At 37.4% G+C, this 54574-nt stretch overlaps 6 protein-coding genes and 1 pseudogene across 13 annotated transcripts; 1 reads left to right on the top strand and 6 right to left on the bottom strand.

The window, feature by feature from the left end:
- Positions 1 to 224: 224 nt before the first annotated feature.
- Positions 225 to 12298, bottom strand: LOC113679119 (uncharacterized). 2 transcript variants are annotated; one of them, XM_027196069.2, is made up of 7 exons: positions 11959 to 12298; positions 8186 to 8282; positions 6237 to 6315; positions 4643 to 5226; positions 3328 to 3523; positions 1863 to 2629; positions 225 to 1265 (listed from the first exon to the last, which is right to left on the bottom strand). In XM_027196069.2, the coding sequence occupies exons 1-7, from the start codon at positions 11983 to 11985 to the stop codon at positions 580 to 582; spliced, it is 2436 nt and encodes an 811-aa protein (XP_027051870.2). In that variant the 5' UTR covers positions 11986 to 12298; the 3' UTR covers positions 225 to 579. The 2 variants fall into 2 exon arrangements, with proteins under 2 accessions (XP_027051870.2, XP_089050944.1); XM_089194818.1 differs by lacking the exon at positions 8186 to 8282 and having other exon boundaries at positions 11959 to 12095.
- A 3623-nt stretch (positions 12299 to 15921) lies between these two features.
- LOC113679145 (uncharacterized) lies at positions 15922 to 24053 on the bottom strand. 3 transcript variants are annotated; one of them, XM_089194814.1, is made up of 9 exons: positions 23728 to 23969; positions 22861 to 22919; positions 22439 to 22535; positions 20975 to 21065; positions 20199 to 20463; positions 19880 to 20108; positions 19059 to 19254; positions 17778 to 18544; positions 15922 to 17309 (listed from the first exon to the last, which is right to left on the bottom strand). In XM_089194814.1, the coding sequence occupies exons 2-9, from the start codon at positions 22885 to 22887 to the stop codon at positions 16618 to 16620; spliced, it is 2364 nt and encodes a 787-aa protein (XP_089050940.1). In that variant the 5' UTR covers positions 22888 to 22919; positions 23728 to 23969; the 3' UTR covers positions 15922 to 16617. The 3 variants fall into 3 exon arrangements, with proteins under 3 accessions (XP_089050940.1, XP_089050939.1, XP_089050941.1); XM_089194813.1 differs by having other exon boundaries at positions 19880 to 20463; positions 23728 to 24053; XM_089194815.1 differs by lacking the exons at positions 20199 to 20463; positions 22861 to 22919; positions 23728 to 23969 and having other exon boundaries at positions 22439 to 22578.
- Positions 24054 to 24190: 137 nt separating this feature from the next.
- Positions 24191 to 34853, bottom strand: LOC149034873 (galactose-3-O-sulfotransferase 2-like). 2 transcript variants are annotated; one of them, XM_089194816.1, is made up of 3 exons: positions 34645 to 34853; positions 25864 to 25951; positions 24191 to 25744 (listed from the first exon to the last, which is right to left on the bottom strand). In XM_089194816.1, exons 1-3 carry the CDS (start codon positions 34669 to 34671, stop codon positions 24639 to 24641), a joined length of 1221 nt encoding a protein of 406 aa, XP_089050942.1. In that variant the 5' UTR covers positions 34672 to 34853; the 3' UTR covers positions 24191 to 24638. The 2 variants fall into 2 exon arrangements, with proteins under 2 accessions (XP_089050942.1, XP_089050943.1); XM_089194817.1 differs by lacking the exon at positions 25864 to 25951.
- A 1257-nt stretch (positions 34854 to 36110) lies between these two features.
- LOC113682041 (galactose-3-O-sulfotransferase 2-like) lies at positions 36111 to 43160 on the bottom strand. Of its 3 annotated transcripts, none has more exons than XM_089194808.1 (4): positions 42749 to 43160; positions 41265 to 41316; positions 38798 to 38897; positions 36111 to 37830 (listed from the first exon to the last, which is right to left on the bottom strand). In XM_089194808.1, exons 2-4 carry the CDS (start codon positions 41289 to 41291, stop codon positions 36725 to 36727), a joined length of 1233 nt encoding a protein of 410 aa, XP_089050934.1. In that variant the 5' UTR covers positions 41292 to 41316; positions 42749 to 43160; the 3' UTR covers positions 36111 to 36724. The 3 variants fall into 3 exon arrangements, with proteins under 3 accessions (XP_089050934.1, XP_089050935.1, XP_089050936.1); XM_089194809.1 differs by lacking the exon at positions 42749 to 43160 and adding an exon at positions 41394 to 41527; XM_089194810.1 differs by lacking the exon at positions 42749 to 43160 and adding an exon at positions 41438 to 41492.
- Positions 43161 to 44181: 1021 nt separating this feature from the next.
- LOC113681700 (vesicular inhibitory amino acid transporter) lies at positions 44182 to 52296 on the bottom strand. Of its 2 annotated transcripts, none has more exons than XM_089194803.1 (2): positions 52117 to 52296; positions 44182 to 45719 (listed from the first exon to the last, which is right to left on the bottom strand). In XM_089194803.1, exon 2 carries the CDS (start codon positions 45689 to 45691, stop codon positions 44375 to 44377), a length of 1317 nt encoding a protein of 438 aa, XP_089050929.1. In that variant the 5' UTR covers positions 45692 to 45719; positions 52117 to 52296; the 3' UTR covers positions 44182 to 44374. The 2 variants fall into 2 exon arrangements, with proteins under 2 accessions (XP_089050929.1, XP_089050930.1); XM_089194804.1 differs by lacking the exon at positions 52117 to 52296 and adding an exon at positions 48851 to 49373 and having other exon boundaries at positions 44191 to 45719.
- LOC149034872 (vesicular GABA transporter-like) lies at positions 50941 to 51816 on the bottom strand (annotated as a pseudogene).
- A 495-nt stretch (positions 52297 to 52791) lies between the features above and the next one.
- On the top strand, positions 52792 to 53996 carry LOC149034871 (uncharacterized). Its single transcript, XM_089194926.1, has 2 exons — positions 52792 to 53836; positions 53983 to 53996. The coding sequence occupies exons 1-2, from the start codon at positions 52792 to 52794 to the stop codon at positions 53994 to 53996; spliced, it is 1059 nt and encodes a 352-aa protein (XP_089051052.1).
- Positions 53997 to 54574: the final 578 nt, after the last annotated feature.

Raw genomic sequence — 54574 nt, 5'->3', positions numbered from 1 at the left:
ACTATTCAACCGAGTGGATTGTGCGCCTGTGAACGCAGGAATTCTCCAACGGCAATGTCGGAAGCCTTTTGTGGTGGTTTCTGCTTGGGAGAAGGCAAGAGAATATTAACATTACAATTGTCCTCTTTCAGTAAGATTTCACATGTATTAAGTACAATCTACGAGTGGATTGTGCGCCTTTGAACACAGAAATTCGCCTTTGGTTTCTACTTGGGAGAAAGCAAGAGAATATCAACATTAAAATTTTATTCTTTCACTCAGATGTATTAAATACATTGCTTCACAGCTTGTTCATCCCCAAATCCTTCTCAGTTTCTCATTATCCGTCCTTAGATTCAGTCAACACAAAGAGACGTTCATAACTGTAAAACCCTCAACACCTCATCTTCTTCTGCCTTATCAACTTTCTGGATACTCTTTTACAAATTTTTTTAAGCGTTTGGGTATTCATCAGGAGTAAGAACTTGAGGCGACTTAAGGCTGCTTAAGGTGCCAGAGTAGGCCTTCTCTTTACAAATCCAAAATAAATTAATACATCACTCCGAATAAACCACGAACTTCACAACACCATTGTATCTGTCATGACACACTAAAGATCCCTAAGTTGTTGAAAGTGTTTGATCCATCCTTCTTAACCTTCACACTTGCCTTCAATCCTAACGGCTCGTTTACTTTTGAGAGGTATTTGTACACCGAGGTCAAAAAATAAAATGACCTTGGGAGTAACTCTCGCTTGATAGGCAAAGTCCTAGAGAATATCCTTTGATCCATAGAGCCTGTTAGTTCAAATTTATAAGTTCGACTTGTGCAAACATTTGCAACTTCTAACCCAAATGAAAACGTCCCAAAATTCCGTCGCAAGAATAACAGACAGTTTGAATCCAAGTCTTTCGCAATTGTGTCCGAACCAAACATTTTGCGTGGAACTCCATTGTCAAACAACAATTCTTTCTTGGTGTCATCAGCGTTTTGCTCTATGGCGCATGCACAGAGCTTGATATCCACGGACTTATCTGCACATGAGGCAAACTTGTTGTACATCGTTTGCCGGATAGAACTAAGGAAAGATACTCCTTGCTTTGGTTTGGCATACTGTTTGACAGAGACTCGATAAACTTCATCCTCTGTGAATCCGGCTGGAGGGAACACGTGAATATCCATCGTGGTCAAGATGTATTCTCCTCGAAATCGTTTGACGACCTTTTCAAATGATTTTCCAACTAAGCGCTGGCAGTTTCCATAGCCATACTTTGAGTCACCACTTCCTGACGAGAGTGAAAAATAAATGAAAATCAAACCAAATTGCATTTTTTTCTTGAATCAGGCATTTCAACTCACTACAATTTCCCTCAGCTCACTTCAACCGCTCTCACCTCACTTACTTTTTACTCAAATAACTTCATCTCATTCAATCTAGCCACGGCTCTCGTCCGGTTACTACATTGATCTTCCACTTATCTTAGCTCATCCAATCTTTCCTCACCCAACCTAACCTCACTGTATTTGACCAAACTTCTGCCAGTCTAACCCTATCACATCTTACTAACCAACCTCAACCTTGCCTCCCCACCCTCATCTTAACTAATCGTACCCACCCTACCAGTCTAACGACACCAAACCCCACACCAACACAACTAACCTAACACAACCGAACCCACAGCACTAATCTCTCTCCATTCCTTCATCTTACTTCCCCTCACCCCACCCTGCTTCATCACACCTCACCCATCTCCCTTCATTTCCTTCAATTTGATCAAAATGCATTGTAGCTTGAGTGACAATTTGTTTCAGCAGCAGCATTTTACTTCCACAACCCATTAAATGCAGAGAAAACAGAGGAAAAATTACACAACACATCTTACCGTCCATGTATTGCTTTTGAATAGCATCATTAATATATCCCACAGCAAATTCTGCCAACCACTTTGTATCGTCTGCATTATCCTTTACAGGAATTGCTTCATCAAAACCTTCACATTTGCATCTTGTTAAGGGAAGCATGTACAAGTCTGCACAGGTGCGATTGGCCGGGATTTCTGAAAATATTCCTGAAACTGAATAATCCTTAGAGTCCTTTTTCTGAGTATCGTGCAAACTCATGAGTGCTTTGTGAACATCGTACAACATAAAGATGCGCTTCTGGTTTGTTACCAAGGCTCCCATCCTTTCGGGTCCCAGTTTTTCCTTAACACCATCAGGGACAATCATGAAGAACACTGGATCAAATAACTCTCTCCTTCCCTCTTCAGTGTAACTGAATGGAGTCATTTTGTGGCCATGGTCTGAAAAAATCACAGTCAAAGTGTTTGGGAACAAGGCCATATCAATGAAAAACTTTGCCATGCTGGCATCCATGTTGATCATTCGTTTCCCTGTCATCTCATGTCCCGTGTTGAAATGCATGTACGACACCAATGGTTTGGCTTTTCTGTTGTTTTCTAAGGCAGTATACACTTTTCTTATGTAGTCGAAGAAGTACCAACTGTAAAACTGTCCATTAAGACAAATTTTCTGAGGACTGTCATAGTGATTGGTCCTTCCAATTCTGTTCAACACAGTGCAGGAAAAATGCGTGATCCCCAGGAGGTCCACCATCTTTTGTTCCCTCTTCTCCTGAAATTCTTTCCACCTGATTTAAAATAGTTCACACTCTATTATCTCACATCAATTACAATGCAACATTAACGAAATTAAGTGTGAAGTTAGAGTAAATACACAATTTTTCACCGACTTTGTTCTCCTTTACATTTTTGTAATCATTTTGCAGGCCAGAATTTATCACATCCAGTATACTTATAATGGAGTTCTTGTTTGTTACTCATTAGACTCAAGATTGAAAGTTCAGCAAGGCTGGGTTGTTCAAAGCCGAGTTAAGATAACCCAGGGTTAGTGTGTGATCTGATTTCACATCTGAAAGCTTTAAAAGAAAATTCAGTACAATTGTTTTTGTCTACAAATTTATGATTTAATGCTCTAAAAAGAAGAGAGGAAGTTATCCCAAAAAGGCTTTTGACCAAAGGAAAAAAAGATATTCAAATTGAAATTTAACCCTGGGTTAGCCCTAATCTCCTTTCCAGGGTATGGCAATCTTGTGATTTTGGGCAAAATACTTTACTCTCATATTGTTTTTCTCCTTCATGTAATTTAAATATGTAACAAAAAAACTGTGAAGGAAACCAGCTAGGGCTGAACTATAATGGACTGGGGTCCGCCCAAAAAAGGAGGCAATACTCTGTTATGCTTCATGATAAGGACACAGCAACCAGCTTCTGCAGCTTGAGCCACTTGGCTGGTGAGACTAAAACAATAATTTAACCAACAACTCACCTCGTTCGGAATTCAGAATTTGTTTTAGGCATTGCTCTCCTTTCAATATCCGTTAACACACTCCCCCATATATCGTACCAACAAAGGTCCTCTTGAAAGAACGTCTGGTAGCCCCACTTTTTGAAGGCTCCATATAGCACTTCCACACCCAAAGGAGCCTTTGTATTCTTTCCAGATACACTTACTTCATTATCATCTGATAAGTTTACAATACAAGTTTTTAGTAGTAGTAGTAGTAGTAGTAGTAGTAGTAGTAGTAGTAGTAGAGTAGTAGTGGTATGAGAGGTGTTAACCCTTTAACTCCCATGAGTGACCAAGATAGAATTTCTCTTCAGAATATCAATACAGTATCAAGTGATGAGAATGAAGAAAAATATCTGTCAATTTAGGGATTGTTAGTTGATCCAATACCAAATTCTCTGAACTAACATCACAAGAACTGTATCACAGATAGTGAAGAGAATTACTTATGAGATCTTAGGAGTGAAAAGGTTAAATAAAAGCAATTTGTATTAATCCCTGACCAGCTTCAATCAGGTTTCAGACAAGAAACAATACAATGAACATGTGTAGTACTAATCAATAAAAGTTTCTGTTCAAGTGCCTTCTTTAACAAGAATTTTGATTTACCAAAATTGAATCTGATTAATTTGCAATTACTGTTGAAATCAAATGACTTGTGCCCAGGAGTAACAGTTGATCAATTAGTCTGAGAGTAAAGGGGAAGGCCCTGACAGAGATTCTTAGTTGGTCCTGGAAAAAAAAAAAGAACCCTTTCAAGACAACTGCCTTTCCTAGTCAATCAAGCTTCATGATTGATCAACAACTAGTGTCTTTTGTTACCCATGTTGAAATTCTGCTTTAGTCTCATTTTACTGTAACTACAATGAGTGGCTAAAGTCTTAGCACACTCTAACACATTTTGAATTCTTTCTGTAACTTATTTACATGTATCTCCTGTATCTCCCCTTCTCCGCCATTTCAATGTTACCTGGGGCTGGTATTCATGTTAAAAAATGGAAACCATCAAGCAACTCTGTTTGGAGGGGGAGGGGAGACTTTCAAGAAACTTGTAGGACAGGAAATACAGGATTTTTGTTCATTATTTTAAATGGAGAGTTGCCAACCACATACTAAGGGGAGGGGTGCCAACTACTTTTGCCACTCACTGAACAATGACCTTGTGGTCACCATGCATTTGATCCCATTTCTGGGTCCTTTTTGCTTGTGGCCAAAGATAAGCCTGAAAACATTTAGAAGCACTCTACAATTATGAACGAGTTTACAACAAAGGAAAAGAATTTTGTTGACGCACCTTTCAGAACACCACAAAAGAATGGTCTTAAGTTTTCAAAAGTTTGTTGGCCAATGCTTTGAACAAGTTCAAAGTCCAGGAACATGGCCTTGATTGCAGAATCTTCACTAATCTTCTTCAAAGCTTCTGTGGCTTTTGGCATAATTCGATAGAAGTGTGGTCTTGAGATAGAGTCCAACATGATAATATTTACATTAATAGCTCCTCTATCTTCATCATTTTCATTTTTCTGGAAGATAGGAGGAAAACTCAAGGCTTGAAAAATACCTCCACATCTAAGGAACAAGAAATGAAATCCTCTTTCCAAGTTTGTTTTCACTGCCTCCTTTACTTTATAAGTAACTTTTTCCTTTGGTAATGTTTCCCAATCATCAACAGCTCTTCCCATTTCTGGATTCACAGAAGCCATTTGAATCTCTGAAGACCCACACACTTTCACATCACAAGACACATGATGTTCCATTAACTTGGTTAACTGGTATGAACAGATCTCTGGGTGATGTGTATCGTCACACTTTGGCTCCTTCAACTGTCCTGGGTGTCCATAAAATTTAAGAATTTGTTCCTGGCCACTTTTGTCAGGCCTACAAAAAAATTAGTTTCCAGGTGAGGTTTTGTTGGAAGCCACTGCCTTCAAATCAATTAATAAACCCAGCTAGGAAAAAAATTTCCTAACGAACAATTCCACAAACAGTCATGTAACAAGAAAGTTGGAAAACAATTTTTTACTATTACCAACAATATATTCTGAAGGTCTGGGATACCTAAAAAAGTAATAACTCCTTATGAATAGCTGAACTGTGGAGATACCTCAAGTTTTTTATGAAGTTTCAGTTGAACCAAGTTTCTTTGAGAATTCTGAGGATTCAGGGTTCAATTTATGACAATACTTGAGGCTGTTTATGTTTTGTATATTCAGAAATAAAAGAGAAAAAAGGAAATCACAAGACCTTTAAGAAAATTTACTAACATATGTATGAAGCACCCTGGGCCCTAGTTAAATTTTTGGACCTTGAGAGTGGCTGCTTATCTGAGGCTGGGCCCTTAATAAACTTTCACCATTTTCCGCAAGAAGCTAGTTTATTTCACAGCAAAACATTAAATAACAAGAAAAGGTAAAGATTTACCATGATAGAGAATGAAATTATAGATTGTAAGGCTGTAAAGAAATAGCAATCAATACTCTTCTTGTGCACATCAGTTTTCTCCCGGGCAGGGGGGTGGGTGCTTATTCGAGGCTAGGCACTTTTTAAATTATGGTCATTAGCTATTTACAACAACATGTTGTATTTAACAAGTGAACAACAAAATAGAAATGTAAATATTAATTTTGTATTTTCAATCTCTACTATACTGTTCAACCATGAGCACCACAAATATTTCTAGATGGTGATTGTGTTGAGGAAAATAAGCCAGTGGGGTGTGGGAAATAGTAACTGTATGTAGTAATGATGGTTAGTATCTTTGCAGTTTGCATGCAGATCCTGATCTCCCATCTGAAAGGTCACACAACAAAAAATTTATTGTGCATACATGTTAACCATTTGTGTTTTCTGAGCAAACAAGTAGACATATGTACAGCATATAGCCTTACTTGTGAGGTTTGCATTTTGTTACAGTGATAGATGAGGTATTTTTTCCAGAGGTATTTCCATGCTGTGGACTTGTAGTTTCTGAAAATAAGTCAGTGAAACAAAGATTGATTATTAGTGAGAATTATTTAGGAGGGTAGCATCACTTCCTTTGTCTGAATGGTAATTGAATGTGATTATATTAAAATATAAGCAAAAATATGGATAAAAAAGAATTTTTTCTCTTTTTCTGGTTATTTTTTCTGAACACACCATAACTCATACTTCTAACAACTCCATTCTTTAACCCTTTAACTCCCACAAGTGACCAAAACAGAATTTCAATACCACATCAAGCACACGTGATGGGAATTGAAGGAAAATATTAGTAAAAGGATTATAAGTTGATCCAACACCAAATTCTCCTAACTAACATCACAAGAACTGTATGGCAGACAGTTATGAGAATTACATGTAGTGGTGAGATCTTGGGAGTTAAAGGGCTTACAGTAATTTGCAAAACAAAAAAAGACAAAATGAAATTCTATAATTTGTGAAAGGGAAATATACTGATGATTTGCAAAATAGAAATCTGTAATTTGTGAAACAAGAATCCCTGTAGAAAAGCCCAGCAAGCCAGAAGAATGAATTGGTCAGTTCACCATAAGTGTGGATTGCAGCCTGCCAGATAATAATAATAACAACTAGCAAAAGTGAGAAATAAAAAAATCTGCATGAACTTTGGGAAATCTCCACCATGTTCGTGATTAACTCAATGGGTCATTTAGGCCATAGAGCACAAAATTAATTTGAAATGTTAGTTGACACTGTAGCTGTACTATCTATGGGGTGTAATCAATGTACATTGCTGATGAATAATTTGAATGCATGACTCAACACCTAACTGACCAGAAATGCACATGGAAAGTGTCGCAGCATGTTTCCAGATAAAATATCATGTTTGCTAGGAAAATGTAACTGACTCAAGCTCTCTTATTTTCTTGAGTCTCACCCATGTTTATGATCTGAACTGCATGCTAAAACCTCCTGCAGGAATGATATTTGAGTCTTGTTTGTTTTGTTTTTTAACCTAGACACCAGTGACAAAGGTTAGTGTGGTCTTTTGCCCCAGGGAAATTGAAACCTAACAAAAATATACCGAGACTGGATTGGGGTAAATTTTCCTCTGCTGCAAACATTCCATCAGAATGATATTGATGAAAACAGTCAGGGAAACAAACATGTATGAACATCATTCAAGAATTTAATCATTTATGCATTATCCATTGGTTGGAATAAAAATTCCTAACTTTACTGAATGTGAGTTACCATTTTAGATAGTGCAACTTGCCAGCTTTGCCATACAAAAGAATGATACATATATGCCTTATATACTATTGTTCTATAATTATTTTACAAATCATTAGCATATTTCCATTTCACAAATTACAGATTTTCATTTTGTTTCGATTTGTTTTGCAAACTACAGTAAGCCAGTTAAAGGGTTTATAATTTATCATTAACTTTCATATCACTGGGAGTCAAGTCTACTAATAATGATGACAACAATAATCATATTGAGTCAGTGAGCAGAGGATGATGATAGCTTTGGAAAAAAATTCATATTTCCTGTAACAGATTATTCCTTCCTTCATCTTTTTTTGGTGCAAGATACCAAAGTTCGAGTTTTTGTTGCTTTCTTTTAAATCACATTCTTTTAATTACATCATAATTTAGTGTAGCACAAATTTGAAAAACATTCATGTCAGTTTTGCTGTGATTGTTTCCTAACTTCTCTCTCCACATGTTTCTTTACTCTGTGATTTGTACCTGAGTGTCCTTCATTGAACTATAGGGGAAAGGGGTTGATCAAAATATGATGCATCATGGTTGACTGTATCACAAGCTTCTTCTAAATGCTAGGTCCTAATTCACATTTTATATTTGGTCACAAGATTCTTCATGGTCTTACTTAAAAGAGCACCATTCAATACTGGTACTAAATCAGCCATTTTCAACTGCATGCCTATTCCAATAAGCAACAAGGTTGCGACGATAAAGGCAAGAACCTGTAAGCAAAAAAAGGAAATCACCATTAAAAAATTATCTTCTAAAGAAATTCCACTTCTTATATGAAACATGTACAGTTAAGTAACTGTGAATATATTAAAATCATACATTTGAACTGCAGACTAATAAATGAATAAGCAAGTAATCTTGAAACAGTGATGAAGATCACTCTTATATCATTTATCAATTCGCAGCTTGCATAAATTATCTGATTTCACATATTCACAGTCATTTGTTCATCACTTCACAGTTTCATTACAAACCAACACAATGACCAACTCCCTGTTGGCTTGTTAGCTCAGCTAGCAGGGCACTGCATGATATCACAGAGGTCATGTGTTCAACTTGCAGACAGGCCTGAATTTCTTTCAGGTCTTATTTTCCCCATTGCTCATTATATATGCATTTATTACTGAGAAGATCACTTACATATTCACATACAGTTAAGTAATAAAACCATGATTTTCTTTGCTTGGCCAGTGAAAGGGAAAAAACAGAAACCAGCTATGTGAGCCAAATGAGGGAAATGTGCTGAAAGAGTGGTTTTGATACAAAAACACATTGTGTCATGCACTTTCTTTTATAACATATCTAGTAAATTTGTCTAATCAAATTCAATTGCACGAGCATGCTTCATATTCTTATTGTGTACACTCTTGACGTCAGCAAACAAATCCCTCACGAAAAAAAATTTTCCATCCAGTTGAAAATGTTATAAAACAATTGGTTCATACATCAGCTGTGCGTTCATCGAGATATGAAGCACTGGGAAGTTTGGAGAGCACTCAAGAAGCTGGAGTTGCTCTTAGCTATGCCTCAAGCAACTCTTACACATCTTTCATGCTCTCCAAACTTTCCGCATGCTTCATATGTTGATGAACGCATGCTGATGTATGAACCAATTGTTAATTGGCAAGACATTTGACTCTCACAATTTCTCTCTCTACCTAAACAAACTAACTGGGGTGCTGAGGGTGTCAGTGCCAACTGTATGACTATATTCCAATAAATAAAATGACTGTAGTTGTAACAAGAAACTCTGTGAGAAAAGAAAACCGAAACTATTACTAAAATGCATGCAGGGCCAATCCTCTGCATCTAGCTGAATATTCTATAAGGACATGTTTTAATATTCCAAATTTTTAGAGGAAGGTGTTTCTTGACCCTGCTCCAGCCCACTGTAAAACACCACAATCACTGCTTCCTTTGGGAGCCATAACCTCAGAACTTGTTCCTACATTTACCTGCCTGATAGGAATCTGAACACTCCTAAAATGTAACAGGGGTACTCATTTTATGTCATCCCATCTTTTTATTGTATATAGTAAAACAATAGATATTGTTTACAGGCTTGATATCACTAGTCAACCATGGTCATAACTGGTGGCCAATATGGCTTGCCAGTACATGTTTTACCATGAACAACTATAAATGGCAAAAAAAAAAGGTTTGAACATGGTTGGCCTTGGCAGTGAAACAAACTGGACCATGATGGATTGTGATAGACCATGGTCAACTACAGTCAAGTTACTCAATCGAAGCATGACAGTTCATTGTCAACCAAGATTTTAACTAAAACTGACCATGTTGAGCATGGTCAAACATTGAATCTCTCGATATGACAAGTTGGGTATAAACAAACCTATTTAAATGGCCTAAAAACCCTGATAGGTTAAATCAAACTATGCATTCCAGGGTTATAATCACTCTTCATAACAATTTTATTTTGCCTCATAAATCAAGCTGAGCATTCGGTATTTATGTCACTTTGTGATTACATTGAATCCTACTATGCCATAATCAGTGCAGTTCGATTTAGCAAATCATGGCTAAAACTTCTACACATACAACATACCAGTAAAATTTGATGAGTGTAAGCCTGTTTATTAATTAACCAAGTAGTATACTTAAGCAATTTGGAACTAGATGGTAAAAATTAACTTTTATGAAGCTAATTTATTTGTCAAATTATACATAAACAGGGTTGACCGTTGACAATCTCACAATCACTTAAATTGAATCAAATTCAGTACCTTGTGTTGTGCACTTCCCTCTCATATTTTTTGGATCACTTACATTTTAGCATTGACAACTAAAACTGTTGTCTTAGTTTCTTCCTATGCACTGTTTTGCAAATATTTCTCAGCAGTTCTTAATTAACGCTTTCACATTTTGAGCGGGCTGAAACATTGGAATTTTCCGCCTGACATGAAAAAAGCATAAAGAAGAAGAAAATTGGTCCTTGAAGGTCTACTGTATACCTAAGGACTATTTGGGAACAGCTCAAACCCTCAGATGAGTCTTTCGCTACTGACGTTAGTAATTTTGGTGATGCGAATTTTCAACCGAAATGTTAATGTAAATTATCGCCGCCATGACATCGCTTTTTGACTTCCTAAGGAATCGTTTATGTACGTCCGTTCTCCACTACTGTAAGGTAACAAGGCTGAAAAGTCTACATCAGCTCTTTAGGTGTATAAATCAAAGTTACTGGCAGTGAAAGTTTACTTAATAAAAGTCTGGTTATAAGAATTCTCGACAAGGTTTCTGCTTCTTCTCTTATGAATTCCCTTCATAATATTTTCATTCTTTCCAGGAAAACTATAATACTTCATTGCCTAATGAATAGAATTCTCGTTCTAGAGGAAAGAATTCCTGATCTATTGGCAAGAGTTTCTGAAATAGAGATTCGTCTCAAGGTATTCAGATGGAAAGCATTCTTACCAGAATTCTCCTCTAGCCATTCAATCTCGTCGCTAGGAGCTTGATTCTTCTTGAAAGAATCGCAATCAAATTATTGTTGTGATAAGAATTTTGGCTCGTAATAAACGAAAATTTCGAATAGGGGAATTGTTCCCTATTGTTTTAAATCAACTGTGTCTTCTACACCGATATAAGTAAGAGATAAACAGGCAATAAAAATATAGTATAAGACAGATTCTATCCCGTAACAAGTTTACGAAAGCTATGTCAACGATGGGTTGAATCTCTGATGAGTTGGATAAATTAAGGTTCTAACACATTTATCTAAATAACCTGTAGACGAGCGCGGTCCTAAATGAACTTAAACGCCACCCTTAGTGAAGTTAAACGCCATGCAGCCAGAAATTTAATTTTCATGGAAAGGTTCTCTCAAAATTCCTGAAATCATCACTTGTTTTATAAGAATTTATAGCGATTCCGAATGTCATGTGGCTTTCGCACTTCGATCCAAACTTGCCTCTTCTTTCCACGGGTAATTTCGAACTGGAGATGTCTAAAGTACTAATACACAAGCTCAAAACGTTCGTTCACCTTAAAACCAAAATAGTTTTAGATTCACATGACACTTTTTTAACAATCAGTTGTTGCTGACATTAAGTTTAAATGAGGTCTTTTGTGGGGAATTCGAGGAACATCCGCCTAGCTATCGGCATTCACTCTGAATTATCGATCAAAACATCCAGCGACTTATGGTAGGCACAAGCCGAGAACTCTTCGTTTAAAGTACGCACAAGTTCGGATATATCAACTAGAAAACAGATATCATTTCTGGGATAGCTTAAAACTTACAAACAAGTATCCAATACTTTCAAAAGACTTGAAAGAACCTTTGCTAAGCATCAAGACCAGTCAAGAGCATACACGGCTGCCTTGCGTCGTTTGTTTTAAAAGAAAATTTCCAAAAAAACTTACCATCGACTTCCGCTTTCTCGGAATCATTCTGCCAGAAGTTTCAGGAAATTGAGAAAGCCCTGAAAAAGGCTACTTTTTACCAGTATAATTCTGAAGCACTATTAATTTAAAGAAAGAAAACACCTTAACACCTTCCCCGATCACAATTACATGTTCGTAACTGACAAGCTCTGGAAGTGTCGCAAGCTATGATGTGGGTACGATTACATTTGCGTTACTTTGCTCTGTGATTGGTCAACATAAAACGCCTTCCCTTCTCCCAATGTATGGAAAACAAAAACTGTATAAAGAAAATGAGTAGTAACCTCTGGTTACGCTTCTCAGTACTAATTTTAACTTCTCATTGGCTAGTGCTGATGTTGGAGTTTGTTAACATCAGCTCTTGTGATTACTTTCGTTTTCGTTTTTCGACCGTCTGTCCAAAACTGCTCCAATAGAGTGGTTTAGCAAGAGGACGGGAACGTCATTTCAGAACGGGAAAGCGCGCGGATAATCTGGACACGACTCTATTTCGACTTCCGGTGTTAGCGTTGCCGTTCTCCCCATCAAGTTCAGGACGTCATTTCGCTGGTTTTCCCGTCGTGATCAAAACGCCAAGTATTTGCGTTCATTGTGTACTCATAAACGAGATGATGCTGTTTGGAATGATTTTAGAACTCATTTCCAATAAAACCAGGTTACTTTCTTTATTTTATTCGGTGAATTTGTGAAAGTTTACCGCTACATTTATTCTGGATTCCCGAAAGGAAACACGATCGTCAGCAAGCGATCTAAGATTTTAGGACTCAGTTACCTTTTGTAATTGAGCGTGGCTTTAAGCAACGTAAGGGCTTTTCTTTGATACATTTCTTAAACCATGTATGAAAACTCCAAGAATGGTTGCTGTTAATTTTATCGTGAATCATGTCATCAATAAATTAAGCTTGCTTCATGTTGAAGTTTATCAAAATGAAACAACACGAAGGTTACCTGCTACATTATTCATTGTTATTTGTTGTCATTGTCATTTTAACCGTGACTAAGAACTGTTCTGCGAATTGAAGTCAGAGATAAAAAAAAATTTGAGAATAGCTCGGGTTTTGCACTTTTTTATGTCTTTAGTTTTTGATCAGCGCCGGTGAAAACTAAGACAAGAAAGTCATCTACGAAAGAAAATAACAATCAACTTGATTTCGGCACGGCTTTCTAAATCTATTAATTTGATTCAGTCTTGAATGACTTTATTCGTTAAAAAAAAAATCGAATTAAACAAAAACAAAAATAAAACAGGAACGAAGTCTGATTCCTCAGTCTAACCGTTTCGTTGGTGACTAGTTTGAGTGCATTTCATTTGTTCATAGTTAAACGGGAACTCATTGTAAACAACTCCATCGTTGGGTCGCTTGATCTCTAAATGTTTTCGTCATAACTTCTGATAACTCCGTTCAAAATGCATTGCAACTCTAAGAGGGTGGTGCTCAAAAGAGGTGTACCGTTATGATTGAGAAGAATATTCAGTAAACAAGGGAAAAAACCGCGACGATTTAAATTCCAAATTATACTTTACAAAATTATGAAGAAAAACGAGTAGTGCTAAAATCTAGAAGCACGAAACGAAATGACAGCGATACAAATCATAGAAAAAAAAATATTTAGTGGGCTTCAAAATCTGATAGACTCGAGACTAGAATGGAATAATTTCAAAGTTTAACCGCCCATGTGGATTCATATTAACTACTCACTTGTAGTAAACTATCCTCGGTTTGTGCTTGTTACACCCTCAAAGAGGATAATTTCGTTGTCCTTCGAGTGGTCTACGAAACCGAAAAAATTCAAAGCTGATAATGATCCTAAAGAGCCAAGGTTAGGATATTCAAGAACGAAACAAAAGAACAAATATAGCGTGGACGGTTCGTTGAAACGACTGCTAAGTCACTTTTCAACACAACGCGACGGCGTTCTCGACCCAGTTTCTTCTCGGCATTTTTGCTGCGCGTGCCGTTCTGAAATGACGTTCCCGTCCTCTTGCGAAACCACTCTAATGATTATGCGCACCCGCCCTAATAAATACGTGTCATTCACCAGTAGGGAGGCCCGTATTTGGAAAAACTGTGCCCTCTGTTTTGAGTACCACCCGAGACCGCGGGCGCAGTTTTGCCCAGTTCGGACTGACCTCGGCTGGTGAATAACATTTTTATCTTTTTCTACAACTTAACGAAATGCTTGCCAAAAAACCCGAACGATCTAAGGCTGCAATTACGGCAAAATCCTCCATAAACCATACAATTTTTGAGCGAGTAAATGTTAGTTAAAACACAGGTAATGCAAATCAAAAAGAGTGTTCACCGAGATGTTTTCATTTATATAATGAAAAAGGTGATTTAAATCGCTTCCGAACAAACTCTGAAACAATTTTTTCCCAAGTATCTGTCACCATCTGACACCTGTTAATAAATGAGTTGCTAGTAATCGGATCCCTGTGTTTGCGCACATATTTCTGGGATCGCCATGGGGCGAACGTTGCAACTCACTAGAAGGAAATGTAGGACGAAAAGTTTTTCCGATCTCCAAAAAACGATTGCATGCATTTTGGAGAGAGAGAGAGAGAGAGAGAGAGAGAGAGAGAGAGAGAGAGAGAGAGAGAGAGAGAGAGAGAGAGAGAGAGAGAGAGAGAGAGAGAGAGAGAGAGAGAGAGAGAGAGAGAGAGAGAGAGAGAGAGAGAGAGAGCGCGTACGAAAAAAAAAGAGGATGCACATTTTTTTAAAAAAAACAATAACAACAACTGTACTCGTTTGCTTGCGGCAGTATCGTGTGTAAATCTGGTGTTTCCGCCTTTTACCAGAAAACTTAACTCAAATTACCCACTTAATCTACACCCAAAGGAATTTAATGCGGCTTTTTCTCGGTAAATTTCTTCTGTTTCTATTGGGTAATTTACGGAACAATTGCACCTGCCATTAATGTTTTATGGACTGGAAAAAGTTAAAACGCTGCCACAACCCAAAGAATACCCGATTACCTTTAGGATGACGTGCAAATTTTGCTCCTAAGTTTCTCTATTTTACCAGGTGTGATGGTCAAATATACTCGTACACGTCCAAAACAAAACGGCTCTTTAATATACTTCCGAACAAAACAAAACGAATTGAAGAATGAAGCGAAGTAAAAAAATAAAAATGATAAGTTACTACAAGTTTACGTAAATAAACTGACAGATGAAAAACAAAATAAATAACAAAAGACGCTTCCAGGCGTTGTACGAGATCCGGAGACAAATACCAGGCTTCAGACGATATAAAACGATTTAAAACGATTAAGCTTAAAGTTTTATGAATTTAGGCGAATACTTAAGTGTCTCACTTTGTAACTAGTAACTCTTACGCTTGGAGCAAGAAATTTAGTTTAGGATGGTGGTATCGCGTAATAAAAAGGTAATTCTTATCATCAGTGCTTATGCAGAGTTGCTATGATTTAAAATTTTTCTCATTTGTTTTGAAAGGTAAAATTATAAAAGATTTCAACCCAAGTTTCCACGGTTTACTTGGCCAATGAAAGAAAACTACACAATGATGGATGATTTCTAGGAACATATCATGGAGGCCCAATTGAGCCCAAAAATAACATTTAACACAGTTTATTAGTAACAGTATGAATATCAATGACATGTTGAAAATACAACAGTAACTTTAAAGATTAAAGTTACTTACATTTGTATTTTCAAACATACTTAGGCTTAAACGTAAAGCGAGAAAAAACATGAAAGCGAACTAGTAAATTGGTAGATAAACACGACGATATTATATTAAATATTGTTGTGTCAAAAATGATAAAAATAAAAAAATAAATAAACATGTAGTTGTTGGCTAGGCACTGATAGACTTGGGGAAACTTTTTTAGCTCTGTCTGATGTGAAGGTTTGGTTTTGTTGGGCTACAATTGTGACTTTATCCGAAGAACTAACAGCAGCGAGAAAGGACACAGAAGTTTCATGTAAAAAAATACATTTATTCCAAGTCTGAGAGTTGAGTACAAGAATGACGCGAGCAACATACGGGGCCTGGTAACAAACCTGTACCAGGACTTCGCGATAATCATGCATAAATTAGCACTGTTACAACAATCACAATTTCATATCTTGTTAATTTATATTGGCCTCTAAGGTGATGTTGCATGATAAACCTTGCCGTTGAACATTATTTTCCTCTGCTGAAGAAGCCCTTGTTAAGGATGTTTAAGCTCCTAAAACAAAGTATCTTAAGCATCTACAGAGTCGTTTATGTATTATTATACTAAGGTTTCAATCAGTCCTCCAGGTTAACCGTAATTATTTATAATCTTAAACGACGTTAGGCAATGTATGCATCATTCAGTAATTGTTTATGAATTGAGCAGACATTTGTGAGTGCAAAATTGCATATCTCTGTAAGTACTAAATCTTGTAATTTTGATATAAACATTGTTCAGACGCGCAGGCAAATGCAAAAAGTTGAATTTGACAAAGGTGTAAATGGATTGTAAATAGTCAAAGAAAATGATGCTCGGCAACAAATTTAAGTACGCCAAGAAAAGATGATAATTATGGTGAGTGATCCGCTCTCGAATTCTAGATGACGGTTTAAGTGAACATTTTCATTATACAGGAGCCAAAAATCATATAACACTGTTGTAACATTCTGAATGTCATGAAACACTGAAGGTCCCCAAATTAGTAAAAGCGTCTGATCCATCCTTCTTAACCTTCACACTTGCTTTCAATCCTAAAGGATAGTTTACTTTTGAAAGGTATTTGTACACAGAGGTTAAAAAGTAAATAGTCTTTGGGAATAATTTCCGCTTGATAGGCACAGTATTAGAGAATATTCTTTGATACATAGAGCCTGTTAGTTTAAATTTATAAGTTCGATTTGAACAAATATTTGCCACTTCCAATGCAAATGAAAATGTTCCATAATTCCGTCGCAAGAATAGCAAACAGTTGGAATCCAAGTCTCTCACAATTGTGTCCGAACCAAACATTTTGCGTGGAACGACATCGTCAAACAACACTTCTTTCTTCGTGGCGTCAGCAGCTTCCTCTTTAGCGCATGCACAGAGCTTGATACCCACTGACTTATCTGCACATGAGGCAAACTTGTTGTACATCGTTTGCCGGATAGAACTAAGGAAAAATACTCCTTGCTTTGGTTTTGCAAACTGTTTAACAGAGACTTTAAAGACTTCATCTTCCGTGTATCCGGCTGGAGGGAACACGTGAATGTCCATGGAAGTCAGGATGTATTCTCCTCGAAATCGTTTGACAACCTTCTTAAATGATTTTCCAACTAAGCGCTGGCAGTTTCCGTAGCCATACTGTTTCTTTGAGTCACTAATTCCTGATAATAATGATTGAAAAATGAATGAAAATCAAACCTAACGCATTTTGTTTCTGAGAGTCAGAAATCTCCCCTCCCTGCAATTCCCGGATAAAAGTCAAGTATCTGGGCAACTTTACACCTCCCTCCCCTCTAGGGGCGGTTTATTTTGGGTAAGGTGAGGGGTAGGTGTGCAGGTGCTCAGATACTAACATTGATCCCAATTCCCCATACCCCACCTTATCTTTTCTCACCTCATAACGCTTCATCTCACTTAAGTTAAGCTTTTTACTTCAACCCAAACCAGCACACTTTATCTTTCCTAACCCATTCCACCACTCTTTCTTTAATTTGATGAGAACATATTTAGAGGCCAAGTGAAAATTTGTTTTGCATAGGTAATTAAAAAGCTAATTCCAGACGGTTGCCCATCAAATAGAGAAAGAGCAAGGTGAAACAACGGAAAATAACATACAGGAGACATCTTACCGCTCATGTATTGTTTTTGAATAACATTGTTCATGTATCCCACAGCAAATTCTGCCAACCACATGTGATCGTTCGCATTGTCGTTTACTAGAATTGCTTCATCAAAACCTTCACATTTACATCTTGTTAAGGGGAGCATGTACAAGTCTGCACATGTGCGATTTGCCGGAATCTCTGAAAATATTCCAGAAACTAAATAATCTTTCGAGTCCTTTTTCTGAGAATCATGCAAACTCATGAGTGCTTTGTGAACATCATACAACATAAAGAGGCGCTTTTGGTTTGTTACCAACGCTACCATTCTTTCTGATCCTATTTTTTCCTTAACTCCATTAGGGACAATCATGAAGAACACTGGATCAAATAACTCTCTCCTTCCCTCTTCAGTGAAACTGAATGGAGTCGTTTTGTGACCATGGTCTGAAAATATCATAGTCAAAGTGTTTGGAAATGAAGCCATATCCATGACAAACTTTGCTAAACCGGTATCCATGTTGATCATCCGTTTCCCTGTCATCTCATGTCCCGTATTGAAATGCATGTACGACACCAACGGTTTGGCTTTTCTGTTCTTTTCTAGAGCAGTGTACACTCTTGTTATGTAGTTAAAGAAGTACCAATCAAAAAATCGCCCGTTCAGACATATTTTTTTAGGTTTGTCATAATGATTGGTCCTCCCAACTCTGGCCAACACAGTACAGGAAAAATGTGTGATACCAACATGGTCAATCATCTTTTTAGCCATCTTATTCTGAAATTCTTTCCACCTGTTAAGAAAAATTTGACACTCTCATCTCACACAAATAATTATTGCAGCACTCAATTGATACTATCCTCTTATTATGGTAAAGATTTTCGGGATGAAAATCCACGGACATCGGTTATGGTCCCGAGTGGTTTTTTTGCCTTAACTCACTGGGCTCCATGGATGATAGAGTCGTGGTCTTGAGGGAGACGGAAGACGCTCTCTCAAAGTGCCCGTGTCCTTTCAGTAAAAGGTAGCACAAGTTACTGTCTGGAAACCATCTGACATTTAGCTGCAATGGATTAGGGGAGAGGAAGCAATACTCCTTGTCACCAAGGAAACTAAGATAAGCCAACACATCTTTAGCTCAGTGAGACTGAACCAATTTCTCTCTTGTTTCAAAGAAGGAGAATACCCTGATTGATCCAAATCACTAAACCAGGTGTTTAGAACTTTTAGCAGCCAAGCCCAGCATTACCAACACCCACCACTCAAGCACATCCACAAAGAAACAAATTAATAACTAGGAAACTCACCTAACTTTGAATTCAGAATTTGTTTTAGGCATTTCTCTCCTCTCAATATCCGTTAACACACTTCCCCATATATCGTACCAACAAAGGTCCTCTTGAAAGAACGTCTGGTAGCCCCACTTTTTGAAGGCTCCATATAGCACTTCCACACCCAAAGGAGCCTTTGTATTCTTTCCAGATGCACTCACTTCATTGTCATCTGATAGATTTACAACTTAATTTAGTAAGGTGTTATTATATCATTATTACTATTAGAAGTCATAGTAGTAGTGGCAATCTCACCCATTGTAACTATATCGGCTTCAATCAGGTTTGAAACAAAATATACTACACAAAGTAATACTAATCAGTATAAGTTTCTTTAGAGGCGTCATCTTTACCTGTGTCTAATTTGCCACTAGTATCAACAACAAATGGTTTCACTTAGGGGTAGCTGGTGATCATTCTGGGTGACAGTGGTCCTGAAAAGAACTACTGCAAAACATTTAACAAACCTGAGCAGACATCATCACGAAGTCAGTTGACATTGATGATGACCTTTACTTAGGTTGTTGACATGACAACCAACTAAAACTACTAAAACCAACAACAGTTCTTTTCAAGACTTCTAACTTTCACTCAGATTATCAGACTTCATGATCACAACCAGTCCCATTCTAGATCGACGTTCTAATTTTAACAGCTACTGCCGATTTTGACGAATTTCTTTTATCCCACTACTGTATCCCTTTTTTCTTTTGGCTAGCACTCGAAGCCTGATCACTTAAAAAAGCTCATAGCAATCACAAATCAATTAACAATAGCGAAGAAATTTGTCAAATCACCTTTCAGAACACCACTGAAGAATGGCCTTAAGTTTTCAAAAGTCTGTTGACCAATGCTCTGAAAAAGTTCAAAGTCCAAGGAGGTCGCCTTGATTGTAGAATCTTCCTTTATCTTTCGCAAAGCCTCTATAGATTTTGGCATGGTTCGATAGAAGTGTGGCCTTGAGATAGAGTCCAACACAATAATATTTATATTGATAGCACTTCTGTTTTCATCATCTTCATTTTTCTGGAAGACAGGAGGAATACTAAAGGCTTGATAAATCCTTCCACATTTAAGAAAAAAGAAATTAAATCCATTTTCCAGGTTTGTTCTTACTGCTTCCTGTACTTTATAAGTAAGTTTTTCCTTCGGTATTGTTTCCCAGTCATCAACAGCTTTCCCCATTTGTGGATTCACTGAAGCCATTTTAATCTTTGAAGACCCACACACCTTCACATCACAAGACACGTTATGTTCCATTATCTTAGTTAACTGGTATGAACAGATATCTGGGTAACGTTTATCTTTACACTTTTGTTCCTTCAGCCGTTCTGGGGGTCCATAAAATTTAAGAATTTGTTCCTGCCCAACTTTGTCTGGCCTTCAAAAGAATAAATCCCGAGGTGAGAGTGTGTAATTGAAGGCTATTTTCAGTGAATATTTCAGGTTAATTAATTAATACTATTCCTTTCCTGGGAAGAAACAAGTGGTTGTTATACGCATAGAAATGTCTACGAAACAAATGGTAACTGGAGTAAAAACAATCAAGGAAGAGTTATCAATCAAATGTTAATTTAACATTTTTACTCGCTATTACTGCGAAACTCAGAAGACCGTGAATGCCAGGAATATGATGAGCAAGTCAAGGAAAGCAAGCAGATTAGGAGTAAGACATCTATGTGGTATTTCCCTGGTATCTCCCATCACCTTTTACCCTTGACCTGTGACCTTTTCTGTATGACCCATGACCTTTGACCTGCAACTTGTGACCTGCCATCCCTTACGTGAGTGGTCACAACACAAGAAACTTTCCGGACGTTTCTCAAGAGATATTCAGACTTTTCTGATCTTAACAGTAAGCAATAATATATTAGATATGCTGGTATCCTTACTTGTGAGGCTTGCATGCTGTTGTTATATTAACAGAAGGGGTATCTTTTACAGAAGGACCTTTGATATGAAAATTCTGACGGCTTGAATTTTCTGAAAGAGAAGTTTGATGAACAATGTATCTCATTAGTATGATTTTGGTAGGTAGTATCACTCACTCCAAAACCGAGTTTTAATCAATAAGAATGCAATCACATTAAGTACCTTCTTGTTTTTAACAAGAGTGTTGTGGGATAGGGCGGGCCAAAGTTTTACACATCATGGCTGAAACGATTTTCCTTTATTTTTCCATAAAATTCCCTTGCATGATTGTCTTTAAGGAAAACAGTTAAAGGTTCCATCGACTAGTTTTACGGGAGAATTTTCAACAGTTTGAAATTCGATTTTAGCTTAGTTAAATATGCAAATTGTTGTATTTCTTTCGGCGGTTACCAGAAACGTAAAAACTATCCAACGAAAACAAGACTGTGCCCAAGTAATATGCCATCCTTCGTTCGAAAACTCTCTTGGTATTTTCTACAAATTTTCCTTCCTTAACAGTCACCATTGCGGTCTACCAAAACAGAGGTAATTCAGCTTCTAAAAACAGCCTCTGGTACCTTCATTTGATTACAGAAACAATTTTCCGTCAACTTCCACAGCTATACTTTCCACCCTGAGAGTTTCAGCTCTGGTAATTAAATTCTCCTCCGCCAGTGAATAATTCTTTCGACATGTGCGCGTCATGCGAAGCAGTGTAAATCATGCAAATTTATGTTTTATTCTTGAAATGCAGCAAAAATCGATGAAATGAATTGGTTGAAATGAGATTACATTTAACCCGAGTTTTGCTTTTTAAAACGGTTTAAAATGGCCATAACGACAGCATCATATCAGTGAACAACGTGCGACACAATTTAGCGGTTTTTGAAAATAACCTTAAAAAGATAAAGAAACGAGCTTCAGATCTGTTGCAATTAGCAGGCTGAAAGAAAAAGAATTTTTCGATCATTAAACAAAGAAGTAACCTTTAAGAAGAATACTCACAGCCTAAGTATGCAAACGTCAGCGTCCACGCCGATTTCGAAAATATAGCTCTAGAGTAATTTAGAGCAGCATTGCAAAGTGTATATTTTAAGACACTCTTAGAAAATTCAAGAGCTAAGCGAAAGATTGTAATTTTAGGCAAATATCTTTGCGGAACACAACCGAGCACGACAGCTTATGGGCGACGCGTACTCATTAGACCTCATCGGCTGAAGAAGATTAGCAGTATGCAATCGAAGCGTCACGATCCTCACTCAAAATGACCACATCGTGAGACAAACGATGAAATTTCTCCTCTGAAAGTGTTATTTATCACGATAACTAACCAAAAACTATTTTTACGATGTCAGGGCTGGATGTTTCAGAAACAACTTCTAAGTGATTGGTCCTTAAAGTAATTCATAATTCATATATGGTCATATGATTCCCAATGGTCTTACCCTGTAGAGACCTTTTAAAAACCGGTATCAAGGGAGTTAATTCCAACTGCATGGCTATTTCTATAAGCAACAGGATTGTGAAGATAATGGCAAGGAACTGAGAAAAAAAAATGGAAAGTGTCATTACAATGCATGAAAGGCTAAGATATTGCAATCCTAGTTTACTTAAGAACCGGTGGTAGCTAGGAATGTGAAACAGGTACTCATATGAGCGAATTTATTCAAAACGACGACTCTCTTAATAAAGAAGAACGCTCTCATGGGCAATGAAGTCAGTTCCCGCCCGCCTGCCTCCCCCCCGGATAAGGCTAGAGTGACATGCCTATGTTATAACATGAGGAAAATTTGAGGCTAATTTGGAATATTTTTTGACATGGATATCAATTCTTATTGTAATTTTGACACACAAATGAAAAACTCACCAAACACCTCCGTGTTTCTATCAACATTCCTCCTGATGCTTCAGAGAACTGATAAAGACCTGGAAATAAGTTATTGTTAACTGTGATAAAATCGACTCTAACCAGCGGTTTTCTTCAGTTGTTAAAGATCAGCCCGTGAACATGAAAACCATGAAAACAAAACAGGATACAGCAAAAGAAATGATCTTGAGTATTTTCAGATAATTTATCTAAGGCAATATATAGAAATTGGTTAGAAGTCACGTGTAAATCTATCGCGTCACCAAATCGGACAGCTTCACGGTGTCCACGTGTAAAACACTCTGGGTTGGTAATTGATTCTTTGTTTTGGTTCAGGTTTTGTTGCGACACTCACTAATATCTCACTCCACACTCCAGGATCTTCATTAAAAAGTTCAAAAGAGCAAAGAAAAAAAAAGCAGTAAAGTGAACAAAGAATTATCCTCTTGTAAATGATAATAATAATAATAATAATAATAATAATAATAATAACTTTATTTAAGTGTCAGCGTATTTAGCACTGCTGTGCTAATTGGGGACACTGTAAATGAGGAAACAAATATCGTAAATGAACAGAAACTCGTTAAAAACCCCAACTGGTAGGAGGCAGACCAGTTGGCTATTTACAAAGCGTGCAGGAGTTGAATTCGGGGCCACCGAAGACAAATCAACATAGTGGCAGGGAGGATGACTTGAACCCGGGACCTCCGGCTTACAAGTGCAGCGCCCTAACCACTAGGCCACGCTCGCCTCCTATAATACGATGATTATAATGTGTTTTGCAGGCATTGTGCTCGACGGCCGGAATTGAAACAATAGATCGGTGGCGTGAGTCGAATACAGCGGCGGACATTCTATTTCACTCACCTGATATGAATTTGGTATAGTTACAAAGAAACTCCTTTTTCTTATTGGATACCTCGGTTTATGATAATTGCTCCAGTGGAGGTCATAACGGCCTTGCAGGCAACTTTTATCATAAAATCACAGTGGTCAGGAACGCACGCAAAGGCGCTGCTTAAGTTCCTTAGGATTCCCGGTCGACTGACTTACTAAAAAGCCTCCATTTCCTGACCCCTTTTAAACCTCAATTAGAATAAAGTCATGTGTAAAAGCTGGTGGAATCTTGGATGTTGCGATTGGGAACTTTTTGCTAAAATGTGTTTACTTTGTGGTGAAAACCTGTCATCGACAAACATTTTAAGTGGAACCCGTAGTTTTGCAATTGGAAAAAAAAACTTTGCCACGCGGCCAAAACATCAGAGGATGACGGAGAGATATCTCCAGAACAATCAACTTGCCTACCACCTAATTAAGACTGATTTCCAAATTTTACTTTGCCAATGCACTTTACTTCCATATATATTTGTATAAGCACCTCGTGCTGGGTAAGGCGTTGCATGCCTTCCCGGCAGCACTTGCAAATTTCCATCTCTCTTTTTTGATTCAAATGGTAAAAAAACTATATCAAGAAGTCTTAACTCCTTAAAAAACATTTTTTGCAATTTTACTCACTTGCTAACTTTCAATTTAGATTAAATGAAATTTAGGTTTTCATGGTACTTTATACCATTGGTTTTACACATCACAGAATGAAAAGAACAACTTTTTCAAGGACATGTAGTATTAGTAAATGTGAATATTTAGACATCCGACTCACACAAACACTCCTTAAGTGTTCTCGCGTTTTCTAAATATCTACGTTAAGACTATTTCATTTCACCACGAAATATACGAAATATATAACTTGTGTTAATAGTCTCTCACAATTGGTTACTTTATACAGGAAAATATTTATAATCGCTCGCCGCGTCCCAACTAACTTTTTCTTGATCATCCTCATTTGGTGCTGCGCCATGAATACCAACTAATTTTGCCACTCGCTTGTTCCTTAAATATGCCAGATAATTATTTTCAGTTCGTGTCATTCTTTCACATTTTTGTTTTAGATCAGAAGGCAAATCCGATCTTAAAGTCAAACCTTTAGCATACGTGTTGCCATAAATTAACTGCTTACTTGGCTTGTCTTCAAAACATTTAGTTTTAAGTTCCTGTTTCATTCGACGAAAGTTCGTAAGATCATCGTAAAAGTCTTTTCCTTCCCTTTCGATTCTTTGCCAAAGAGTTTGGTTAAAGTGTTCGTACAGCAACACGTCGGCTTTGTTCCACCGTCTGATATTCTCTTTCGTATCATTTGATATTTCAGCAGCTTTGTCTTTGTCAAGCCGTTCGTTTGTTTTTACAAAAAGTACATCGTCCAATTCCCAGCATAGTAATCGCTTCATAAGAACCACAGATTCGTCAAAATAGTCTGCGATTAAAACCAAATCAAACTCGTTTTCCAGGAATTCAATGTACTCTTTAATGGCTTTGGCATCCTGATAAAACTTGAAATCCAAACCTAGATCAAACATTTGTGGATTTCTGGCTAAAACAGAACTTCCGCTTTTTCTGAGGATATCAAACCCTGTTATATTCTTTAGAAAGGCTTTCAATGATTCGGATGGATCTGTCCCAAAACCGAACACAGTTCCGATTTGCATGTAGTTAAAAATCGACTCAAACTGTTTGACCGGGTTTCTGACGATTGTCACATATTTGCTGGCGTCTTTTGGAAACAAATGGTTCATGGCTTTCTTATTGAATCTTGTGTGACTGCAAAGAAAGTTTGGCCGAGTTCCATCGAAAGCGAGAGCTTGTCCAATACGGAATCGTGTCGGCCAACCAATTAGAGTTCCCGAGCCAAGAACAAAGGAAAGATTTCGAGAATCGCCATAACGAAAGAAAATGTTCGAAATTGTGCTTGAACCTGCTTTGTGTGTTTTGAGAAAAAGAACGTACAGTTCTGAGGAACAGTTGGTGGCTACCTCTGTCCTTGATTGATCTAGGAAAAAATTGGAAGGAATTTGTCTCGTTAGAAGGTTTGTTAGGTGTAAATATCACTAATTACACTCCAACTGCACCACGTATAATATAAATTACTGTAAGTCCTTGCATTTTTACCTTGTGGAGGAGTTGGCAGTGAAGGAATCAATCGCAACAGAACGGTTTCTGCGATAAGTAACACAACCGAGAGGAAGATGACAAATATCTGTTTACAAAACAAAAAGACACGTACAATCTCATATCTACATGATCAACCACTGTGTATCTGGCTAAAAATCCTTAGCATGAAGCAACTTGGTTTCAACAAAGCAGATTTCAAAAGGAACCGGCTTCAAGAATGCTTGAAAGTGACAAAAAGAGTGTTCCAAAACATACCAAATTGTATAAGGACGTGTTTTAATATGCCACATTTCAGAAGAAGGTGTTTATTGACCCCCCTCCAGCCCATTGTAAAACACCACAATCATTGCTGCCTTTGGGATCCATCACTTCAAAACTTGTTTCTTCATTTACCAGCTTGATAGGAACCTGAGCGCCCTTAAAATGTAACAGGAGTACTCCTTTTATGCGATCCCATCTTTTTATTGTATATAGTAAAACAATAGTTTATGTTTGCAGGCTTAATATCATTAGTCAACCATGGCCATAACTGGTGGCCAATATGGCTTGCCAGTACATCATTGTTTTACCATGAACAACTATAAATGGAAAAAAAAGGTTTAAACATGGTTGGCCTTAGCAGTGAAACAAACTAGATCATGATAGACTGTGATAGACCATGGTCAACTACAGTCAAGTTACTCAATTGAAGCATGACAGTTCATTGTCAACCAAGATTTTAACTAAAACTGACCATGATTAAACATGGCCAAACATTGAATTTCTCTGCATGACAAGTCGGGTATTAACAAACCTATTCAAATGGTCTAAAAACCCTGATCGGTTAAATCAAACTACGCCGTCTAGGGTTAAAAACACTCATCACAACAATTTTATTTTGGCTTATAAATCAACCTGAGCATTCTGTTTCTATGTCACTCCGTGATTACATTGAATCATTCTATGCCATAGTCAGTGCCGTTTGATTTGGCAAATCATGATTAAAACTTCTACAAACATACGACATACCAGTAAAAATTTAATAAGTGTAAGCCCGTTTATTAATTAACCAAGCAGTATACTTAAAAACTAGATGGTTAAAATTAACTTTTACATAAATGACAGACTTGACCCTTGACAATCTCATAATCACTTAAATTGAATCACATTCAATACCTTGCTGACGTGTACTTCCCGCTCAAATTTTTTGGATGACTTACATTTTAGCATTGACAACTAAAACTGTTGTCTTAGTTTCCTCCCATGCATCGTTTCGTAAAGATTTCCCAGCAATTCTCAATTAACTCTTTCACATTTTGACTAGGTTGAAACATTGGAATTTTCAGTCTGATACATAGGTTGCCGCAATCTTTTCCTTCAGAGATAGTTTTCACTAAAGGAGATTAATTGAATTTAAAAGGAAACGGTTACTGTAATTTCCGGCCAATTACCCGCGCGGCAGATAACCAGCACCCAACCACAAAACAAAATCGTCGACTTACACAAAGTTCCTCCATTGTTTTTGTTGACACGAGATCCTTCAGCGTGCAATGAATAAATTTTCACATTTCTTGTTTTCGATGTTTTATTGTGAATGATACCACTTGTAAAAATCTGTTCTCAAAAAAAAAAATCGATATCTTGAGATCTACTGAGTCGAAGAAATCGCTTGAAACGGGAAATACTCTGTAACTCAAGACAGTGCCAGCTACGAATATTTCACTGATGCGTCGAATAAAGAACTATTGCATCATTCCTTATCCGGTGCCATGAAATAAACATGTCGGCATCATTTTCCGTATGATTTGCTCAAAAGCCTGCTTTTTCACAATTCAATTATTTAATTTTCAAGTTCATTACCCATGTAAGTGGGAATTATTTTTTTCAACTAAACCAAGAAACAAGCAGTGAAATTGACAAGGTAAGGAAGTAAGAGTATAAACAAGATAAAAGCTTTGCTATCGAGTTTTGTAGATACGTTTTCGATTTGCATCGGCTTTCATCGAGAGCATAGAAGTCACTAATTATAATGAGCAATCTGTACGAAATAAATGAGTTATTGTAGAGATTGTTTGAAGAGTATCTTTAGAGGATCTTATCGCCTCTGTTAAATCCAACTTAAAGTTTTACAACTATACCGGAAGCATTAAAAATTAGCGTATTGTCCGCACATTCCTATGACCCGCACCAACAACTCTTTGTCTCTGATGTCAAATTTTTTTTTCTATCTCATTACGATTGTTCATCCAGAAACCCTTTTTAATTTGTATATTTCTCTTGAAAACTCTCTTGAAAACTCATCCTCAAGTAAATTCAGGGGTTATATAATCAGATTTCCATGAAATAGATGAAGACATCTCATTCACTATTTGCGGCTCTTCGATAATTAATTCAGAACACCTTCCTACTAAGGGCAATATTAATTTTATAAGCTTCCATCATCACTTAAGACATGTTCAATTTTATATAGTGTGTCACCGTTTACAGTTTTGTCAGTAAATATTATAATTTATCCATATTATACAACCTATGTAACTGAGAATTGCCACTCCTGCGACTGGTATAAACAGGCTTCAATCAGTTTCTGAAGTGCACTCTCTTCTAATGACTTTTTGAGCAGCATGTCTCCAAAGAATCTCCGATCAAGCAGTATTCAGTTTCTTGGACCTTATGCAGTTGATGCAAGCTTGCCTTGGTTGACACTAGATTATTGCCACAAGAAGAACCCACCTGACACTTCGAGTATACCTAATAAATAACTGCTCAATATGAACCCATATTTAAATACCATTCTAATGTACAAGTTAGCTTTTGTGCTGAAGGTAGCAGAGCTGAATAACAAAATGCTACATCACAGGCATTTGGTCGACAGCCCAGAATCAAGCATGCAAGATTTAAAATTCAGGAAAACTTGCAGAAAAAAAGGGGCAGCCATTTAAAACCAAGGCATTTTCCTATTTCGGGTGTTTTTACTTGGAGAAAATTAATTCTGAAAATATTTAGGGGGTGTACAAAGTTTTTGGAGGTTGTTCTGTTAAAGAATAGCAGGTGAGCTCAGAGTTGAAGTTCAAAGAAGACCATCTCATCTTAAACACAAGGCAAACCACGCATCAAAGTAACAGAATGAAAATCAAACATGCAAATGACACAAAATCTGTTTTCTGCATCAAAGTCTAGCACATGTGCAGTGGTTATTCAGCTCTGCAGCTGAAGGCAGTACTCCCTTAAAGACTTGGTGCATGTTAAAAAAGTTGAGTCCACACAATTATATTTCAGATATAGGGTGGTTACCAAGCACTTAACTCTGACCTTTACTCTATGGACAACTAGCAAAACAGTTAAATAAAATTGTAAATTAAGGATACAATAGACCTTCGTGGGTGTCTTTTGCAAAAAATACTTTTAATGTGCTTTTTGAAGTATAACCACCATAAACTATATATCAATGGAAAGGTTATGAAATGCTGACAGGTTATGAAATACACTATTTTTTTTTTGCTTGATCTAATCCTAAAAGAGGAGGTGAAAGAGGTGTGACAATGTTTGTTTGAGCAAATTAACTGCACATCAAATGTGACCACACAAATAAAACTTTTGCACAACCTCAATCCTTAGGGGGTTGGTCTTCAAAATCATGTGGGGATCTTTCAATATTCTTATTGGTTGCATCGCATCAGAGGCCATTGTGGAAGATCCATTTTGGAAAAAAGGAAGTCCCCCTTATTGTGTTTTCAGTTGGTAACTTGGGAGTCTTCAGACCAAATTTCAAGGCAATCCATTAATTTTACATGCCAAACTAAAATGTTCAGATATAGCACATTCACCTAAAAAGGAAGTAGGTTTTTTTTTTGCTTCCAAAGTTTTCCTAACAATTCACACCTTTGGGTGACCACATGTCAAGTTATGTGAACACTCTGTAAAGACTCAAAATGCTGACTGCCAATAGAAACACAGAAGCATCTTGCCGAGTCTTAGGAGACTCTCAGCAAACTCATATTTTTGGGGTAACTAACTAACAGTTCCCTGTGACAGACCTTTAGTTCAATTCTGCTGAACTACAATTTTGATTTCAACTCATTTCTTTTTTAAACTTAGAAGCGGCTTAAGCATGCTGCGGCAAAACTGGCTGCTGATTGAGTGTGAGCAACAAAGATTCCCTAAACCATGAGCCTTTATCCAATTTGACAAGATTCTCTAGCCATTCAGCATCAATTTTCTTTCCTTCTTGTGCTGACAGACAGGTTTCTGTTTTACTTTCACTGCTGGATTCTCCACATTTTTAATCTTATTTACTTAAGCAATTAAAATACATATCCAACAATTTCTACCGGCAAAATACCAAAGCTAACCAAGGCGGGAGGGAAACAAACGTTAAAATAAATTATTCAATAACAAGTTTGACTGAACAGAGGAAATGACTAAGCCAATTAGTTAATACATATTACAACTGGAATAAAATTACACGCAAAAAAAGAAAACAAAAACCAAAACAAATGAAACTAAAAAGATTTATGATAATAATTATTTTTACGAATAAGAGATAATAGATGCACTTTATTTTTGTAAAGTTTATATCTTTCCCAATCAGTGGAGGAAAAAAAACTCATCTTTTGTTTTAATTGCTTTTTTAATTCCCTTAGTAATCCATGGTTTTTCCAGCTGTTTACTTTCATGCTTTGACATTAGCTTTGAAATGGTGCATGTATTTATCAGTTTATTTAGCTTGTTATTAAAGGTGGGAAATAACTTAGAGGGATCCTCAGCATTTCTGAGAGAATTTTGAAAAGTCACAAATTGCCATTTTTCCAGGTTTGGTGGTTTCAATAGTTGATTTAAGAACACGAAAGTGAGAAAATGATCCGTGAGAACTGAAACAATATTTCCACTAACAGTATAATCTTCGAATTTGTTTAAGAAAAAGGGTATTATCAATAAGCATGGCAGAGTTATTAAAAACCCTTATCGCTTTGTCAATTGTACCGTAATTTCCGGCTGTTTACCCGCAGGTAATCTGTTGATTTTGCATTGAATGTGCGCCACTGCAGGTAATAGGGAGGTGTGAGTTATGTGACAATTTTAAAATCTACTGGTAGTTGAATTGAAAAAAATTATCACCAACATGCATTTCCACCTCTCAAATGAATTTTATTGTATTAAGAGTGCTGCAAAGCGGCACTAAAACATGATGCCGACTCAAGTTTATTTCACACATAATTAGTTGCACGACAAACAAATTGCTATCGGCACGTGTGAAAACAAAACCTTGATGGTGACAAAAATAATCCAAAGATAGATAGGTAGGTAAAATGCCATAGCTTTGTAAGCAATTTAAATAATTGTTGAGCATAATTACAAGTCTTCAACTTAAAAATATTTAAGTTGACGTCACCTACGAAGTAGATTGATTTACTACTGGCACTGTATCGATCAATAGTTTCTTCAGAATATTCTAAAAGGTGGTCAACAGAATTATGCTGTCTGTAGACAACTCCACAAATAATATTGCTTTTCTTAGTGAATTCAATTTCATGCCAAAGTGTTTGAATTAGAGGTTTTTTTGATGACTTTGTATCATACATTGTTGTCTTAGTACATTCCTACACCTCCAGCAAAAAGAGGTGTAGGATCATATTCAAAATTGTAATTTGGCATGGTTGGATTAAAGTCAACATTCTCGTCATTAATTCTTGCTTCTGTCACTGCTAAAAGACTAAAATGAAAATTTTGTTTGTTTAAAATATGGGTTTGAAGGTTGACCAAGTTTTTTCTTAGACTTCATATATTAGTGTGAAATAAAGAGAAGCAAGATTTGAACGACTTATTCCTACTCATAGACTGTGTAAAGGTAAACAGAGAATAATATTTACAATGGATGGTTCCAATTAAAGTGTTACAATCTGGATCAATACCTGAATTTACATCAAGACTAAATAAGTCAATGTCATGAAAGCCTTTGAGTCTATTGTGATACTTTTTGTTGACAGATGAGATTGCAATGTATTGTTAAACTAGCGATGAGCACAACAGATGTCTACACCATTTTATGGTAATTCATGAAACAATAACTGTACTGGCTTAGCAATGTTCACAGAAACCATTTCAACCAAATATATTAGAAAGGAATAAAAGAACTTATCTTTGTGACAAGTTCCTACTGTGCCATACTATGTAGTACACTAAGGTTCTTCACCCTGATAGGCCGGTTGTTTCCAGTTTTCCAGAGGTAGATGGCTTGGTTCTTTGCCCAGTGATAAGCATAGCTTTACCTGTTCTTTAAGTTTTTGGCTTCAAATAATAGCTCCTGAGCTTTTGGGGTTAGGTGATCCAAGATAAGAGCATTTGAAAGATCACTATTATTAATACTGGTGGCTGTTGGGCTTGCTTGAGTAATTTCCCGTCGACATGACATGACATCTTCTCGAGCGATTCGTTGCACAAATTTGAAAATTATAGGGTTTTGGGCTATTCAAAGATGAATTTCAGCTGGGCACTGTGTGTGTAGTATCAGTGTCATTAAGTGTAACATTAACACCTATAGCATTAAAAAGTCCAATACAGAATTTAGCCATTTGAAGAGCAGGTCTCTGCTTAAGTGGATCAATCTCTGGGACTCCCAATAGCTTAACTTTGAAGTTCTAACTAATAGTATATTGTACCAAATCCGGTCAGTGTAAAACACAGACTGCAGACTGGCGATAAATTACAGATGAAGACTGCAGACCAGGGGTAAAATGCAGACTCCGTTCTTAGGTTGAAATTTACGGATATTCTTAGTTTCTATAAATGATTAAACTTAAAAGGAACTTGAGACTTCTACTCGCTCTTCATTTGTTTCAATTTAAGGAAGACTACGCCATTTTTCCAGTGAATAAAAACACATCACAGCAAAACTAAATTTCTTAAGCATCCCTAATGTCAGCCAACAAGAAGCCCAACATAGGTTAAGTTGACCATGATACCCACAGATTTACCTCAGGTTAATACTAAAGTGAAACACCAAGCGGAATAAGAAAGGCAAATGCCTGAGGATATTCTTTGCAGGGTTTTCAATCATAATAGTTTATCTCACACCCGCAAATTCGCACTAAATTTAAAGAATTAGCACGCCTAGCTTTGCAATGCAGACAAAGGTACGAGAAACAGGGTTTTAATGTCCAAGTAATCAAAATTGCCGATGCGTGATGAAAGTCTATCACTGCTACTTTGAAGGCTGAATGAAGTATGCACGAGCTGCATTTATGTTTAAGCTACCTAATTTTGCTCAGCAGAACTGTTTATTCCTTAACAAGGGAAATGTATTTAGCTGGCTGAGAACTGCATATTCAAACACTTCTAATTATGATGCGAATTTTCAACCGAAGTGTTTATGTAAATAATCGCTGTTTCGTCTTCCTAGAGAATCATTCATGTAGGTCAGTACTCCACTGGTGTAAGGTAGCAAGGCTGAACAGACTGCATCAGCTCCTTAGGTGTATAGATCATGTATAGTATAGCAGTGAAAGTTTACTTAATAAAAGTCTCGTTATAAGAATTCTCAACAAGGTTTCTGCTTCTTCTCTCATGAATTCCCTGCATAATATTTTCAATTAAACACTCTTTCCAGGAGAACTATAATACATCATTACCTGATAAAAAGAATTATTGTTCTTGAGGAAAGAATTCCCGACCTAGTGACAAGAGTTTCTGAAATAGAGATTCGTCTCAAGATATCCAGATGGAAAGCATTCTTACCAGAATTCTCTACAAGATTTTAGTTTCGTCGCGAGAAGCTTGATTCTTCTTGAATGGATCGCAATCAAATTATTCTTGTGATAAGAATTTTGGATCTTAGTAAACGAAAATTGCGAATGGGGGAATTTTCCCTGTTGTTTTACATCAACTCTGCCTTCTACACCGATTTAAGTAAGAGATAAAAAGTCAGTAAAAAACATTCGATCTCGTGACAAGTTCACAAAACCTATGTCAAAGATGGGTTGAATCTTTGATGGGTTGGATAAATGAAGGTTCTAACCAACACATTTATCTAAATACCCTGCAGACGGGCGCGGTCCTAGATGAACTTAAACGCCATGCAGCCACAAATTTAATTTTCACGGAAAGGTTCTTTCAAAATTCCTGAAATCATCAGTTGTTTGATGGGAATATGAGGCGATTCCGAAATTAATGTAGCTTTCGGACTTTGATCCAAACTTGCGCCTTCTTCGAACGGATAATTTCGAACTGAAGATGTCTAAGTACTAATGCACAGGTTTAGAGAGTTCGTCCATCAACAAACCAAAATAATTTTAGATTCGCATGACATTTATTACCAGCCGGTTATTGCTCTCATTATGTTTAAATGTGGTCTTTTGTGGGAATTCGAGGAATAACCGCCTGATTACCAGCATTCATTCTGAATTATCGATCACAACATCCACCGACTAATGGTAGACACAAGCTGATAACTCTTCTTCTGAAGTATCAAATCAATAGCTTGCCATTTTTAAGCTCACACGATTATTCTCAATCGATTTGCACGATTATTTTTTGGGAAATTCAGTACTTATTTCTAACATTGCATGAGCCACAATTAACACAATTTTCGAAGTGTTAAGAACATCGCAATTTTCGCATACGCACAAGTTCGGATATATCAACTAGAAAACCGATATAATTTCTGGGATCACTTAAAATTTTCAACCGATTATCTGATACTTTCAAGAGATTTGAAAGAACCTTTTCTGGGCATCAAGTCCAATCAAGAACGTTCATGGTTATCTTGCATTGTCTATTTTGAGCTAAAATTTGCAAAAAACCTACCATCCATCTTCGCTTTCTCGGAATCATTCTGCCAGAAGTATCAGGGATTGCAGAAAGCCCTATTAAAAAGGTTCTTTCACCTGGTATAAATCTGAAGCTCTGTTAATTTCCAGAAAGAAAATACCCGAGCGCCTTGCACGCTCCACGAACATGTTTGTGACTTGACAACCATCGGTAACAAGCAATGGAAAAGCCGCAAGAAATGAACTGGATAGAATTACAGTATTTGCGTTACTTCGCTCTGTGATTGGTCAACATAAAACGCCTTTCTTTTTTTCTAATGCATGAAAAAGGTGAACTGAACATGGAAGCCCATTTGAGCCCACAGTTTAATAGTGACAGTATGAATATCAATGACATGTTGAAAATAAAAAAGCAACTTTTAAGATTAAAGTTCCACACATTTTGGCTGGGGATTAGGAGTGGGATTAGGTCTGCAGGGATAGGGTTAGGGTGAAATGCCTTTATAATATAACATAAGCAACATTGAAGGCTAATTTGGGACATTTTTTAACACGAATACCGATTCTTATTGTAATTTTGACTCACAAATGAAAAACACACTAGACACCTCCGTGTTTCTGATAACATTCCATCAGATGCCTCAGAGAACTGAGAGAGACCTAGAAATAAGTTATTGATGAAGATATGTAAAATGGTTTCCGTGTTTACATAACCTGATGTAAACACTTGGGAGGTTGGGAGAACACGAGATAAGCGTAGGAAACCACGACGCGAAGCGGAGTGGTTTCCAGGTTATCGAGTGTTCTCCCAACCTCCCAAGTGTTTACATCAGGCTATTTAAACACGGAAACCATTTTACATTTCTTTTATAAAATAACTAATGAAAGAAGAACGAAAACCGTGTTTACATACGCTCATGTAAAATGGTTTTATGGCCAATCAGAGCGCGCGTACTATTTGAATTATTTTATAATAACAGTTGTAAAACCGAAGGCCAATCCTCGACACTGGCCAGCGGTTTTCTCCACATGTTACCGATTAGCCCATGAACATTTTAAAGAAAAACAAAGATTAAGTTAAAGAAAAACTCGTTGAAATATTGGGCTCAAAGATTGAGAGTCTACCAAGTGATCTGGAGTATTTTAGGATAGTTTATACAAGGAAATATATGAAAATTATGCTCGAGGGCCGGAGTTTATGGTTGCAAACCAACCCCTTTTCCTTGTTGGATACCTCGATTTATGATAATTATTCCAATTGAGGCCATAACGGCCTTGCAGGCAGCTTTACGCACAAATTCACGGAGGTCAAGAACGCACGCAAAGGCGCTGCTTAAGTTTCATGGAATTCCCGCTCGACTGACTCTTTGAAAAGCCTCCATTTCCTAACCCCTTTTAAAGATCAACTAGAATAAAGTCAGCTCTAAAAGCCGGCGGAATCTTGGATGTTGCGATTGATAAATTTTTGTTTACTTCGTAACGAAAACCTGTCATCGACAAACATTTCAAGTGGAACCCGTAGTTTTTTAATTGGAAAAGGAATAAACTTTGCCACACGGCAAAAACATCAGGGGATGACGGACAGATATCTCCAGAACAATCAATTCCCCTACCAACTAATTACGTCTACGTTCTAAATTTTACTCTGTAAATGCGCTTCACTTCCATATATATTTGTACATGCATTCGTAAGCACCTTGTGCCGGACAAGGCGTAGCATGCCTTCCAGGCAGCATTTGCAAATTTCCATACATGTCTTTTTAATTCAAATTGAAAAAATTATATCTAGTAGTCCTGCCTCCTTAGGTTTTCATGGTACGTTATAGCACTGGTTTTACGCATCACGGAAAGAAAATAAAATTTTTTCAAGGAGTCCTCCCTCTAAACAAGATATTTTGTACAATTTGCAATTTTGTTATGCATGATTGCACATGCCTGTTAGGATGAATGATGTAGGTCATGTACTATTAGTAAATGTGAATATTTAGACATCCGACTCACACAAATAATCCTTATGTGTTCTCGCGTTTTTTAAATATCCATAGAGACAATTTAATTTCACTGCAAAATATGCGAAATATATAACTTGCTTTGAAAGTCTCTTGTAATTGGCTACTTCATACAGGAAAATATTTATAATCGCTCGCCGCGTCCCAACTAATTTTTTCTTGATCATCCTCATTTGGTGCTGCGCCATGAATACCAACTAATTTTGCCACTCGCTTGTTCCTTAAATATGCCAGATAATTATTTTCAGTTCGTGTCATTCTTTCACATTTTTGTTTTAGATCAGAAGACAAATCTGATCTTAGAGTCAAACCTTTAGCATACTTGTTGCCATACACTAACTGCTTAGTTGGCTTGTCTTCAAAACATTTAGTTTTAAGTTCCTGTTTCATTCGACGAAAGTTCGTAAGATCATCGTAAAAGTCTTTTCCTTCCCTTTCGATTCTTTGCCAAAGAGTTTGGTTAAAGTGTTCGTACAGCAACACGTCGGCTTTGTTCCACCGTTTTATGTTCTCTTCCGTATCATTTGATATTTCAGCAGCTTTGTCCTTGTCAAGCCGTTCGTTTGTTTTTACAAAAAGTACATCGTCCAATTCCCAGCATAGTAATCGCTTCATAAGAACCACAGATTCGTCAAAATAGTCTGCGATTAAAACCAAGTCAAACTCGTTTTCCAGGAATTCAATGTACTCTTTAATGGCTTTGGCATCCTGATAAAACTTGAAATCCAAACCCAGATCAAACATTTGTGGATTTCTGGCTAAAACAGAACTTCCGCTTTTTCTGAGGATATTAAATCCTATTCCATTCTTTAGAAAGGCTTTCAATGATTCGGATGGATCTGTCCCAAAACCGAACACAGTTCCGATTTGCATGTAGTTAAAAATCGACTCAAACTGTTTGACCGGGTTTCTGACGATTGTCACATATTTGCTGGCGTCTTTTGGAAACAAATGGTTCATGGCTTTCTTATTGAATCTTGTGTGACTGCAAAGAAAGTTTGGCCGAGTTCCATCGAAAGCGAGAGCTTGTCCAATACGGAAACGCGTCGGCCATCCAATAAGAGTGTCCGAGCCAAGAACAAAGGAAAGATCTCGAGAATCGCCATAACGAAAGAAAATGTTCGAAATTGTGCTTGAACCTGCTTTGTGTGTTTTGAGAAAAAGAACGTATTGTTCTGAAGAACAGTTGGTGGAAGCTTCTGTCCTTGATTGTTCTGGAAAAAAAAAATAAAAAATTTGTCTTGTTAGAAGTTTTGCTAGGTTAAGTATCACTTATTACTGTATTATCCAACTGAACTACGTAGAGTGCAAATAACGCGCGAATCAAATACAAATATTTTCCCATTTTTCATGACATGCGCATGAAATAAAGCAGTTGGATAATAGATAATTTTGTTTGTATTTATTTTCTTTGCTTGAATTTTGACTTGCCCTGCGAGCAATATGACACAACTCGTGAAAATACTCAGCGATACTACACACCAAAACTTCTAATAAATATATATGTATTTATCTTGGTATTATGTTGTATCTTACGAGCTTAGAATTTAGTTCAACTAGGAACTTACATAAATGGCCAGTCGTCATTTAGCGCTGGGGAGGGAGGGGGGGCGGGGAACAGGGAACAGGGAAAGGGGGAAGAATGAAAGGGGGTAGGGAAAGGGGGAGGGGAAAGGGGGAAGGGGGTAGGGGGAAGGGGGTAGGGGGAAGGGGGAAGGGGAAGGGGAAGGGTGGAGGTTGGAAGATTTTGATTGAGTCATGATAAAATTTAATTGATCCTCCCTGCCTTTCTTGGCAGCAGTCAATTTACCATAGTACCCCAGTTTAACCTCTGATGACAACGACTGACCCTCTGGAAGGGACACCAGTCCATTTAAGGTGAGAGAAGATGTATAGTCAAGGTAAGACCAAATTTCAAAACAGAGTTACCCTGGTAGGAATCAAGTGTGAGCCTTCTGATCTTGTGTCTTACATGCTAACCTTTCAACATCTTCTGACCTTAACCCCTCAACTCCCAGAAGTGATTAACACATCACTTCTCTCTATAATATCCGTATATTATCCAGCAAGCAGGTCATCACAACATCATCATAATAAAAAAAATATTTTAGACATTTGGGTTTATCAATAAAAATTCAAGTAACAATTTGTGTATGGCTCTTTGAGTCCTTGCATTCTTACCTTGTACTTGTATTGGTACAAGCGTTGGCAGTGAAGGAATTAATTGCAACTGAATCGCTGTTGCAATTAGTAACACAACTGAGAGGATGATGATAACAATCTGTTTACAAAACAAAAAGACAAACATACTGTCTCATATCTAAATGATCAACCACTGTGTATTTGGCTAAAAATCCTTAGCACAAAGCAACTAGGTTTTTCCCTCCTGGATGGGATACCAGTCCATTGCAAGGTTACACCCCCCCCCCCCCAGCATTTCTTCAAGTGGTACCCAGCTATAGCTATACTCAGTACCTACTTCTCTTGTAGGAGTTGATACAATACAAATAATGTGACATTCTTATTATAATAACAACTTCTTATTAACTGAGCGCAAGGGCCACACAAGGGGATTATTGGCCTGAGGTCATAACAGTGCAGGCCAAGTGCAGTGAGGTCCATAAGAATACCACAGAGGGCCAACACCAGTATTTCTTAGTAAAGCATACACAAGCAAGGTTAGTAGGTGGTTGAATACATAGAACATGGACAAAAATTGTTTATTTTCAAATTGCCAGCTTTTGAGGACAAAAAACAAACCACTTAAGACCATTTCAGTGGAATGGGGGCCAAAATTGTCTTCAGATACCCCACCCAGGTCCTGGATTTGATGGTCAATCTTTTAAGTCTTTTTTTTTTATTAAAAAAAAAACGCTATGTTAGCATATCAAGTGGTATGTTGCTCACACCAATCGGATAGCCACATTAGAGTTTGTATCTCACACCAATCAGAGAGCCACATCAGGGTTTGTATTTCGCACTAATCAGATCACAGCACTGCAGTATGTTTGCACCAATCAGAGAGTCAGGGTGTTGTTCCTCACGTCGTGTCAAGGAATTAGGGTGTTGCAAAGTGTTGCAATGGAACCAGCCCAACATTGATTCACACTAGAACATCAACAAAAAATCATGAGGTCATCTATCCTATGAACTGATTCATTTCCTTCATGTGGACCTACTCACTATAATCTGCCAGGATTACAAAAGTTGGCAGGGAATTTTTCTACCATTTAAAAGTAACATTGCTTTTTTAGTACCACTTCTTCACTCACAATGCTTGTGTAGCATGCCTATGTTTTTGTAGAAGGCAAAACCAGTAACCATGACTTTCTACTCAGTGACTCCCTGGACACATCTCATTGAAATGCAAATATTCTCCAATTAATGGATTACGTTTCTAAATGCAGCTCCGATCAGGTGTCTGAAAATTATGTTGTCAAGGTTATTGGTCAACAAAAATATATAGAATAAGACCATATATGATCACAGTTCTCATATTCCTTTGAAAGATTGGCAAAGAGAAGAGAGTTTTCAGAAGAATCCTCCCTGAGAAGCTGGATGTATGCCTCAGTGAGTTCATTATACCACTAGAACAAAAAATGGTGAACAATATAAGCCATCTTCTCTCAGAGGAATCCACTCAAGTGTGGATCATTATCTCATAAGACCTGAATGCACGCAAAAGCTATTTATTGATCCCAAATTTAAAGTGAAATGGTTTGGTGTTTCATTAATCCTTTCACAATAAATAGGACAAAAAATGGCTGCTTGAAGACTCTAAATTTATCTTCAATTCTTGCAAAATACTTTACGACTGGGGCATAGCAAAAGCGTGAAACCTTTTTTAACACAAGGATAGGAATTTTGCATCCTCAAGGGGATATAAAATTCTCTTTATTATATGGAAATAGTCCCGTTTCTAAGGTATAATAATTTCATGGACCGCAGCAGATGTACTATGCGCAGATATGTTGTCACCATTTGGTATATTAACCAGTATTTGTTGAGTCAATGTCTTAGTCAGTGAAGATTATGTGGATAATTTTTCCTTCATTCAGGGTTAAATGCCATTTTTCTGTTAGTGAGAGTAGTAAAAGTTCTAGTGAACCTCCATTCCTGAAGTCATTGTGCAAGTGGTTATCTCAAGGTCTACAATATAACAATGCAAAGGCAGCTGTCAATTCATTTTGTCAGTGATTAGTGATGTTGTGTTGCAGAAAAGAACAAGGTGTTAAAAAACGTACAAAAAACTTTAATCACAAGATACACAACTACTAACTTAGCCTATCCTAAATAACATGGACAACTAAATATATTTTTACTGCTAGTTACATAGCATTACCTAAGGAAAGGTGATCACACTAAATTCTTCGCAAGTTAACATTCGGGTCCTATTTGCAATCAACACCACAAGCGAGAGGCAATTGAGACTTTACATACACAGAGCAACAAAACAACGAGATTTGTGATAATTATAATTCCCATCAACATCGTGGCGGTTTTAAATTTTTACGAATGGTTTTTCTTCAGTTACGAACCTTCTCCTCTAGAGGTGATTGCTCACTCGTGAGACATAACATGCGAAGATAAAATTAGTATCACGCCAGGCTACGCATTATATTATCCATGTAAATATTCTAGAACTCACCAGAAATGGCTTTATTTCCTTGACCATTTGGAGGTAACATCAACGTAAACAACTGAAAAAAATCAGAAAATCAGTCCCTTCTCATTGGTATGATAAGGAAACCACAACCTGAAATAAAAGAAGAATTACCAAACGAAACACAAAACACTAAGTACTCAACGGCAACGACTGACTCAGCCCAGCCTAATCATGGCCGTGTTATGACCAGCTTGCTCAAGATGGCCACGATCATCATGGGATGTTGTCATAGAATTTGTACTCTGCGCAATTGCGGAATAATTTACCAGACAAACCTGGCCAAGTCATTGTGAAACTAACACATAATCCACATGGGAGTTAATTATAAGTTATAAAGGTTTGTTTGGTTTTATTAGGGCGACATGTGGCTTACTTAAATCCCCAACCGGTAAATGGAAATAAAAGCAATAAAAATGCGGAGAGAGCAAACGAAATAACATTCTTTAAGAAATGCACACTTGATGCACGTCATGTCTCGAAAACTTTGCGATGGTTAGAAAATCTTGAATAGAGAAACCTGTATCTTACGGGACAAACAAAAAAAGGAGGAGAAGATCATTCTGATGAAACAAATATTTTAGAGGAAAATAATATCTTCTATCCACAATTTTGGTCAGGGAGAAACAGTTAGTTTTCAATGAGAACCCTATGGAAGCAACAAAATGGCGGCCGAATGCGAGAAATGCTAAGATTCTATTTTTTTCCTTTCTTTTCCTTGTTTCTATTTTCAGTTAGGACAGTTCGTTGTTGAAATGGGACTTCTGCCTTGAGTGTTGTAATTAAAAGAGGTCGGTCTCGTAGATGCCGAAGAATGTTTACTTCTTTAATAGCAAACGGCTGTGAAAAAATACAAGTCTTGAGTTTAAAAATGGGCGTTCTTGTAGCCCTGGTGCATCATTTTGACAGAGAGAAAAAAACAATCTAGAAAAGTTAAGGTTGGCTCGAAATTGACCCGCGACTTGAACTTGACTCGGGTTTCGAACTTAACTCGTGAAACGAATAAAAGCCTAAATTGTAACGCACGCAATCATGAAAACTTTGTGTTTTTCAGTCGTAGCTTTTCTCCACCAACAAATCCTGCATTTTCACATCACACCCATCAACAGTAAATGTTATGAGATTCGACGCAAATGATTTCACCCTTTTACACCTTTATAATTTAGAGTAAAACATTTTTAAATATCTAAGTTTGACTTAGAAAAGTAAACACAATAGACATGAAAACTTGGTATGGAAAAATTCATGTGGCATTCCACTGTTTTAACCCAAATAGATGTCATCACCGAAAAGGAGGAAAAAGGAAAAACGCGTAACAAGGAAGCAGTTTCCTCGCTCACAGAGCACTTGGAAGATGGCTAATTAGAACAATCATGTCGGCCAAAAGCCCGACGAATGTTGTGTTAAATGGCGCATGACCGCGTGGGACGCCAAGCGGAACAAAGAGATTCATATTCGATATTGCTTACCCGTAAGAAGCTTTGTGTGGTGAGACGTAGAAACTACTTTTCCTCGTGAAACAACCTCGGCGAAATCGTGTCCCTCTGACAAATTTGTATCGTCCTGTTTGGACGGCGCACGACCCCTATTCAGCGGTGAGCAGAGTGAGTGATTGATGTTTGGTTGTCAGGGAAACGACCGCATGGGAAGCTTATGAGGATTTATTTAAGCCCCTGTGTTTACTATTGGGCATTTAAAAATTGCCAAATTGTTATCGTTAGTCGTGAAAAAAATCAATCGGAAAAATTTTCCCATCTTCAATATGTTGTTGAAGTCAACCGTTAGCCGTTAAGTCTTCTTACTTTGCGCGCGAGTTGGTTGGTGTGATGTCTGTTCAGATTTTACCAACGTAATAAAAGTAGATGACGTGAATAACAGTGATGCTGAAGCACGCTTAAAACGGCAGAAATCGCCAGAAACTACAACGGATACACAGGGTATGAGTTAGCTTTATTGATTTTACGAGAAAAATGTTTATATTAAGAAATATTTATCGTTGTAAATCGACCATACTTCGTTCCCCATACTATTCCTTATAATGTGTTCAAATTTTCAACGATTCCTATCGTAGCTTAACACCGAGTCACACAGCGTGTGACGCGTTCATGAATTAATCGTTGGCTTTTTCTCGAGACGTGAGCTTGGGCCACCTGTGACAAGACAATTGCGTAAACATTACTTGACATAATAACATTATACACAAAAAACACAGGATTTTGGATCATGCATTTATTAAAAAAGAGTATCCATACAATTACAATAAAAACAAACGTAAGATTCACCCTTCTGATCGTGAAATTAATACCATTCGTACTGTTATCGTAGCTACGTTCCCTGGCATCAGCTGAATCCATATGGCGTCTATCTTCACAAGCAGTTTGCATCCATCAGAGTTTTGTTTTTCAGTCTCACGGTAGTAGTGTTGTTCAATAGATTGCATGGAGTTTATGCAGTTTGGTCTCAGATTTTGCTTTTTACAACAAGTGTACGTTTTTCAACTAAGACATTGGCATACTTGGCATACTTGGCATACTAGGCATACAAGACATTCAAGGCTTTCATGGCTTTCAAGCGTTCGATCCGTTCTCAATGACAAAAAATGAAAATGAGGTAAATTAGCCAAGACAACTATGACAAAGTCTCACTTGTGACCTTGATTAATTGCTTTTATTTTTCTACAATAATTACAGTTTTTCAAACCCTTTTGCTTTCTACCTGCGAAAGAAAACATTTGACGATCATATTCTCGACCTTTTGTAATAAGGGAATCAAAGAACAACGGCAGTTTCTCACATGTCCTTCACACCCACGACTTGTCTAAGCTTAAGGAAATATCCTAGACTGGACAGTGAAAACTGATCATACTATTGTAGTGTTTCTGTTCCAAAGCTCGGCAGAAAACCTTATGTTTTTATAGAAATTTAACATCGCAGCTCATATCTTAAATCTTGGCTAGCTGCAAGCTTAATCAATAACACTCAAATACCTAGGGAGTGAAACTACAGTTAGTTGCCATGTAGCAATATAATATCCGAAAAAAGAACAAAATTTAACTATTTTTGTTTACATAAAAAAAAAGGAAAACACGATGAAGTCTAAAGTTGAAGGATTTTCTTTCCAGTGAAAATTAAACCTGTAAAACTTACAAAAACTCCAACAAATATCACCAAAATATCGAAAGTGATCTGATATAGTTTTAAGTTGTCCTTTTGGATATTCAGGTGAAAAACTGCAGGAAAAATCAAAGCAACGCAGGAACCACTTAAACTTCCGATGAATGACATAAAAAGCGCAAAATGTGGAATAGAAATCGCGGGTAGAAGTGTTAGAAAATTTGTAAACACTCGAATGCCGATGAACCAAACAATCTCAGGACATCTGAATGGAAGTGAATCCACTGAAAAAATTTCCTCGATTGTGTGGATTATGGTAATGACACTAAAAGGATATGAAAAGAGAACGTTTAAAATCAAAAATCCGTTGACAAAGACTCGTAAAAATCCCATGGGAAGGCTGTTTACAATCACTTCTGGAATATCTGGGCTAAACGACAAGAAAGCACAAACTGAAAAAACGATCTTGAGGATTGCAACAAAGGTATAAGATAGCGCAAGCATCTTGCGGAACTGTGATCTGTTTTGCAAGCTTTCCTCGACTCCTGGCAATATAGGATGACAAATGAAACTGAAAATTATAAGTGCTAATGAGACTGGCGCTTCATCGATATTCCAGACTAATATAAGGTTAAGATTCCACTTAGAGCCATGTGCTATGCCAAAAGCTAAGACAGCTATTACTGCTACAGATAAAGCTACAACACTCACTAAACTGAACCATGCAGCCTGTGAAATATTCTTTACGAAAATGGTCGGGAACCCAATTGTAGCTGCAATGACCATCCAAATTTTATCGGACACCGGTATCCCTGGAAATATACTGCTTGAGAGCGAGGCGCATAAGACAAGATACAAAGACGCCAGCATAAACAGTTCGATCAGCTGGACAGCGGCAACAATAGCACCACCAAAGCGAGGCCAGCAGGCCTTACCGAGCTCCTTATAGTTGGACCTGACTCGAATTCTTTCGCCTTCGTTGTTGGTCTCATACAGGCACTCTATCAATATAGCTCCGGTGTAGTAGGTGATAAAGGGAACCATGACCAGAGCTGCTATCGTTACCAGGCCACTCTCAGCAATCACGTAAGGAAGAGCGAGGAGGCCGGTGCCCTCGATACTACTCATGAGGTTAGCAACCGCTTTCCATAAGCTCGACCTTCCTGAAGACTCTTCATTTTGATCAGCTGCGTCTTTTTCTTGGATCAGGATTTTTTTTTCATGTTCTTTTCCTTCTCGTTCTTCCTCTCCTTCTTCAGTATGGTTTCTCAGCAAATGATAGCCGGCGGTTTCAGACATTTTGCTACGCAAAACAATCTTGTTATTCCTGAGGAACACAAGTTACTCGGTTAGATATGAAATGTAACAGCTGATTATTAACAATAAAAGCGAATCAAATGTTCCAAATTCCCTTCCCCCTCCCCTCATGTCTAAGGAATTTTGTTCGCAAACGAGAACCGGAAAAGTCATTCTACACCGTGGAAATTGTTGTGGTTCACGTTTTGTAGTCAGATCAACACTGTCGCACGAAGTTGACTACATACTGCCAGTCACATCAATTTCACTATTTTAAGTGAAAGCCGAAAACGTTTACGGTAACGTTCAAAATTACGAAAAATATAATAAACTGAAACTATTACCTTTTACGATTAGATATCAATTCGGTATTTATTTTTGACAAGTATCAGTGGAAATTTACGTAATTCAAACGTTTATAATTTGACGTAATGACCAAAATTATGACCAAATTTAAACATGCGATCAGAATGGCAAGCAAGTCTTTTGAGGCACCCTATTTTTAACGCTAAAAGTAAACTTCCTCGGAACGACACGCGGCGAAATTTGTTCCATCCGTTCTTACACGGATGGAACCTATAATATCTTCAGATTACCTCAAGCTTTGCAATATGATGAGTTACTTCTCTATGTAGTTCTTGCAGCTGACATATGCTTAAGATATAAACTAAATACTCAATGGTGTAGTTCTGAAAAAAGTCGTTTTGTTTCTAAAGGAAAAATCTACATATTTATAATGTGTCATTTTAATTGCTTCCGCTTGATAATAAGGTTAATTCGTACAGGTAATCACATAATTTTAAGTGCAATTTGGAATTAATAAGCACGAGTCAATTGTGTTAGTCTTTGGAAAAATTTACAAGTGCCTATTTATTCAAAATGGCATGAGAAAAATCATGTGATTACGTATTAATAAAATACATGAAGAAATGCGAGATAGCTTATCATAATTATGCAGAAGCAAAGCGCGCGCATCAAGTGCAAAAATTATTTATTCAAACCCTGCAAATGAAATTGTGCGTTCGGTCGAAACAACCGCGTACGATCAAAACAATAGTATACAAAGATGTTTTTACATCTTTGAGGCGCAAGAAAGTTCAATATCCGGCTTAACAGTTCAAGGAATTGTTCAGCCTGGTTTGTTACTTCTTTGCACTGAATTAACCCTCTTCTGCAATGAATTACCTGAAAACTGCATTTATCTTAACAAATCGGAACTGAGTAGTTTTTTTTATGTATCTTATAAATGTGAAAGAAAATTGTAACACTTTGCAGAACTGATTCTTCTAGTTCCGAGAATCAGGTCGCAAATGCTCCTCAATTTCACTCCTCAATAAATGCTCCTCCTTGTGAGACCTGCTTCTCTCTTATTTGCCAGAACAACATTGAACTTCTTGAACCAATCAAAATTCAGAATGACTGCGACAGTTTGGAACTGATCTGTTAAGACTGTGCTTTTAAGGGGTCTACAGACGTGATAAGAACCCTTGGTCTCCGAGGATGCCTGATGGTTTTTAAATCCACATCAAGTAGCTCTAACTTTTAACTATAAATGTAACAAATGTCAGTTCCATTGAACTGTCTTCATAAAAACTCAACAAAGTCTAAGCTACATTAATTAAAGTGTACTTTGGTATACTAATTAAGCACAAGTAAATTTTTAACAAACAACAAATGTCTTTAGCTGATGGGGTGTGTGGGGTTTGAAGTATTTGAAAAATTTACAAGTGCTTATCACATGAGAAATCATGTTATGAATTATTCGTAATGTATACATGAAAGATACACATTCACAAGAAATCAACAAACTGATAGCAGATAAATTTGACAGTACTGACTAAATGAAGTGTGTGCCATCAAAATTTGGCCTTCAGCTGAATTCTTACTCAGGGATGCAATTTTGTTAGTGTTTATCAATATACATAAAAGTATCCAAGCTTTTGTTTATTTTTGTCAGCTTCTGCATTTGAAACTATTACCTTTTACGACTAAATATCAATTCGGTATTTATTTTTGACAAGTATCAGTGGAAATTTACGTAATGCAAACGTTTATAATTTGACGTAATGACCAAATTTATGACCAAATTTAAACATGCAATCACTATGGCAAGCAAGTCTTTTGAGGCACCCTATTTTTAACGCTAAAAGTGAACTTCCTCGGAACGACACGCTGCGAAATTTGTTCCATCCGTTCTTACACGGATGGAACCTATAATATCTTTAGATCACCTCAAACTTTGCAATATGATGAGTTACTTCTCTATGTGGTTCTTGCAGCTGACATATGCTTAAGATATAAACTAAATACTAAATACTAAATACTAAATACTAAATCTGTGTGGTTCTTGCAGCTGACATATGCTTAAGATATAAACTAAATACTAAATACTAAATCTGTGTGGTTCTTGCAGCTGACATATGCTTAAGATATAAACTAAATACTCAATGGTGTGGTTCTGAAAAAAAATGGTTTTGTTTCTAAAGGAAAAATCTACATATTTATAATGTGTCATTTTAATTTGCTTCCGCTTGATAATAAGGTAATTCGTACAGGTAATCACATAATTTTTAAGTGAAATTTGGAATCAATAAGCACGAGTCAATTGTGCTAGTCTTTGGAAAAATTTACAAGTGCCTATTTATTCAAAATGACACGAGAAAAATCAAGTGACTACGTATTATAAAATACATGAAGAAATACGAGATATAATAATTATAATAATTATGCAAAAGCAAAGCGCGCGCATCAAGTGCAAAAATTATTTATTCAAACCCTGCAAATGAAATTGTGCGTTCGGTCGAAACAACCGCGTAAGATCAAAACAATAGTATACAATGATGTTTTACATCTTTGAGGCGCAAGAAAGTTCAATATCCGGCTTAACAGTTCAAGGAATTGTTTAGCCTGGTTTGTTACTTCTTTGCACTGAATTAACCCTCTTCTGCATTGAATTACCTGAAAACTGCATTTATCTTGACAAATCGGAACTAAGTAGTTTTTTTTATGTATCTTATAAATGTGAAAGAAAATTGTAACACTTTGCAGAACTGATTCTTCTCGTTCCGAGAATCAGGTCGCAAATGCTCCTCAATTTCACTCCTCAATAAATGCTCCTCAATAACACATTGCATGAAGTAAATATTTCAGAACACGTTTTACCGTTTAACTCTCCGTCTCCGACAACAGTTGTGGAAGCTTGCTGGGTTGTTAGACTCTTCAAGTTACCACCCGTTACGGCCAGAGAGCTCAAATGTGTGAAATGGATTGAGACCAATTTAATCACGGATGAATTTTAGTATCTGACGCCTCATTGGTTTTCGATTAGAACAAAAGTTCTAATAACGTTCTAAACCAAGCTCCAGCTGTGAGATGATCATCTTGCACATTAGCAGTACATAAGAAAAGCCCTTCTTATGTAAGTATAATCACAGCGAGTTTCCTTACGCGACTAGTGTTTCACAAACTTCTAAAATTAATTCACCCGCCAACTTTTAGCATGGATGGACGTCTCACAGCTAATCACATCTGGAATATCTGGGCTAAACGACAGGAAAGCACAAACTGAAAAAACGATCTTGAGGATTGTAACGAAGGTATAAGATAGCGCAAGTATCTTGGGGAACTGTGATCTGTTTTGCAAGCTTTCCTCGACTCCTGGCAGTGCAGGATGACAATTGTAGCTGAAGATTACAATTGCTAATGAGACTGGCGCGTCATCGATATTCCAGACTAATATAATAACAAACAACAAATGTCTAGTTAATGGGGTGTGTGGGGTTTGAAGTATTTGAAAAATTTACAAGTGCTTATCACATGAGAAATCATGTTATGAATTATTCGTAATGTATACATGAAAGATACACATTCACAAGAAATCAACAAACTGATAGCAGATAAATTTGACAGTACTGACTAAATGAAGTGTGTGCCATCAAAATTTGTCCTTCAGCTGAATTCTTACTCAGGGATACAATTTTGCTAGTGTTTATCAATATACATAAAAGTATCCAAGCTTTTGTTTATTTTTGTCAGCTTCTGCATATATCAATAAGAACAACCTACTTTGTGTAACTCTGATTGGTTTCTTATGTGATCTATTGTTGCTGAGCCTAGTTTATATTCGTACTTGAGTTATTACTTTTGCACTAATGATAAATGAAAGAGGCACCTAGCTGTTTTCAGCCGATCAAAAAAGTGTAATTTTTCATGTATACTAGTATTGTGATGAATTAACCAAAACCAAACCAGTAATTGAAAAGGAGTTGTAGTCTACCAAATAAAGGCCTAATACACATGTATCGCTACCATGTATAAATACCAATACTTATCTGAGCCATTATGAAGAGAATCTAGAAGACTTCCAAGCTTACAGGAAGTCATGAAATGTTAAGGTCTGAATAATTCTGGGCATTACTTGGAAAACATAACACTAACTAATCACATTTCAGTTTTAACATTAAAGTACTGCGCTCACCCGTGAGCTATCGAGTTAAACACTCGAAGAGAAATTCCATATCTACGCGCGCCCATGTATTATTCTCTATTTATTTCTCCACAATAATTACAGTTTTTCAAGCCCTTTTGCTTTCTACTTGTGAAAGAAAACACCTGACGATCAGATTCTAGACCTTTTGTAAAGAGAGAATCAAAGAACAATGGCAGTTTCCTATATGTCCTTCACACCCGCGACTCGCCCAAGCTTATGGAAATATACTACACTGGGCAGTGAAAAACTGATCATACTATTGTGGTGTTACTGTTCCAAAGCTCGGCAAAAAACGATGTGCTTTTATAAAAATTTAACTTAGAGATAGATCAAACCGTGACCAACACACCAGCAATAAATTTAAGAGGAGTTTAATTTGTTGACGACACGATCGAAACCTTCTATTTACACGCCATTGCCAGTGGTTTCTGAATAAAGTATTAAAAACATAGTACATCATGAACGGAACGACTAACTACAAGATTGGAAATAACAAGAAATGTGTATAACATAGGCAATACTAATAACATAAGGAACACGGGACACTCGACGGTAGATCAATTTACGTGACGATTTTGGACTACGGCTGCCTAAGAACGTACTTGCAATTACCTTCTACTCGAGCTAACACCATTATATTTGCATGATCCGTGCGAAAGTCAAACTTATATGGATAGCCTCGTGGACTAGGGTTAGGAGGGGGATTGGTTTCTATACAAACTATTGGATATCGCAGATCATATCTTCAATCTTAACCAGCTGCAAGCTCATTCGCTAATTCAAATACCTGGGGAGTGAATCTACAGTGGAAAAAGTTACACTGCCATGTGGCAATGTAATACTCGAAAAAAGGAACGAAATTCAACTCTTTTCGTTTAGATAAAAAAAGGAAAACACGATGAAGTCTAAAGCTGAAGGATTTTCTTTCCAGTGAAAATTAAACCTGTAAAACTCGCAAAAACTCCAACAAATATCACCAAAATATCAAAAGTGATATCATATAGTTTTAAGTTTGGATATTGAGGTGAAAAACTGCAGGAAAAATCAAAGCAACGCAGGAACCAGTTAAACTTCCGATGAATGACATAAAAAGCGCAAAATGTGGAATAGAAATCGCGGGTAGAAGTGTTACAAAATTTGTAAACACTCGAATGCCGATGAACCAAACAATCTCGGGACATCTGAATGGAAGTGAATCGACTGAAAAAATTTCCTCGATTGTGTGAATTATGGTAATGACTCTGAAAGGATATGAAAAGAGAACGTTTAAAATAAAAAATCCGTTGACAAAGACTCGTAAAAATCCCATGGGAAGGCTATTCACAATCACATCTGAAATATCTGGGCTTAACGACAGGAAAGCACAAACTGAAAAAACGATCTTGAGGATTGCAACGAAGGTATAAGATAGCGCAAGTATATTTCGGAACTGTGATCTGTTTTGCAAGCTTTCCTCGACTCCTGGCAATACAGAGCTTTCCTCGACTCCTGGCAATACAGGATGACAAATGTAGCTGAAGATTATAATTGCTAATGAGACTGGCGCGTCATCGATATTCCAGACTAATGTAAGGCTAAAATTCCACTTAGAGCCATGTGCCGCTATGCCAAAAGCTAAGACAGCTATTACTGCTAAATTTTAGGAAAAAGGTAAGTTCCCAAAGAAACAGAGGTGCTGCGTCAGTGGGAGTTGCCACATATCGTACACATCTCAACGCACAACACGCAATTTACTTAATACGCTCTAAAGAAGGGCTAACACTCGAAAAGTCAGCTTCAGAAACTCCTTATGGTGGCCAATATACTTTATCATCAGTTGTATTCTTGATAAAATTTAACCGAGAAAGAATAAAGATTGAAAATCAAATCCGAAATATTTACAAAGGTATTAATTATAGCTGGCCAAGATGTTTTCCAGTCTGTAATATTCTGTACTCACCTGTATCCGCAAACTTCATGAAATCACGACTAAACAGCTGGGATTCAACTGGTATCGGTGTGGAGATGAATTAAATACAAACATGAAACAAGTTTCTTCTCAAGGCTGCTGTTTTGGCCCTGTAGGAATTCTCTGGACAAACATTGCATGTGTCCCACTTATGAAAAATTGCTATGTATTTATTCAAGACTATAAAAGGCTACACGGTCTGCTGATCCGCACTTTAGTAACACCGCTATTTGTATGCTATCTCAAGTCAATCGCGACAAACAGGAAAATCAGTCTATCTATTTCTTCCATAATAAGCTTTAAAACATGAATAAGAAGTTGTGATCAGACCTTTGGTCACTTATTGTTGTGTTGTCGAAATTGTTATAGTTTGTACTTTGTACCGAGTCACGTGACGGGGAGTAAAAAAGGCACTTGAAGTTCTTGAATGAATGGCGTCGTTTGGATCTTTTACGCTCGCCGATAAATAACACAACATGGTGTCAGGAGTGGGATCCTGAGTCCCTTGGCGAGAAGAATAACTGGATAGTCGAGGCCCTTAGAGGAAAATACAGGAGAGTTCTTCGAGGTCACTCGAGCGAAGCTAAATATTGACAAAAGAGAAATTGTTCGCCGCGACAGCAGAAGAAACCCGGGAAGTAAGCGTACTACTGTTCTGGAGGAATCATGGCTAACAAGATTACTGCACCCGAAATGTTCGATTTCAAAAAGCCAGACGAGTGGGAGAAATGGATTCGTCGGTTTGGTCGGTATCGGATGGCGTGTGATCTACACAGAAAAAGCGAAGAAATCCAAGTAAACACGTTGCTATACGCGATGGGCGATGCCGCCGACGATGTTATGACTACATTTGTGTTTGGCGATGAGGGAGACCGGCTAAAATACGACAAAGTAAAGGAAAAGTTCGACCAGTATTTCCTAGTCAGGAGAAATGTCATTTACGAACGAGCGAAATTCAACCAGCGAACCCAGGCTGACGAAACTGCCGAGGAATTCATCACATCGCTTCATTGCTTGGCCGAGCATTGCAATTTTGGCGCCCTGAAAGAAGAGATGATTCGGGATCGTATTGTGGTGGGAGTTAAAGATGCTACACTAAGTGAAAAGATGCAGTTGGAATCGACTTTGACTCTTGAAAAAGCTGTGAAAATGGCCAGGGAAAGCGAGTCAGTCAAGAAACAACAAGAAGTCATTAGGAGTGGTCAGCGGTCGACATCCACCGAAATCGATGAGATTGGAGCCAAATTCAGAGCACAGTTGCAGAAGTTTCCACCAAAGAAACGTGGAGGTGTCGTTGGTGCTAGAGATAAGTCAAACCCCAGTGGCTGTTTACGATGTGGATTATCTGCAAATCACACCAGAGGGAATTGCCCTGCACTTAATTCTGTTTGTCATAAATGTTCCAAGAAAGGTCATTATGCCCGAGTATGCATGTCCCAACAGGTTGAAGAAGTTGTAACCGAGGATCAGTTTTCTGAGGATCCAGATTCCAGTGTGTTTCTTGGAGAAATTGGTGTTGACAGCATGCATGCACATCCGTGGAAAGCTGAAATCCTGGTAAATGGTTGCCCAGTTAGTTTCAAGCTTGATAGTGGGGCTGATGTTTCTGTCATATCAGAAAAGACTTTTGGTCTTTTGTCAATTCAGGAAAAGCTCCTTCCACCCGATAAGAAATTGTATGGCCCATGCAAAGTACCACTGTTTTGCAAAGGTAAATTTACAGCATCCCTTACGCATAACCTGCAATGCTGTGCTGACGAAATTTATGTGGTTCCTGGCCTTGAGCAGTCCTTGTTGGGAAGAAGCGCGTGTAGCCGGCTCGGGACAATTGCTAGAATCTCTGGTGTTGACTCAAAGGACAGCAACTATGAGAAGAGATTCCCCAGCTTGTTTCAGGGGTTAGGATGCATGGATGGTGTTTACGAGATCAAGCTGGATGAATCAGTCACTCCATTTAATCTGTGTACCCCAAGGCGTATTCCTATTCCTTTACTACCTCAAGTGAAGAAGGAGCTTGAGCGCATGGAGCAAATGGGAGTGATAGAACAGGTCGATCAACCTACCCAGTGGTGTTCTCCGATTGTTGTTGTGCCCAAAAGGAATGGCAGTGTCAGAATTTGTGGTGACTTTGTCCAGTTAAATAAGGCTGTTCAGAGAGAGGTCCACCAAATGCCAACAACTGAACAAACTCTAGCCAAACTGTCTGGCGCAAAGATTATGTCTAAGCTGGATGCAAATAGTGGATTTTGGCAGAGGAAGTTAGGTGAGAATTCAAAGCTGTTTACCACTTTTATCACACCATGGGGAAGGTACTGTTTCACAAGACTACCCTTCGGTATTTCTTCAGCACCCGAGCACTTCCAGAAAGCGATGCAGAGGATCCTAGAAGGTCTCGATGGGGTGGAGTGTCAAGTTGATGACATCTTAGTATTTGGAGAGACCCAAGAGC

This window comes from Pocillopora damicornis, chromosome 14 (assembly GCF_964200805.1).
Source record: "Pocillopora damicornis chromosome 14, jaPocDami1.2, whole genome shotgun sequence".
Lineage (NCBI taxonomy): Eukaryota > Metazoa > Cnidaria > Anthozoa > Scleractinia > Pocilloporidae > Pocillopora > Pocillopora damicornis.
The sequence above is the reverse complement of the archived record's forward strand: the minus strand, read 5'-3'. Positions and strand labels throughout refer to the sequence as shown.

Bases quoted from the DNA above. Each gene is read 5' to 3' on its own strand.
- LOC113679119 (XM_027196069.2), bottom strand. From the start codon at position 11,985: ATGATTCCGAGAAAGCGGAAGTCGATG. The intron at 6,316-8,185 runs GTAAGACCATGA...ACTTATTTTCAG, and splicing joins ATTGAATGGTGCTCTTTTAA to AAACTACAAGTCCACAGCAT. The intron at 5,227-6,236 runs GTAAGGCTATAT...ATTTTTTTGTAG, and splicing joins ACAAAATGCAAACCTCACAA to GCCTGACAAAAGTGGCCAGG.
- LOC113679145 (XM_089194813.1), bottom strand. From the start codon at position 22,887: ATGTTGATAGAAACACGGAGGTGTTTG. The intron at 22,536-22,860 runs GTGAGTTTTTCA...TTTTTTTCTCAG, and splicing joins TAGAAACACGGAGGTGTTTG to TTCCTTGCCATTATCTTCAC. The intron at 18,545-19,058 runs GTGAGTTTCCTA...TTTTCTTAACAG, and splicing joins AATTCTGAATTCAAAGTTAG to GTGGAAAGAATTTCAGAATA.
- LOC149034873 (XM_089194816.1), bottom strand. From the start codon at position 34,671: ATGATTCCGAGAAAGCGAAGATGGATG. The intron at 25,952-34,644 runs GTAGGTTTTTTG...TTTTGTAAACAG, and splicing joins CGAGAAAGCGAAGATGGATG to ATATTTGTCATCTTCCTCTC. The intron at 25,745-25,863 runs GTAAAAATGCAA...ATTTTTTCCTAG, and splicing joins ACTGCCAACTCCTCCACAAG to ATCAATCAAGGACAGAGGTA.
- LOC113682041 (XM_089194808.1), bottom strand. From the start codon at position 41,291: ATGGTCAAGGAAATAAAGCCATTTCTG. The intron at 38,898-41,264 runs GTGAGTTCTAGA...TTTTGTAAACAG, and splicing joins AGGAAATAAAGCCATTTCTG to ATTGTTATCATCATCCTCTC. The intron at 37,831-38,797 runs GTAAGAATGCAA...TTTTTTTTCCAG, and splicing joins TGTACCAATACAAGTACAAG to AACAATCAAGGACAGAAGCT.
- LOC113681700 (XM_089194803.1), bottom strand. From the start codon at position 45,691: ATGTCTGAAACCGCCGGCTATCATTTGCTGAGAAACCATACTGAAGAA.
- LOC149034871 (XM_089194926.1), top strand. From the start codon at position 52,792: ATGGCTAACAAGATTACTGCACCCGAAATGTTCGATTTCAAAAAGCCA.